This window comes from Glycine soja, chromosome 6 (genome assembly GCF_004193775.1).
Source record: "Glycine soja cultivar W05 chromosome 6, ASM419377v2, whole genome shotgun sequence".
In the NCBI taxonomy this organism is placed as follows: Eukaryota; Viridiplantae; Streptophyta; class Magnoliopsida; order Fabales; family Fabaceae; genus Glycine; species Glycine soja.
In genome coordinates, this window is record NC_041007.1 from 8,323,321 (window position 1) to 8,395,197 (window position 71,877).

Genomic DNA, 71,877 nt, shown 5'->3' on the forward strand with positions numbered 1-71,877 from the left:
TATGATGGAGTAATAAAAGCATTTGCTCATTTGAATCATTTATCTTTTTTACAAAATAGATAATTGGTACACATTTGAATCATTTATCTAAATCTATTAAAGAAAGCATTAACAACGGATCAAAACTGTGGGTCAACGCACTTGCCTTATCAACTGACCATAGTAGTATTTGCGTTTACTTGATCACGTATTCTCCTTTTTTTTTCGTTCTTTTTTTAAAAATAAGAAGCTTTGCCGGTACATACTAGCAATTCGATCACAACTACTCACCCGACACTTATTCATACTTTATTCAAAGCATGAGAGCTAGTTACGAGATCAGACTTACGATATTTACGTGAAGTGTGAACAGTCAGTCCTTATACAATTCCAATATTCCAGTTACCTCTTGTTTACTTATGCAGCACCATTCATATTAATTCCTAATGCATGATTGATACTGACAGGTGACAGATAAATACTACAGATAGAGATGTGAAAGAAAAAAATTAATTGAAAATTCGAAAGGAGCAAACACCAGACACATTTACACTAATAAGTCATGAGTAATCACATGAAACTTGACACCACACTTTAACTTAAAACCTTAAAATTTGTTTTCTCCTCACTTATATAGTGTTCAACTTTTTCTCTTCTACTCAAAGTGAGGTTTCACCTTACATTTTTACTCTAACAATGTCATGAGTTCAATTCTAATTAAGATATTTTTTATTTTTCACTTTATTTTTTTTATGTAGGTGTCACGTTTGATTTTAGATTGGTCAAATGAAAGAATGAAAATTGTTTATTTTTTAAAACAAAGAAATTAAATGTCTTGATTTAAAAATAGAGAAAAAAAATTGTAATTTGGTATGTGTGTGTTGTGAAATTTGAGGTTAATTTAATTGTTCATTATAATTGTTGCTTTCATTTATTATATTGAGTGATACCTTAAAGGTCGAAATGTTTTTGTAAATAGTCTCTATCAATTACGGAAGGAGACAAACATGAACCCAGACGCATACGGCTCGGCCCCCTCAAACTTCTTTTATTATATATATAATAACATTTTTTAAAATGATTAATATATAATAAATAATAATAAATATATTTTTCCAATAAAAATAAAATAAAAAAATATGCACTAGCAAGTAATTTTTCATTTTTGTTTTCTAAAAAAAATATAGCGCATTTAAGATAAAGAATAATATATTTTTCTTTATTTAGAAAATATCCGACCCCTAAAACCCCATAAATAATTCAAATTGTATAACAACAATAATCAATTTTGGCTCCAATGGTTTGTAGTACTTATTTTCATAACCTGATTTGGGGTTAGTTCAAGTTAACTAACTGTCTCACTTAGAAGGAGTAAGAACTTTGCACTTTATAGTAATCTTTTTCCTATATAATGCATGTGCACAATGAAAAAAATAAGTTTATATTTGAAACTATAATTGTTACTAACACATTTTAACGTGCTTTTTGTTATTTGATAAATTTTATTTAAAAATATAACAATGTGCAATACTTTGGTCTAGGAAATTGCTGTTTTGTAGGGGGGAAATTTCGTGAAAAAAGTTTTCTTGCGTCTTGCACGAACGTGTATTTCCTCAAAAACACATTTAACGTATTTTTTTAAGTTTTTTACTAATATTTACTTTAAATAAACAATAGCCATTCACGTAATTGTTCGTGTGTTTCGTGCGGTCTTCCTTTCGTGCTAAATATATATAGCACTGCAGCACTGCTGTTTTGTCTAATAATTTTTAATTACGAAATTCAGAAGAAAGAAACTCTATTTAATTTTTGTCCTTCCTCGTTGTGTTTCACGTGAATAAGATACTACATCTCCATCGCTCTAGCTGACATCGTCAATGCCTCAACAGTCATAGAATCAATAGATAGTAACAATGTACAAAGTGAGGTTAGTGAAATGGAAGAAGCAAGAGAACATAAATTAGGATTTGGAATCAGGTTAAGTGTGTGAGAAACTACCTTAAGAGGAATTGAGAATGTGCCTTCCTAGGAACATGAAGCTTAGTTGGATTATGACCAAAATGCCCTTGCTTATTTGGGTCATTGAATTTTTGAAAACCCATTATTTTAAAGTACCAAATAATAATTCATTTTTCAGTGGATTTTACATATTGTAGCCTATTTTAGAAAAGCAAATACTTACTCAATTTGTACCTTTCTTGATTGGGCAAAGTTTATTTGGAAACAAATAAATGCAAATCTTTGATAGTTTGCCATGAATCAAAGTTTTTTTAAAAAAAATTGCTTGGTTGAATATATATATATATATATATAATTATCATGTTATTGATATAAAATATCTATCAATTTTATTGATAACTAATTTTTTTAAAAAAATCTGACTAATAATCTTTAATGAAATTCTTTTTTTCCAACTAATTTTTTGCATCGATTAGTTTCAAATTAAAATTGAGATCTTATTTAAAAGAATTTGGTATCAAGAAAATAAATTTATTTGTTATCTTTATATATTATAATGATCTTCTAGAGAGTGAAAAAGTTATTATATTGATATTTAGGAACAGCTATATAATATTAGTATATATTTTTACTATTGACTTATTGATATAAACTTTACTATAGATTCTATTATTATTGTTTTTATTTTTTATTATTTGTGTGTAAAAAGAATATGACCTCACACAGGAGTTATTTATTTTGATATTGTCATTGTAGACATTGAGGGCGAGCCCTGGTGCAACGGTAAAGTTGTGCCTTGGTGACTTATTGGTCATGGGTTCGAATCCGGAAACACTCTCTTTGCATATGCAAGGGTAAGGCTGCATATCTTCGCATAGCGAATAACCTCTAGGCAATGCGAAGTTGGGGGGGCCTGAATTACTTGCCAACAACCCAACTTCCAAATGATTAGGCATGACTGGACAAAAAGAGAAGACGATTTTCTTAATAAAAAATCAATTTGGTAACATATTAAAATAAAATGCATAAAATAATATTTTAGCATAACTTTTGAGTTAATATGTGAATAAACCTTAAATTTAATATCAAAATATTCAACAATATTGAAGAGGAGCAACTTCACACTGAAGTTACTTATAGAACAATCCATCCTCTTCGTTAATTAAATATCTTCCTTTTCTTTTCTTTCCAATATCTTCCTCGTGAATGCCCTTAAAAATTATATGGCTTTCTTATAAATCCTTTTTAGTCACCTTTAATTTTTTTTTCCAACCACTCCCGAATTGTAACTGTATTTGAGGTAAAATTGTCAATGATTATAGTTCAATCACCAAAATATCATTGTCTATCACCCAACGAGATCATCCTTCAAATTAATTGATATCGCACTAGGCAGTACTCAATTTACTTTTGTATCACTAATGTTAATAAAACCTTCTAAACATATTAAGCTGGACATAGACACTCAAGTAGCTTCACATTCTCAAGTTACAAATTGGCTAGCTACTAAATATGACATGTCTAGAAGTATTTAGTAAGATTATTTTTCGTAACTTATAGAAAGGCTTGAAAATTTAAATCATTTTGATTCAGAATTATAGCAACAAAATCTACATTATTAGCATTTAGAATATAAAAATGCAATATCAATAGTTTAACCTAAAACCATTATTAAAAACCAGAATCTAAAACATATAGATGATCTAGAAACGTGAAAACATCACAAGAAACGTGTCATACATAACACACAGCAATAGCACAAGAAGATAATACAAGGCAAGCTGCAACTAAGTCTTAAACTTCTAAAAACAAGGCTTGCCTTTTAGTTCGTACACAGACACATAAGAGATACATACTTAGACTAGCAGCTGACTTAGATATAAAAATACTAATGAGAACAACAACATATATGACCATTAGAGGCATCACTTCTTAAGCAGGTTTCCTGAAAAAATCCTCTTGCAATATGGACTGGTGCACAACGTTTTGTGAAGACGAACAGCTTCAGCCAAAGATGCATGCAGAGGCCCCTGCGTCACATACACAATCTTAAATAATTAGTAACAACTTTAAAGTATCATGACATGCTAGTTGTGCAAGAGCTATGGATTATTTTCCAAACCTTTGTAAAAAGTAGAGCAGATTGAATGACATAATTGGCATATTGATCTTGCAACAACTGTTCAAAGCGAGGAACAGACAACAATTCTCGAACTATCCTTGATCTGCTGTCTCCAATATGCTGAAGGCATTTTTCGACCACATGACTGCTGAATTTCTGTGTAGACAACATTACAAAGTTCTCTTTGAACTGACTAAGTAGTTTGGCTGAGACAGCTGCGGTATCCGACTCTATAACATATTGAACAACATAATTTCTGCAAGAAGAATTTGTGAGAGCTAATTTAATTAGAAGTATAAATAAATAATAAATAATCATACATAAGTATGGCCAATTCAACGTCACATCACAGTATGGAGACCAATTATAGATACTGAATCTCTTCCTAACGTAGCCAACAAAATATTTAGAACTAGCAAAAAATAATATCCAATTTAAAAATAAGCATTGGAAAGATAGATTAAATATGAAACTCAATGTATCATTTACCACAAACTATATCTATTGCATAATTTTCTATGAATAATAACTTAAGAATCAGTGTCCTTATGAAACATAAAAGTATGAAAAGTAAATAGACAAACTATTATATCAAATGCATATTATTACCCAAATGCATCCTGAGCCAGGAGAAGTCCATGTTTGCATATTTCTGTGACCAGCTTATCTCGATTCTTTCCTACAGAGTGGTGAATGCAACGTTGCAATACAAAACATCCATGCTGATGAGTAGCTATTTCAACACAAAACTTCACAGCAGCATCAAAAATAAACTGCCATGACGATAAAGAGAAATGATAAGCAACTTCACAATTTTGTTTAAACAAATAACAAAAAGAATATGTCGACAACAGTAGTAAGCATAGAGAAATGTATCATGCAGAAATTCACCAAGTTGACATTGGATTATTTGTTTCATTATTAGTATGCAAATGTTCATACTATAAGAAATTAAACATGAATTAAATCAGCGTTGAAACATGTTTCTACAACATGAATGATCACCACTTCATGCAATGTTGATTAAATACAAGTTTGTGCCAGACTATTAGTCAAAATAAGTTGAGATGGATATGACATCTTAATTAAGATGACATATTGTAAGTTTGCTTCATATATAAAGAATAGTTAAAAAGCTACCCTACCTATTCCTTCTTTGAAATACTCAAGCAAAGAGAACGGGGTATAATACTAATTCCCATGCTAGGCACTGTCAAGGTTACTACTATGATATGTGAGTGGTCTAAAAATACTTTTATTTTCTCTAAGATGAGGATCATAGTTGGTCAGAAATGCCTAAACATAGAATGGTACTCAGAAACCAGTTTCTCTTATTCCCACTTTTTGATTCCAATGAATACTGCATTGCCACAAACTTGCATCATAATGTTAATAAATTCAAATATTCAACAAGTACAAAAGAACAAAACACAGGTAAAAACAAGAAAAAAAAATGGGCAATAAAAACTTCAAGGAGAGAAAAAAAGTAAAAATGATAGGAGTGCTATGCCTGATTATCTTGACAGCTAAGGCATTGCAAGCAACGTTGAATGAGATGGTTTCCATTCAGATCCTTAATAAGATCAAGAAAACCCGGTTGAATGGCAGACTTCACCAATGAAACTTGTTCAGTGGAGGTGAGGGTCTCGATCAACTTCTGCACCACGCGTGTTCTGTAGCAGTGAAACCATTAATTAACTCAGTAAACAAACAAAAAAAAAAAAAATGCTTGTTTAGATATATAAAGGCACGAACTTTTAATTAAATGGGAGGAAATATATATACATACCCGTGAGTATTTAAAGAGACTCTAACGAGCTGGGCTGGGTGATTGGTCAGCATGAGCACAATCTGCAGCCGTTGATCATCGGTGCAAACATCGAGCAGCTTCTGCACCAGATAATTCCCGAAAGAGTCTATCATGAGTTCAACAACATTCCCAATGATTCCCTCAAACACCATACAAATATCTTGGTAGGTCCCCTCAGCCACCATCCGCTGCAGAAAACGACAACCATTTTGATCCTTTGCCATGTTGTAAATGTAGCACTGCGCGTCAGGCACAGAATAAAAATCCTGCAGCATGGGCACTGATGAGAAATCACCACCACTTCTTTGACCAGAAGGAGCAGCAGCAGAAGAATAAAAGTTCTTACGAACAACACTCCGACCCACACCATGAATTGCATCATCATCATAACGAGGACTCCTTCTGTAAGAACCATACTCATTCTCAAAGTAGTGTTTTGCATCTCTCCCTTGTAGGAAAACACCATTGTTGTCACACCTAAACGCTGCAGCAGGGTCTTCCCCGATGATTCTCCTAGGAGATAAAAAAGGGGAAAGTTCAGCTTTTTCTTTTGCAGCAACGTAATAATGTGATGGGGTAATATTGGCATTGGGAGGATATTGATACGGAGGCGTTATCTGAGAAAACCTAATGGGGCTTTTGACTCTTCCTCCTCCTCCTCCGAGAGACTGTGAAGCCACCGCGTAACGATCACCGAGAATCTGGTAGTTATTATCACTTGTACCCTGTGGCTGCCTCCTCCTCTGATCGACGAGGTGATGATACACGTGATCATCTGGGATGGGAAAAGTGTAACCTTTATCGAATAAACCCGCATTGTTAACATGGGGATGATAGGGGAGGGTTCGGAAGGTTCCTGTTTCATTGAAACAAGAAGCGTAAGGGTCCAAACCCATGTTGGTTTGGGTGTTGTTAACATGATGACGATGATATGGGAGGGGTCCTGTTTCATTGAAATAAGAAGCGTAGGGTGTGAAAGGCATGTTATGATCGGTTTGGGTTGCATGATCGAAGAGGTTGATTCTGGAGAAATCGTTGGCGAGAGAGAAATCATGGGCCCACATGGGGTCTGCTGGGTCCAACCGGAATCTGGGAGAGGGAGGTGGTGGTGGTGGTGGTGGTGGAGAAGGAGAGAGAGGGACCCTGGAGATGGGGGACCCAACGGCCACGTGGTCAGGGTGAAGGAATGGTGATGGTGTTGTGGGCGCATTGGCAATCCCAACGAACCTCGTTTCTGCGTTTCGTTTGTTGTTGTCGTCTGACATTTTCAGCATTCTGGCCGTCATGGGGGAGTCCATGATTCAGGGTTTGTCACGTGAAAAAGTGGGACGGAATTAGAAAGGACGGCGGGTACGGCAATGAGCGTGGCGTAGCCTATGAATCTGGTTTTGATTCCATGGGGATTTGTGAAAAAAGATAGAGTGAGAGAGGGTTTTTGATTGTGAAATTATGACACTACTCACTGACACAGTGACACAGGTTTAACAAAATCCGCAGCCACGCCTTTCACTCTTCCAAACCTACCTCTTATTTGCATTTGTATTTAACCTGGTGGGATTACGGAAAAATTACCCGATTTAATCTTTTATTTTATCTTTTCCGTGATTTGATTCTACCTAATCTAAGCGAAGTCGATTTGAATTTAATTTAATCTTTTTCTCTTCTGTTAAAACTGGTCAATATTTTATATACTACTAGTAAATAATAAAGTTTATATTTTGCTCTCATAAAGTTTAAAAAATAAAAGGAAAATAGCAAATTCCTCTCACAAATTTATGGTTTGCAATTATCTGCCAATTCATTAAAACATGGGTTTGAATGTGGCAAAAGTAATAGTATGTATTATATTACTATAAAGGAAAGTATGATATACAAGCATATAAACTTATAACAATAAAAAAATTAATGGAATTATTAGTTTATTTAAATAGTAATATATAATTAAAGTAAAAAAAAAATAATGAGTGACATGCTAATTTTATTAATAAGTTTCCGCATAAAAAAATTATAAATAAGTTTGCTTTTAAATTAACTTGTAAAAGAGAAATACTAATGATATTTTTTTTCTAACACTTTTTTATTGATTGGGTTGAATTTATTGAAAATTATCAATGGGTCTTACTTCTTATTTAATTATCATCTCTATATTAAAAAGTGAAACTCACCAATGATATTGTTTTTTTTTTTAATCATCATCTATATATTTTGATGCATGAATCACCTAGTTACTTATATCTTTTAATTTATCTTTTCAATCTCTAACGTTAAATTGAATTTCAATAATATTTTAAAAGAAACTATCAATAATTGATCGGATGTTGCTTATGTGGGAATGTGCCACCTGAACTTGAAATCGGGGTTGAAGATCTATGGTTGTTGGTCACAACAACCAATAAAAAAACTCAAATGAAGATGAATATTTCACATTTTGGAGTGTGCAAAATTAATTTTATATAATTTATAAATGAGTTTTTCTAGAATGTACATGCATGCACAAGTAAAGAATGCTATTGCACTAATTAATTAATTTATTTTACTATTTTGACTTAATGCTAAATACTAACTTATCCTTTTAATTCCTTAAATTTATTTTAAAAAAATATCCCTTCATTAGCTCTTCTGCCGTAATTTTCTCCTATTGAAAAATTCGATCATGTCCTTTAGTTGCCAAAAGTTCTAGAGAAGGGATTACATTCTCGATGGGCTTTCCGGTTGGGGTATTCACCATAGGTCAACTTATTACTAATATCATCTAATTCAACTCAATTATATTAAATTAAATTTTTTAAGTATTTAACTTGAATTCGATCCAAATTAAATTATTAAATTAAATCATTCATAATTTATTTTTCTTTTTAAGTTGTTATTTTTATCTTTGTCTTAATTTTATTTATGTTTTCTCATTTTAATATAATACTTTATTTTTATATAAAATAAATATATCATATTAACATTGAAATCTTTAATTATTTAGTCAAATATTGTAATAATTTAGTCCCTTTTGAGTGCGTTTAATCATTATATATTTGTCAAGCTTTCGATAAAAATAAATTATTATTTTTAAAAAAATTAATTTTTACAAAATAAAAAATAATTTTTAAAATTATGCAAACCCAACTTGAAAATATTTTCCTGAGTGGGGTTACAAATTTAGCAAACTCAGACCCAACCTAATGAAAATCCCCTACTTTCCGAAATTCAATGGAGATGCAGAAAACAACAGTCCAATCTGCTCTCGAGCCCAAAACCAATTGGAATGTATGAACTGTGCCTTGACCCATTTTCAGATCATCAATTGTATAGACATTGAAACTGAATCCCTATCGGGTTTGTTTATGCTCCCGGAGACATTAACTCTTTAGTTCTTTTACATTCATTCGGCCTTGATCCAACGGCTTACGAACCATGTTGCTTCCTAGCCGTTGATCAAGGATGAAAGTGGGAAAAGCGAATTCGAAGACTACGGCACCGAATAAGGAGAACGTGAAATGTATTTGACTGCAAACGATAGACAAGGTGAGGGAGGATATTTTCGATCTCTTGAAGGCAAAAATTGATGAGAACGTGAAATGTATCTGGGGTTATAATCTTTGTTGCACTTTTGACTTCTACATCAAAATTGTGATTTTTATTAAATTTAAATATATTTTTAATCTCTGGGAAAGGAATGAGTTTTGATTTTAGTCTATAGAAGATTTTTTTTTTTTTTAATTCCTCTAAAGTTTGAAATCACTATTGTAATCCTTATAAAATTAGTAAATGAATTCATGTTTTAGTTCTGGTAAAAAAAATATTTTCATCCATAAAAAATTTAAAATTATTAATTTTGATCCCTAATATCCATTTTAAGATAGATAAATAATATTTATTTTAGTGATTTAAAAAAAATTGAGGTGTCCCATGTTGATTATCACAAATACTATATGTCACTTGGAATAGTTGCTTGAAAAAACTTTACAGGACCAAAATCAAAACTCATTTTAAGTAAACATATATTTAAGCCTTTTGATTATTACGAGAATAGTAGTTAGATGAGAGCAGACACAGCTAAGGTAAGGTAGGCATTATTTCTTTATTTGGGGATTTTTGTTTATGAAGAGATTTTACTATTTGGATTCATGATTGTAAGGTAGTGAGTGATTGGTGAGTTTTAGACTTAAATATAAGTGTACTATGTATTTCTATGATGCTTCCGTGAGTAGGTGAAGCGATTGCAAATCAGGGTAATGGGAATGTTCATGAAAAGGAAGATAAATTTATTGAAGGTGGTCTCAAAAGGGTGACAACGAGAAGAGCAGTTTTTATGGGACTCACTTGACAAAGGATATCAATCAATAATAGGTAAGCATATTCAGAAATTACAATGCGCTGAAGAGGCCGAAAGAGAAAAAAATTATTAAGAAAAGGAAGTGTATTAATAATAAGGGACAGTAAATACTACTAGTAACTGTCTTATAAAAACATGAAACTCGTAACCACTAACCAATACTTAGTTTGTTCAGTTATTTTTAACTAGCGTTTTCCTTTTTATTTAATTTCTATTTTAATTTGCTTTAAAGATTTAGTGATCAAACAATGTTTAATGCCTGCCATAGGTGTATTCACGAGAACGTGGCATTCTGAAGCCTTTCCCTTCAAAGCAAAGTTATATGGCCGGTATACGAGTGTATTTTCCCATTCCCTCTTTCCCATTTGAGTAAGTGGAGAATCCTGTATACCAGCCAAATGCCCAAATGTATCCATCCAAAAAAAAAAGCAAATATGAATGCAAGTCAATGTAGACTTTAAAGCGACTATTGAAAATTGAAACACATGATCAAGTAAACAGTTCAAATCACTTCATTAAAAGCAAACACAGGAAATCACAGGATTATGGACATACAACCAATTAGCAGATGGTCCTTTTTGGTCAAGACATCAAGAAACCTAAAAACACCAATTCCCAAAACCCAGAATACAAGGTCAAATAATATAATAACACAACCCCACTAAAAATTAATTAAAACAAAACAAGACGGTATGAAGATGAGTTAGACCCTAATAAATTATACCAAGGCAATGCTGCTCTCGCCACCAGGTGGCTTCCGTACACCACCTAGGTAGTCTCTAGCTTCTACCTTCCCATCAGCAAAGATGTTACTGCCACTCATCTCTCGTAGTTTGGCCCCGCTCAACGATTTGTCAGCAGATGAAGGTGGTGCATCCCCTTTGAATATGTCATTCCCTGAAAGTTCTGCAAATTTCTTGTCATAGATCTTCTTTGCTGTCTTCCCAGCAGAGTTGGTATCGCCTTGATCTCCATCAGCCTGTAAACCAAGATCACATCACAAGCCACTTATTTAAGATGCACAAAGATTGATAAATGTTACAGGACATCAACATGTGCATTATGCATGAAGAACATCAGCTTTATAATTCCCCTGCAGAATATGAACTATACTCATGTTGAGATTTCCAAATTATGTCCACAATATGATATATTCATCCTATAATGCAATAATTTCAGTTTTTCTCCTTTGTAAAATCATTGCACTGGTGAGATGTTTGTCTGAACAAAGTCCTATATGTTTTTTTGCCTTTCACATGGAGTGTCCCCCTGCTGAGCATAGTACCTAATTTGCTCTATGATACTTAAGGCAAAACGGTTGACTCCTCCCAACTAGATTTGCTTCATCCACAAGGGGTACTATGCTTAAGGGGTAAATTTGAGTTGGTAAACAAAATCTTATATGCACTCTATTAGCCCGTAAATGTTATTGAAGCATCCAAATTCTAAATTTACAGGTGGGAGATCAAAATATGAAAAGTATTCACCAAATAATTCAGGTTAGCAACTAATAGTGGTGCATACATGACGTTCTCCAATGTCTATGCTTCCTTTCAACTCCAGTATGCGAGGAGTTATTGGCCTGGGTTTGATTTCTGGTGGCGGAGCAAATATGTCATGACCGCTAAGCTCCTTGCACTTTGCATCAGAGAGTTGCTTTTTCAATATAGAGTCTTCACTTTCCAAAGTTCCACTTAGCTCACGCTGCTTGGCCACCTCTGGCAAAGAAGTGGGCTTTTTTGGAGAAACATTCTCCTCCTCACCAAATGAGATATGGCTGATTCCAGAAATCGCTTGCTTCATTTCAACAGTGAACAATAAAAATCAAAGTTAGCTGAAATCCACTGTAAATCTATTATCAATAAAATATGTAAAAACATCTTAGTTCTTGTATAAATACCTGATACATACGTACTCCAGTCTTATTTGGGTTGGCACTGCCATCTTCTAAGGCATCATCTTCTCCATTGGCTACAAATATTCCACTACCAGTTATCTCCTTCATCTTATAATCCGAACAAGGCTTTCTGGAAATTCCACACTAGATAAATTCAGATGCCACAGAATATATAGACAGAGCAAAATTGATCTAGTATTCATAATATGATTCAATAGTTGAGCTTGAATTCATTTCACTCTTGTCTAGAATCACATGATAATGTAGGAACAAGAAACTGAAAAATACATATAAGAAAAGGAAACCAATATTTTCTCTTTTATATCCTTCTTTACACGCTCCAGGACTGGGAGAAAGGGAAAGGGAGACAAAAGATAGATGAATAAATGGTGTTTCTTCATTCTGAGACAATAGATAGTTGGGTCTCTTGAAGTGATATGACTCATTTCCACAAAAAGGTGATGCTGATAGCTCACAATGAGGAATTATAGCATACATGCACAGAATAAGAATGAGTGCTAAAGTTGTGGGTTTTGCAGGTACAAGGAGGAGAATGAAGATATCTTGAATTAAATTTCACATAACTATTTTAAACCAGCGCAATGTTGTAAATGTGAGTTCCCTACTCTTATGGCAAGAATGGCGTGTAGCCAAGCTCGACCAAAATATCTCAATTCACCACTTTATTTTCTAAAACGGAGAAAGGTTTAATTAATAGATCCGATCATCCAAATCCAACAAACTCAGCCAATTTCATTTGACCCTTTTCGAACATTCGCTTCTAATAAGGTTGATAATGTGCTCAAATTGTCAGAATGTGACCAGAAAAAATAATCAGATTATTGATTTCAGATCAATGGCACAAACAAGCAGAGGAAGAAAAAAAACAAATTGTGCCAAATATTTTGGGGGAAAAAAGGGAAACAGCTTCTTTGCAAATTTCAAAGGCTAAATGTTTCAAAGTTTTATTAATGAAACATCATAAAAGTTGAATTTACAGGAAATAATGAGAGAGAACAGAGCAGATCTCACCGTTTATTTAAGCTCTCGACCTCTTCATCGGTGACCTGACCCCCAAATACCACCTTCCTGATCCCATCCGACGGCTGAAATTCCACAATATCAGCAAAAAAAGAAGAAAAAACAGATAAATAAAATTTAAAATCACCTAAAGAAGAAACCAAAAAAAGAAAAGAAACAGTAGACTACACTAGACCTGGTGAGAACGAACGGCGGAGGAAGGATGAGTTGGGGAATGAGAAATTGGTGTTTCAGGCCACGTAAGCAGATCTGCAGTTGAAGTGTGTGGCTTCCTCACCGGAGTGCTTCTCTCCATATCGTTCAGCTACAATACCCTGCTCACTGCTCAACCAATTAACCCTTATTACTCATTCTTCACTTTGGGCTCGTCCCTTCTTTCAATAAATATACAAAAAATGACAAGAAAAATAAAATGGAGGGGGGGGGGGGGGGGGGGACCGTGCCTGTTGTTCCTTATGTTAATCTCGAGCGCAGAAATGACGACGATGACCTCTCCGATCTCCCAAAGATTCTTTTTGTTTGCTCAATGGTAGAGAGAACAAAAACACGGGAGAGAAAGTTAATTTTATTTATATATAAGGATATAAGGACAAGAAAAATGTTATGCTGGTAGTAGTAAGTAGAAAGAAGAGAGAGTAGTACAAAGTAGAAGCTACTCTTCTTCTGTTTCAAAACAAAGCATACGCCAACCACGCACCCACACACCACCTCTTTCTTATATAACCCCCCCTTCCTTGTTATCTTTCTTTCTTTTCTTTTAATTATTACTATTTACTCTCTATTCCTAAATTTTGAATCTCAGACCGCCTTTGAGTACTTGTATTTTGTTATTAGGGACGGTAAAGCATGTGCGCCGCATGTACCGCCACATGTCGGTTGTTACAAGGGAGCAAACCAAAATTACTTCTTTACCCCCCTCAACCCAAATGCCAACGTTGTCCCGTTTTTTCTTTCCTTTTTTTCCCTTACTCAAATCACCCACCCCCACTTTGTGATGATGATGATCAACTCGATTGATTTTTTACCTTTTTTTCTTCTACTACTAAATTTAGTCAAAGATTAGCCACATAAGCCAACTGCTACCGAAAAGCTTTAGTTGATGTAAAAGGAAAATCATGTTAACATTTGTGGACTTTTTTATTTATAAAAAAGAAAATACTTATTTCATAAACATTTTTTTCATATAAAAGTTGGAAGTGGAATTTACTTATTGGTTTAATACTGGATATCAATTTTATTTGTAAAAAATTGTAGCTACCTTTTTTGGAACAATAATAACTGTGAATTGAAATTAAAAAGGCATATGTGTGGTTGGCTAATGCCTGATGGTATTCCTCTTTGGCACGAAACAATAATGGGGGATGCTCTTAGGGATGTGGGCAAATGGCAACTGTGCTGCTAAACTAGTGGGTTCTACATACAAGCAGTACACATTCCATGGGATCAGATATCTCGTGATGTTCATGTGCAAAAAGTCAAGGTCTGCCAACTAATATGTGACTTTAAAAAAATATATATTCTTAGGAATGGATAGGGGAGCCATTCAATCAAGTGAACCTTTTTTCCAGAATAGTAAGATTGAGCTTCAATTCTCTTTATTATATTTCACTGAATCAAAAACCATTCGTGGGACACAAGCAAAAAACATGAAAAGGCTTCACGTGTGGCAAATGGGCATCTCTCATCAACATTGTGATTCATAATTATCGACTTGGTGCTCTCAAAGATGAAAATCACCTCCTCACATGCTCCCTACAAGCTTTGCTTTTTCAGCTTTTCTTTTCCTTGTTTGCCAAAATATTCCAGTCGATAATAAAATAAACAACATTGGGACCAAACCAAACCGAAGAAGGGAAGCGTAACCACTAGTGGTGAGGGCATTTTCGTCTCAATATAATTTAGGTGATTGTGGGAATGCAACGGTATCCAACCTAACGATAAAGTTATCCGTTAGAAAGCAAACTCCAACCGGCTGTTTGTAGCACTTATTTCCGGAATATTTCAAATTTCAAAATTATTTTGCAACTCAGTTACAAAAATGCTTTTTTCTTCTTTCAAAACATTGTTTAGGACGCGGATAGTATAATCGCACCAGTTTAAAATTTTAAATTAGGTAAATTATAACATTTGGAACTACTTTTTGACTTCTTGGATCAATTTTTATGAGTATTAATGTTACATAAAATGTAAAAGGTTTTGTATTTTTTTTTTATTCTAGTGGAAAAATTCAATTTGGGTTATTGAATTTTACTTGTAAAAAAATGTAAAATCTCTTCTTCTTCTTTTTTTTCTCAAATGACATTAAAACAATATTTTAAAAAAAGTTCTTGAAAGTTTCTCTCCTAAAACTCAATCTCCAACATGAATAACTCTTGAGTAAGAATAATAGTAAATTTAGTAGACTTTATTAAAGATGCTCTTATAAAATATTTGCAAATAAGTTAATTTGAGATTTTTCTCATAACCTCTCCAATTCAAGTCGTGACCTTCAACTAAATTTAAATACTATTTGAATAGGATTACCTCTAACTAAGAAAATTTATGATCTAAACTAAAAAAAATATTTTACTAACCAATGTCTTAGTTAAGGAATTGAAAGAAATAAGTATTTATTGTAAAAATTGTATGAGAATATGAAAAAAAAGTTATGAAAAACATAATTTTACATGTTTAAGTAAAAAAAAATCTCTTTTAATTCATTAACTGGCTAACATTTGAAAAAAACAGGTCAAGTATATTTTCAGCTATCAGTATATCTTGAAAAACAATTTTAACCTATATAACAATTTAATCCGTTTTAAGTCTAGTATTTATTAAAAGCGGGGTGGTTTAAATCCCTATTCAACTGAAAATATGTATTTTTGATAAAGTAGAGGGATTAAAATCGTATCAAACAAAAATTGAATTGAGACATTTTGAAGGACAAAACAAAATTTTTTCCATTCAAATTTCACAAGTATTTTAACTTGTATATTGTATAATTAAATTTTATAGTAAATAAATATTCTTTAATATATCAAATATATTGTAGTTAATTTTATAATGAATAAATATTTTTAATCTGTAAATTATATTTTTATATTTATAGTGAACAATTTAAATTATAATATAAGGATACTTTTAAACACTGACATTAATTTTTAAAAAGGTTATTGGAATTTAATCTAAAAGTATAGTAGACAGTTTAAAACAGAGAAAAATTAGATAAAAAATAATTGTCTTGATAAAGATAAAAAATGACAGTTTGAAATGTTTGAAAGAATTTTTTTCAATTAACCATTGGATAAAGTGTTCTTTTACTTCCAATATTAGTATGAAATATTCATCAATTTTATCGATAACTAATTCTTATAAGAAAATTTGACTAGTTATTTTTAGTGAGATGTTCCCTCTTAATTAAAGTTTCATCAACAAAATTCAAACTTAAAATCTTTTTGGAGAAGATTGATTTTAATATCATTCAAATCAATAATTTATTGATAATCTTAAGATAGTGTGTGAAATCTAAAAAACAAACTAAGAAATTAATAATAATATTTGGTTGAGAGAGCGAGAAAACTGAAAAGATCACTTTTCAATGATAAAATATTCATATATTTTAATCTATAGTATAAAAGTACATAGTGTTATATTTTTTCAAAATATATTTTTATGGATAAAATGTTTTTGATTCTTATATTTTTGTTGAATTTTATTTTAGTTCTCAAAGTTTTACACCGTCCAATTTAATTCTTGAATTTTATAATAAAAAAGTGATTTTAAACCTTTAGGCATTCTCTCCAAATTTTACATGCTTTTTAACTTCAAGTTGTGAGAAAAAATTAACAATACGTTTCTTAAATAAAGAAGTTTGCCATTCTTTCTCTTTTTATATCTTTTTTTCTTTCTTCCACTTCATACATCCCCAAAGTAAGTGTGCATTTATCAGGGTTGATCACTTGATCATGAAGAAACGATTGTTGGTTTCGATCGACGTACCATATATAGCCATATGTTTAAGACTTTGAACAAGGGTCTTGGTTTTTAAAGGAGGTATATATATATATATATTCGAAGCATAGGTTTACATGATTATATCAAGTTTGAGGTTTGGATTTAAGTTAGTAAAATTTTAGGCCCAAGGAAAGAGTGGACAAGAAACCATGTGTAAAAAAAATATGAGTATATATATATATATATATATGCATGACATCATGTCCCACACTTTAGTGATAACCTAACTTGAAGCACACCCAACTAACAAAATTGAAGGACGATTCCTTAAAGAAGCCATAAGGTCAGTCTTCTACTAGGTTTTTATGACTCTTGATTTCCCTCCACCATCTACCTCTGTTATAATAATATATAAAATTGCCATTCATCTGTCACCATCATTACGATCTTTAGATAACAGGAAACATAATAATTATGGATGGTTTTGTACGAAGGAGTCCAAGCTGTATGTTCAATTAGAATAATATACCTTGAGTCTTTGGTAATTAATTAGCATCAATTTCATCTTATCTTTGCTTCCATTTATCTGCAATAAAGGCTTGCCAGCTGGTGAGCTTTCATCCTAATTAACTGAAGAACTCACTGGAAAGTCTGCATCAGGGTCTGGTAGTGACACCAGAAAAGCTTGCTCAGGATGGCAGCAAAATTTTAAAACTCCGTTGTGAAAATGGCACGTCATATTTGAAAAGCTTGCATTTCTGAATCACTTAGCTGGTAAGCATATAACTATCATAATTCTCCTCAAGCTAACTTCTTTATTCTAATACATTTGCTACTTAATTTGCTTAATCCATTACTGACTTCAATGGCGAAATTTTTAGAAGTGTCACACCCCTCCGTTGTTCAACCACAAAGCAGAAGAAGAGAGTATCAAAGAGAGTAAAAGCCACGTATTTAGATCCACCTCAGATCCAACGTAATATTAGAATTTGAATTAAATTTGTGAAGAAATATGCATTCACCATTAGTTTAGGCGAGCCAATATCGAAATGAAGTAGAATTATCAAACATAAATATTAAATCAGTTTGATAGCAGGATGGTGACCAACAAAAATATTGCTAGTTGCTAGTGGTCCTCCATGTTTTAATTCATACACCGTATCATATTAATCGATATTTCGAATTTTGTTTTTAAAAATATTGCTTAATTAGTTAATTATCAGTTTGGTAATGTTTTAGTTGTTTTCATTTCGATTGCGATATAGCAAAGAGATTCGGTAGAGATAGGTTTAATTTAATACGACAATAAGTGGATAAAAACAAAAATAGTTGTTAGTTTTCAACAATTCTCTGTATTGATTGGTCCTAAATAGAGGTTAGTATAGATAAATATATACATTAATTTACATCACTAGCACATTATTATTATAACGCACTAAGTAGACATCAATTAATTCAAAACAACAATGATTTAAATTAGATGAAATCCAAATTAAAAAGGGGCATTAAGAACTTATATGTCGGCAGGAGGATGAAGACGAGACAGACAAACAAAAATCTCGAATAGCCAAACTCACCAATCACAAAAAGACTGAGTTCAAAGCAAAGACCTGTTATGTTCACCGCACCAGTTTAAAAAGGAAAAGGATTAAAATAGTGAATAAACGCTAATCGTGGGGCTCGAACCCACGCCCACCACACTTATTTGGAAACAAAATAAAAAAAATATTTTTTTATACTGAAAAATATGTCTTTTCAAATGATTACCTTAAATTTAGTTTTAGTCAATTAAATATATTTTAATATAATATTAATCTAACATAATCTCATCCTATCAAGGAATGACATAATAGATAAAATATTATGTTATCAAACATAATCATTTATGCATATCCAAAATTTTCACGTCATTAACGTCTAATCACTCAATTTCCCCCCTCTCCTTCCTCGTCTCCCTCCTCTCCTCCCTCTTCTTCCTCATCTTTCCTTCTTTCACCACAAACCCAAACTACCCCCTTCTTCGGCCACCGCCTCTCCTCCATCCCACGCCATCAACTCCTTCTCCACCCGCCTCAGCCACGATAGCTTTACCAGCACGTGTTCATCAGGGATGGATCAAGCAGCATCGAGCTGGCACTAGCGCGTCGCGGCGGAGGACACACGCTTTCAAGTATAAACATATTTAAGAAAAGAAACACACCCACCTTAGGACTTGAACTCACAACCACAAGATTAAGAGCCTTACGCTCTACCAACTAAACTTGACGGATAAGTTAAAATTAATTAGAGGTTGAATTTATTCATCCACTATTTTGGCATGCATATCGGAAATTTAACATATTACATGCAAGCAAACTAAATTGATCTTTCTACCATGAAAGGACTAGTCAAAAATAATTTTTTCATCAGTAAAAGTGTTTTCTATATTTGAACTATGATACCAAACATTTAGTTTATTTTATAAACAACTTTTTTTCCTAAAAAAATAACTGAAATCTCAAAATTTTAGCTTTCTCATACATAATAAATTGTATAATTTTCAATTAATAGTAAAGAGTTTGTTATAGAATATATTCCTAGCCCCTCTTTTTATAAATCAAAATACATGATTTAAAGTGTAAAACTCTCACTCTTTTCACTATGTCAATTATATATATTTGTTCAAATGAAAAAGGCTTATTTATACGAAATGCTTTTAGTAAAGATGCACAAATTCTTTGTATTGCACCAAAGCAAGTTTTACAGCTTTTCAGGCATTCTAGTTACCTTTCTTTTACTTGATTTAAAATGCTTTAGTCTTCCTTTTAATCGTGTTCCTACATTTGATATATCATTTTTCAGTTTTAGCGAATTTATTTACCAAGTGCTAATAATGACACACTACTGCTTAACAGTCTAATTTGTTGTCTAAAATCCTATGGAGTTGAATTTGAAACTAATTTGCCACTTTTACTATGCATACTGATTGTTTGTTGAATCAGGGTGCCATTGATATCATTTCTCCATGAGAGGGGCTGGCGTCAAACATTTTCTGTGTGGGGTGGTTTTCCAGGTCCTGAGAAAGAGGTTAACCAAATGTCTCTCTTCCTAATAAAAATTCCCTCTTGATGAACCCACATTATATATTTTTTATGTAATTAATGGTTTCTCATTGACAAGTTCTGTTGTTTATCCTTTAGCTTATTTTTTCTTCATTAAGCTACTATCCAATTGGAATAATAGTCATTCTTAATTTAGAGTTTACTGGAGCATCATCAATTATATATAAGTACTTAAGTAGTAAATGCAAAGTTAAAACTTAATTATTTGCAAATAAAAGCTACATATCCTAATAATTGAAATAAGAACTTTAGCTTGTGAAACTCAGATAGTTTACTCGCCTCACTGAGGAAGCAAGAAGTATTGTCAGGAAGGACATTGAAGTTTCTTTGAAATACTAATGAATATGTCTTCTATTGTGTTATGTACTTTTATTAGAATTATCTTTAACAGTTAATCATGCCTTCTACTGAATTTGACTGCAGTTTGAATTGATGAAGGGTTTCTTAAAGCCAGTATTGGGTGGAAATATCATTGATGCTAGTTGTGCAAGTGGATTATTTTCAAGATTATTTGCAAAAAGTGGACTGTTTTCTTTTGTTGTTGCTCTAGACTACTCAGAAAATATGTTGCAGCAATGTTATGAATTCATTCAAAAGGAAGAGAACTTTCCAAAAGAGTACACAGTTTATATTTCTAAATTAAGTAGAACATTATTTATCTACTTTTGAATTCAAAGTTCTAATGGAACTATTTAAGCGATACTTTTATTCATATTACAATTACAACTATATTTAATTTTAATATTTCTGTTTTTAGGAACTTCATCTTGGTTAGAGCAGACATATCTAGGCTCCCCTTTGTTTCCAGTTCTGTTGATGCTGTACATGCAGGTGCAGCTCTCCACTGTTGGCCTTCACCAATAGCAGTGGCTTAGGGAAAAATGTTTGGATTTTGAAGAAAAATGTTTCATTTGTTGAAAAATCTGTGGCAGTGGCTTAGGGAAAAATGTTTGGATTTTGAAGAAAAATGTTTCATTTGTTGAAAAATCTGTGGCAGTGGCTTAGGGAAAATCGTTTAGCCATGGTTTTTGAGATGTTTACAATGTTTTTATATTAATCTGAAGTAGAAAATGCAATCCCTAAAGGTTTATGCAGTATTGTGTCAGCAACAACGAAGAGCATGTTTCATACTTCTAAAGATGCTAGCTGATTAAAAATAAGCTTCTTCTGCGAGGTGGATAAATTACTTCAGCTGATTTTTCACTTTGCAGTATGCATAGTTTTGCCAGATGGTCATGCCTTGCATCACTCTGCTCAGTCTGTAACTTCACTCTTTTTCTCCATAATTTGTATGATCTGTTTTAACAGGTTGCTGAAATAAGTCGTGTTTTACGACCTGGAGGTGTATTTGTCGTAACCACTTACATGCTCGATGGGCCTTTTTCTGTTATCCCATTTTTAAGTACACTACGGCAGGTATAAAATTTTGAATTATATTATTTATACATTTTCTATAACACTTCCTACAGTATTATTTTTATCTCTATCTCCATTACATCAAGTCATCAACCATTTTATTCCACACTTTTCTGTCTTCTCTTTGTTGTAAAACAAATTGTATAAATCTGTTGTATAATTTTGCTTTCTCTAAAAAAAAATTAGCTTGAAATTCTTGTACAAGTGTTGGCATGCTGTCTGAATTGATAAACTCAGTGAGTAACAAGACTTATTTTGTTCAGTTGTTTTTTGTTGCTTTTTTCTTAATTTGGATCTGTTTGGTTATCCATCTTAGGAAGTTAGCATTAATTTAGTTCCTCGATAATACGAAAAGAAATCAATTTAATCTCAGTATTTCGTTTGTGCATGGAAGAATGATTTTGATTTCAATTTCCTGGAAGCATGATTTTGATTTCAGTTTCCAAGACTGAGGGATTAAAGTATTCTCAACTCAATCTTCCTATAAGTTTTGAATAGTGGAATATTTGTTCGCGTGTTAGAATGCAAGGCAAGTGTCTGGGAGCTACATCTTTCTCTCTGAGCGTGAACTTGAAGATCACTGCAGGGCATGTGGGCTGGTTGGATTTAAATGCATTAGAAATGGGCTTTTTGAGATGATCTCTGCTACAAAGCCCAGTTAAGGTTTGAGTTTCCTGGTGCTTTCTATGCTGCCTTCTAAACACATTTTGCTGAAGCCTACATTTCTTTACATAATTTTTTTAATCGTTAGCAGATAAAAATGCTGCATGTTGATCTGTTTAAATTTGTAATTTGACTTGGTAATATAAAGTAGGCTTCATTTAGAGAAATGATATTTATACATAAATTTCTGCATTAGATTGCTCTCATATGGGGAGTTGGGAGGATGAACTCCACGAATGAAAAATGAGGAGTTATGACAGATGATGAAAAGGGTGTCCAAGTCATAATGATATATGTAAATATCCTTACCCTTTCTTCAACTTTTTTTTTTCTTAACTTCTTTTAGGATTTGATTCATATAACACAAAATCATTACAGTTCTGTCATTGGAGATCGTAGTAATAAGGATATTCTTTACCATCAATGTTTTAAACTTCAGATGATCTATACTTGATTAAATTGCATTTAAACAAGGGAAGTTTTCCCCTCAGTAAGCTAAACTCTAGGCCAAGAGAGACTCTTTTGCCATCCTGCCCGTGTGATTCATAGGTTGATGATTGACCATTATGGGTCATTCTTACAAACAAAATATCAAGAATATGTTCTCCTTAAACTTGTTATTCCTAATATCAAGTTAAGGATAACATGACACTGGTATGCTTCATAGTAATTTTTTATTATTTAATATCACTTTTAATTCATTAAATTTTATTTTTATTTTATTTTTAGTACATTAAATTTTAAACGTTTAATTTTGATTCTTTAAATTTTTTAAAGTTTTACTTTAATATTTTTTTTTATTTTCCGTCCAAAAATTTAACACTCTGTTAACTTTCAAATTTTGAAATAATTAAAGTAAAATAGTGGTTGTTTTTAGTAGTCACTATATTTGTTTTTAAAAAATAAAAGCTACATAAATCTTGATCTCCTCGTTCCTGAGTTTTCCAGATTTAAGTTTTGTTTTAATGGAGATCTTCATTTCCGCAAAACATGTTAACCCAACTCAACCCTGAACCCAACAACACAAACACCAACATCATTAATCCATCTTCTCTACAGAAACAAAATCATCAACAACACAAGCGGACTCAACCGCGTCGAGGATGGTGGTGCGAATCCGCGAGGACGGTGGTGCGACAGAGATGCAGCGACTCGCGTCCAAGCCCAGTCACCGCGCGTGCGCACCATCACCACCCAGATCCACCTCTTTGCGCGCGAGGCGTGCACCCACCGCCGCATCAGGAGCAGAGGAGAGGGTCGTAAGGGAGAGAAGAGGGACCTCACTGTTCAACGCCCGTCAGAGCCCTTCCACCAAGTCCATCCTCTCCAGTTCCCACTATTATTTTTAATTCTGAGAGGTGCTTTAGTTTTTGGTTCATGGACAAATTGGTTCTGTATTGGATTTTGGATTTTTAAGAATGACTAAAAATCATGACAACATTAAAATTAATTTTTCTTATAAATAGTATTACACTACTAAAATAAAATACTATAAAAACTTAATATAATAAAATAAAATGATTTTGAAATATAATAAACTAAAAGTGACATTTATTTTTTTTATCATAATACTCACTAAAATAATTAATTATGCACTTATTATTTTCTAGTTTGTTACCAAGTGTTTGTGAAAGATTAGTATTGAATAATTATAATTTTTCTATATTTTATAAAAAAAACAATAAAATAATTATAATTCAAACACATTTAATGTAGTATCTTATTTAACTTATTTTAAAGAAATAATTAGTTATTTCTATTGATTTTTTAAAATTTTATTTTAAATAATTAAGTTTTTTTCTTCTAAATTTAAACATGCATTTATACTGTTGTCATATATATATATATATATATAAAAGATTATTTTATCTAAATATTTTAGTAATACATTTACTACTTTGTGTGTGTATTTGTATAATAATAATAAAATAAAAAAACTTGAGAGCAATAATAACCTGGGGAGAAATAAGTGACACAATTCCCGAACTTGTTTTATTTGTTTTACTGACCAAAAAGGACAACATCAAGGTGGCAACCATGGAAGAGAATGGAAAATATAAAAGAAAAATGGATTTTGAAATTAATAGAATGAGTATCTTTGAAAACCAGAAGAATAGGACAAAAACAAAAGTGAAAGAGAACTGATGCCTACTTATACCCCGCAGCTCAACAAATAGCAGTTCAACAAATTTTAATGGCTGTGCCACTCTTACTCTAACATATATAACATGACACCGAAAACTGAGAAAACAGAGTAGCGCAGAGGAGAAATTGAACGATAAAGTTGGAGGGGGAGGGTGATCATCATTGCTAGAGAACAAATTCTTCTCTTTTTCACTGGCATGGGCCATAATGATTCCAAATGGGTGAGACTCACATGTCACCATGTCCTCTCACTGTGTGTCCTCTTCTTCTATTTTCGCCTGGCCTAATAATCAGTTTTTCTTGTTATCTTTGTCAATATTTTTCTTCTGCTAAAGTTGTGATTGATTTAGAAAATAAAAATACAGAAAATAGAAATAACGGATTTTTTTAAAATTAAAACAGAATATAGATTGTGTGAAACTACGATAAAACTCACAGTATCTTCTTAACTTGCTTGAATCATAATATATAGGTAAATACTCATTCTTTCTACTTCGGCTTGTTTTTAAGTATTTTTTATAATGTTATATTTATAATGATTAATAAAAAGAAAAATAAAGATTAAATTATATTTTAGATACATAATCATTTTAATTCTTAAATATGTAAAGCGTTAACAAATTCGTCCTTAAATGTGTTATGTATGTTCTTTCATTATCGATAATGGACCAAAGTTAATGAATAGATGAATTTGTCGTACTTTTTTCATTTTTGAAGATTAAAATTTGAATTTTTATATTTCAGGAACGAATTTATCATTCAAGAACAAAAAATGACTATTTATCCTAATATATAAACTACATTGCACATTTATCTTTGTCAATAAAAAAAATATAAACTATTATATCAAAAATTAAATGTAAGGGTTATTAATTCATAGCATTTTTTGGTAATAATTTATGTAAATAAGAATTTATTTTTATTAATTCATGCTAAATAAATAATTTAATTTAAAGAATTTTAACAGGACTTTGGAGGATTTCGCGATGGGAAAATGTCAACGTTAATTTGATATTCTTTTTAAAAAAATTTCACGAAAATCTTGTGCTATAATAATTAATTTGTGAATGAACGGTCCCCTCGCTAGTTTTGGGAAGGATTTGCGACGTTAAAGTTCCATTAGACAGATTAGTGACGGAATGGTTACCTCGCTAAAATTATGGATCACTTTAGCAAAAAAAATTACGAAGGGATCCCTCCTAAATTAGCAAAGGTTTGGAGAGGGAAGTTTGTTTTTGCTAATCCCTTGTTAATTGCAAGAGATTTGCATGGAAATCATTAACAGATATTATTAGTAACAGTATGTTCGAATTCTTCAAAAAAATGGTAATAGTGTTATAAAACGTGTTAGTTACATCTCCAAATACCAAAATCATTCTCTCATTCCCTCTCCTTTGGATGATTGATGCTCCACAGCTAATTAAGGGGTGATTCGGTTGAAGATAAGAAATTACTATTCAAATAAAAAATTTCGAAAAATAATATAAATCTCACATTTTTATCATATATATTATTATTTTCATTCAAATATTTATTTTTAATTCTTTATTATTTCACACAGCCGAACCACCCTAAAGAGTCATGTGGCAGAAGTGCAGAACTCATCCACTCAATCATTTCTTTGTTTACACACAAATAAGCTTCCTAAATCTTGATGTTTTCCCAAAGCAATCAGAAGAAAAGGGTTCTGCCGCTCATCAATGGTTTAAGATGTATAAATGATAAGATTTTATTTTAGAGAAAAATGGTGATTAGGAAGTAATAATATAAAATAATTTTACATACTTATCCAATTATAATTTATATCATTAATTTGTTGATTTTATAATAATTACTTTAGAATATATATAAATGATAATTTATAATTAATTAATATTATAAAATCATTTTATATCATCTGCCATTATAAAATCATTTTAAATTAAATATTTTCGATAACTATTCCTATTCTCGTACAATTTGTTTTATCTAAAATATTTAATTCTATTCTTTTCATTCATACTTATTTCTTTCTTTCAAATAATATTTTCTATTTTTATTTCATAAAAGGCTCAAATATTTTTTTTTGTACTTATAAAATTTGTACTTCTTCCTAAAAGATTTTTTTTATCTATTTTTCGTATCATAAAATTATAATGTATTATTTTTTAAATTAAAAATTAGTTCAGATATTAAAATATAAGTATATAATTTTTTTACATGTAAAACTCAACATAGTTCCATTTATCAACGCATGCCCACATCCTTTTCGGCTTTTTTAACATTTACAACCCCCTCCCTTTCTTTCTCTCACCGAGTCACGGTCCTTCTCACATTGACATCGAGTTTGACCTGTGACCAGCCACCGGCAACTCTTTTATATCAACTCCAATGGCGACCCCACCCCTACACTCTCATGAGGATCTTCTAAAGCCCTCTTTTTTTTCTGAGCACAAAGCTTAAATAACCTTTCCTCTCCATTCATCAGTTCCTTCTTTTCCTTCCCTCAAACCCTAATTCACGCAAAAAGCCAACGAGATCTACTCCTTAGTGAGTACCTCCTCGTAATTCACGCCCCACACTGCCCTCAATCCTTTCCCAATTATGCATCATAGTTAAGATCTACATGCATAGTTTCCTTTTTCCATTTTCCAGAAGACTGCTTTCACTATTGGATTTCGTGGAAACTTGATCACCAAACACGTAATTAGGTTCTCAATTCCACACTTTTTCTTACTACTTTCAAACCTCTTCTAGTATCCGTAGCACCTCGGCTTAATTAAATTCTCCTCTTTTTTTATTAAGCAATGGACTCTGGTAACAGTGGAAGCATCTCTTCTAGCGATGATGAATATGATTCATCCCACGCCGATCCATCGTTCCTCAATCATTTCGGTTCCATCTCTCACCCGCAACAACCATCTCTTGTTCCTTCTCATCCCTCAATGTTTGATCTTTCCTCAAGCTACTTCCACGCTGTCGTCTCACAATCCCACCAAAACCCACATAATCACTTGTTTAACTTAGACTGTCAAGACCAAAGATCTGAACCCAATCGCACCCTCCCAGAAAGCCTACCATCTTCGACATCAGCAACACCAACAACAACAAATCAATGCCTGTTGGGTCACGACAACATTAATGATAATTCAATACAACAACTCCCATCATCTCCACAAACCAACAACCTCGTACGCAACTCAAAGAAACGAAGCAGATCTTCAAGGCGTGCACCCACCACCGACACCAACAACTTCAGATCCATGGTTCAAGAGTTCACCGGAATCCCTGCACCTCCCTTTTCATCTTCCTTCTCTCGACGCATCCCTCTTTGCCCAAACCCTTTGCTTTCAACAACTTCATCGAGGACCAGCTTGTTACACAACAAAAACAATATCAATGTTTCTCCTAATAATAACTACCAACTACTTCCTGATCTATCTTTACCCTATCAACCCCCACCACAGAATCTCATACAAGATATTCACTCCATTCCCTTATTCCACCCTTCTCCTTCTCTTCACTCTCTTGTCCCTTCAGGGCTTGCTGCAAAGTCTTTATCCACCATGCCCACACTTGATGCGCATGATCTGCTGGGTGCTCATGAGCATGTTGTTTCTGAGGGCATGTTTCTGAGGAGTGACGGTGATGCAGGAGGGATAAGAGACCCGTTTTGGTGCTTAGATCATGGGAATAATAGTAATTATGGTGGCTGCAAGCTCAACATGTCGGTTTCTGCGTCGAGCAGCTTGAACCGTGAGAAGAACTTGGAGAATGTTGGTAATGCAAATGGAAATTCCCCTAGGGAAGGTACCGTGGAAGCGTGGATTTGATCTTCTGATCAATATGATCTCGCGTGGGGTGTGAGGTAAACAGTATACTAAACTTGTGAATCATAGCAGCGTGGAATTTCAGATGCTGCAATGAATTAAGAGCGTAATCATGATGATGCTGATCATAGTGGTCTAGCGTTGGTGGTTAGCATTTGCAGCTATCATTTCTTTTTTGTTTTAAATATTTTATACGAGTATTGTTCAGAATAGTAGATAGCTAGAGTGAGATTAATTTAATTATATAGTATATACTCCTTTTATTTGTAGTTGATGATCTTATTGTCTTTTTCTTTAGGATTAGGATCTAAAATGAATATTGTTACAGGAAATTTAATTAGTTTCGCCACATGATCGAATACGCATGATTAGATCTGATTATTTAATAATAATTTAATACTAAAAAAAATATTATTAGCCTCTATTAGATTTTTTGTCCAATTAAAATTCGTAAAATTTTATTTTGTTCCTGGAAAAAAATGTGTTTTTTTCATAATAAAATTTAATTATAGTGTGTTATTTGTTTCATCCATCCGGAGTAAGATTCAAATATCTAAACCTACATTTATAATTTTTTTATATCTATTATATATGCATAATTTATATAAAAAATTATTATTGTAAGTTCAAATAAAATCAAACTTTGATTAAGACAAAAAAAATGATATATTATAATTTTATTAGACGAAAAATGAACAAAAAATTTTGTAATTACAAAATTAGAACTTTATCATTTTTGTAAGATTGAAAAACATATTTTTAACGTTTTATAAATCTTAATACATTGTATTAAATTAAAAATGCATTTCATAAATAAACTAAAATTCAAGAATATTATAATCATTGTTAATCCTAATTTTAATTTAATTTTTAAATTTTGAATTTTGTTAAACAATATTTATAAAAATGACGTGTCTCGACTTTGATAATAATATTTTTATTATTCCTTTCTAAAATTTTGAACAATTTATTACTTTAATTATTTCTATTTAAGTTAATAGAATAGTTATTCTCAATGATAAAAAAATCCTACCAAAATAATATATATATTATTCTCTTTCTATTTATAATTTTTCAAAATTTAAAAATATTCATGTAATGTACAGTACCTTAACGTGTTTTCTCACATGAAATTAAACTATTGATAGAATAATGTCAAAATGCACAACTATAAACATATATCTAAACTAATCATTATAAATATCCTTTTCTTTAAATTAGCTAGCGTTTTGAAGTTAATTTAAATGTAATCCATTTTTAATCTGATATCAGAAATAAATACTTTTGATGTTGAGTTGAGTACAAGTATTGTAAGGATTACTTGTTTTGTATAACTATTTATATATATAAATCACACTTTAAATACTTGTTTAAGTTTCATACTTTTTTAGCCAATGTGGTTCGCATTTAAATTGTACTTTTGGAGTAATTTTGATGTTGGGTTTTATATATATATATATATGAGACACTAAGTGGTTTAGAGATGCGTAAAATATATATTCCTAAAGGATAAGTGTATTTTATGCACTATTGAAAATTCAAAAGTCTAAATATCATATTCTACAAAAATTGTGTTTCTAAATAATTTAAATCACATAAACTAAATAATTTTGAGTTTTTATCTTTGAGTTTGGAGATTGTTTATGTTTGTGTTTAAGAAAATAAAACTAAGAACAAACAAGCAACAGTTTCAAGGAAGAGATATGTATGGAAAAAAATGATTCAGATTATGATTTCGTATGTATCATTTTTTTCTAACCCTATTTTAAATAAGAACTCAATTACTAATTAATCGCCTACTAATTTAAGGGTAGGGATTATTTTTAATTATTAGTCTATGGTCAAGGCTTGAGAATAGTCTTCCCTTTAAATCATTATTACATTGGTCATTTGGGATTTGATTTAGGGATAAGGATGAATTACAAAGAGGTTTGTAAAAAAAGAATTTATGTCACTAGTTTGGTCATACAAGCTTTATTAGTCCTATCATACTACATGTAAGTTAGTGAAAATGATCACTAACACACAATTAACTAATAATTAGAGTGATTAATTCCAATCAATTGAATAACATAAAAAAACTTTATTAAAAAGAGAAATTAAAATACGTGAATACAACTAAGTTCTAAGGAATTTAATCAACCATGATTAAAAAATAGTCAAACAACATATAAAATTACATTAGAAATAAAAGAGATTGAAAACTCTTACAAATTTAAACCCCAATTATTTTCTGGTTGTCCTTCTCAAAAGCTGTTGTTGTTCATAAATAAATAAAGCATAACCTAAAAATTGTCTCTCCACTCTATTCATACTACTGTAATTAAACTGTAGCGTGAAGGTCAACATGTGCCATGCTACATGAGCATGAACCCTGCTCAGTAAAAATGCTCAAATTTTCCTCTTTCTTGTCTCTTTTTGCATGCTTTTGTCTCTTTATTAGCTTTTCTGCTCAGCTATTCACACTTTAAAACATACCTATAAGCTTTACAAACAAAATAAAGTAAAAAAAAAAGATAAAATGAGACGAAAATTGAAGTCCAAATAAAGTCGGTTTTATCATCTAATGCCTACCACATTGGCTAAACAAGTAATCCTTACAATAGTTAGACAATGCATGATTTATAAATTTTCAAACATTGTGCGTGTGGTGATTTCACGTTGTAAAATATGTTTGATTTCAAATATTTTTCACATATTTGATTTGATATCAGAGAAGAAGCCAAAATTAATTATGGATTTAAAATTGATTCCAAGTTAAAATAATTTTAAGTATTTTTTACGTGAGATAACAAAAATTATACCAAATTTTACTTCAAAATTCAATTCAATAAAAATCATCCAAATATAAAACACATTACTTCAAAATAAATTCTAACCCAAATCAATTTTACGCAAATCAACTTTATTTAAAATTAATTTTATCAAAATTTATCCAAACACAGCCTAGGTGATTATAATACAACTCACTTTGAAAAGAAAAACGTGATCGATTATAATTTTTTTTATACTGCATCTTAGTATTATCTATCATAAAACTCAAGTTACCAAGTGAAAACACAATTTTTTTATATTAGTCTCTAACATTTGCGAAGCGCATTTTTTTCCCTCATTATTAGGATTTAGTTACCAGTTCTCTTTGCAATACTAATGAAAAAAAAATGGTTCCCAATAATAATAATAATAATAGAGATATTAGATTGATTCATTATTAAATAATCAGATCTAATCATGCCTACGTACGATCATCATGTGGGGGAAACTAACACTACTAGAAATACGTCTTTCTAAGTCGGTTAAGTAGTATTTTTAACGACGGTTTTTAACCGTCGTAATTGCCGCCGTCGTAAAAGGTAGAATTACTTGAAAGACGGTTTTACTAACCGTCGTTGTATGTCTATGCATTTTACGACGGTTTATCAAGAACCGTCGTTGTATGTCTATGTTTTTTACGACGTTCTTCAAGAACCGTCGTTGTATGTATGTGTTATTTACGATGGTTGTGGATGAACCGTCTTCGTATATGTGCGCTTTTTACGACGGTTTTTAAAGAACCGTCTTCGTATATGTGCACTTTTTACGACGGTTGTTCATTAACCGTCTTCGTATGTGCCATGCAAAATGGCTTTTTACAGCAGTTTTGATATAACAGGCGTAGTAAGTGTAATATACTAAGACGGTTGGATTATAACCGTCGTAGTATTGTTATTTTTTTTTTTTGTATATTTTCTTTTTTTTGTTTTTTTTTTAATTTGATAGGAACCAAAACTATCAAATGAAAATGATGCAAGAAATTAATAAGTCTGTCAAAGCAAATTTATACTAGATTTTCATTCTAGAAGATTATATTAAATATTTTTAAAAATAAATTAAATTAAACATTTTATTAGTAATTTAGTCAAATAATAATAGTAATAACAATAAATGGGGATGATCTATTTAACATAAATCCTGTTATGGATGAATTTCTGCAGTCCATAAAAAGTTAAAAAAATGTTCATATCAACAACACTCATAATATGCTACATCTCCATATCAATAGAACCAACATTCCAATCATGCGTGCTAGAATCATCACAAATGCATCATTTGGAAATTAAATAGCACCTGCAGAAGACATAAGAATTCAGCATAAGTTTCATTTGTTTTTTTTTCCAAGTAATTCTTGGCAGCTTTCAAGTAAATCTTCCCGTGCCCCACAGGAGTCTTCTCATATGCAATTGAGAAGTTAAGCATTTTAGCTTTTCTTCTTTCAGAAGCAAAGGCATCCTGACATGGAAGGGAAACAAAAATCAAAACATGATCAATCATGAAATAGATGGTTATAAGTTATAACAGTAAACTGCTAAAACAGTTTTTTGATATCTTGAGGGAAGGGCATCAAACAACATTAAACTGCTAAAAAAGCTTATTAATGCCTGGTGTATTCTGATTTACTTTTATTAATATACATAAACATTATTAAACACATTATATATAAAAAAACTCAGTGAATTCTTCTACTACCACAGCAACTATGTTTTCCCCCTAAACAGTGTTCTAATGAGCAGTAGCTGTCCTTTATTTCTATTGGAAAGTTCACAAGTTATTAGTATTTGTTCTGATTTTTAATAAAGTATATTTATCGCATTTGCAGTTGATGGATCTGGGTCCAATCAGAACAAGGATTAGTCCTCCCTCATGCACCTGCCAGCACTCTGGTGGTCACTATATTTGACGTCATCAGCTACAAGAAATACCAAACTAAAGACAAAGCCACTACTTCCACATCTCAATGCAATGGTACTTGCAACTATCAGCATACAGTTACCTTCAAAAGAGGAACTGGGGGTTTATCTTCACCAGGCTGAGGATGCCACTCAAGAAGCACTTCCTTTTTTTCAAGTGCTTCACGAATATGTGGGTACATATTCATTGCAGTCCTTGAATGGAAATCTCCACCAGCTTCAAAAGCTTCCAACATGCTCTTACAGTCTGCAAGGTGTGCCAGAATCCTAAGTTCCAGCTGTAACAATAAACAAGGCAGTTAACAGAATGAAATTTCTTGAAAATAGTTCAGTTAGATAGACAATATAGACTGTTAACCTGTCCATAATCAGCAACTATAAGAGAATTCTTGGGTGCAGCAATGAATGCTTGACGGATTTTGTATCGATCCTTTTCTAGAGCAGGTTGATTCTAATTCATGAAGCGTAAGTGTCAGGTTCTATATTGTTTTGAAAGTCTGATTAATCTAGTGGATGTAATACCCGCATGTCAATGTCAAAATACAAATTGAAAATGAATGAGATGCATTGCGCAGTCCAAAATTAGGACCCAAATCATTGTAATAAAGTAACAGAAAAGGCATCAAGACCAAGTAGACATCAAATGATTACATGAATGTGTATCGCAATTAGCAAGGCTAGGATTAGTACAAAAACACTAATTTTAATCAGATATTTTTAACTAAAGGAATAAATGAATACAAAAGAATGTACATTTGAGCAGAGATGTCAAGAACTGACTCTTGACCTTGAGATATTTGATAGATGACGGCCTAAAAAGGGTTTTATATTTTTGTAGATGCTACCTCACACAAGAATAATTCAGGTTTGCAACACAAATAATCCACAGACCTATTTCACCTTCAGCTGAATTTTTTTTTGTTCAACCTTACTGCCAAAATTTAGTTAAGAAAAACAGCAGCGAAAAGATAGAGTGGAGGTTCAAAATGGACTTATATGTCTAATAGGAAGAAACCCTACTAAAAGGAGAAACTACATTTTAGATTAAAAGACAAAATGATAAAGCCTTCTACTAAGAGTCTAGCATCAAGGAAACTGTATGCCACCAATTAATGAACATACCAGCACACAGATGAAGGTTAATGGTCAAATCTCAAATGTATAGCACTTAAAAAAATTTGAAGTTCACAACGACTACTATCAAAATGAAAATTCCTAATCAAAATCATTAGAGAATTCTGATTAATCTAATTAGAATAACCTGCAGATTTGGCCTTCTTGCTGACAAGCGTCCTGTCTCTGTGTTGATATTTAAGGAACAATGAACACGGAGATCTTTTCCTGATATATTATGTCCCTGACAAAGAGAAACTGCAGCTATTATAGAGCACATATAAAGAGCTTCAGTGTAAGAATACAAATGTTTACTAAAAGTTCTAAAATGTAAGTGGTGGCACAATAAGCATTCAAAAAATTAGCTTAAACTCAAATAAGGAAATAATTTCCCTAGCCATAGCTAAGCAGTGGGAGAACTTAGTATTGACCATCTCCAATGAGTATTTTAAAAGCTCAAGGTACTGTGGTACTTGTGAGTTTGGTGCACAGGTGAGTTGTCAAGCATCTCATTGACTGATGTTTATAAAATAATTATAATTGTCTAAAAATATCCTTTCTAGGGAAAAAATAGAAAATATCATCAATTTATTATGGACAATATGAATTGTATGGAAGTTTGTATACTAGCTTCAAAATATAAGAAATTCCAAGCAAGCTCAAGAAAGTTCATATTGCAAACAAAACAACAACAAAATACCTGCAGGGGAAGGATGAAGTTGGAGATCAAAGAGTTGATTGAACAGACTTGACATAAAGCAGCAATTGCATGGCAAGCTTCTCTCCCTTCTTCCTCTGTTGGAAAAGCTGCATAGGCTGTCCCATATGCAGATTTATCAATTTTTACCGGTGCAACTTCACTTTGAGAAGGATTTTCATCTTCATCATCGAGATCCAAGTTACAATCCTCATCAAAAAAGTCATAATCAGCGGAAATACTTCCAGCCAGGGCCTTTAAAGCATGACCACTAACTGACGGCCAACCAGTTGCTGTGTACATCTCAGTCTCCAGATTATAACCTAAGCTCGTCAACTTTATATCACAAAATCTTTTTGGAGCCTTCTTGCCTTCTTCAATCACATTATTAACATTGGGAATTTTGAATATTCGTTCAGTTGGAAGCGTTTGATTGGAGTCCTTTCTGTAATGAAGCATGTGACAAGTGAAAATGAAAATTTTACTTCCATCTATATCCTTCAGCTACTTTGTTGTAAACAGAAAAGTTCATAAATATCAAGGTAGGTACCAGTAGTAGTACCATCATTCATGAATAGTGAATACATTAAACTTATGAATATCATAAATATTTCACGCTTTGACTAGGAAATCAATAATTTAAGATTGAAATAAATGCTACAGGTAAGATTTAAAAAATGTGCACCTGTTCACAATGCCACCAAAAAGCAGCTGGCGCAACTGCGAATCACTTCCCACATTCATATACTGGGCATCAGGACAATACCTAGTGGCCCATTTACGGAATCTATTAACAGCTACCTCTTGCTCTGCTTTGGCCACCTTTTCTATGCTTTCAAGATAAGCCCGGTCAACTAGCATTCCCTCAGATTCCATCATGACTAGAAGCTCACCAAATGGACGCCAATATTCATTGTAGAAATCATACATGGTTTTCCCATAAACTGGCACACCATCAAATTTCCAGGGCATGTCTGAAAGATGGCTCTTTAGGCTCTCATACAGCTTCAAAGTGCTGCTAGCATCTAAGGCAGAATAACATATCCAAGGTATACGCTCATCTCTCTGTAGTTCTTCAACAGGAGCAATGATACTTGTTTTACCCTCAGATCCATCCTTTTTCAATTTTTTCTTACTAAATATAGTTTTCATTGACACCTTACCAATCAAGTCCTTTTCATGGTTCAGCTGAGCCCTAGACATGACCCTTCTGTCACCTGTAAGTCCTTCAAGAGAATAACCCCCATCCAAATGTCTTGAAGAATCCCATAATCGTGCCATGTGCATTGTATCAGCATGAAATCCCGAAACTTTGAATCCATAATTCTCTATAACATGACAGTCAAAGCTATAATTATGCCAGACCTACAGAATGCACCAGTGACTCGGTTATTTCAAATATGGTTTGTAATCTCTGGTCACAGCATAGACAAACCCAGGAATTTAATGCCAATATGATTTTATAAAAGATAGATTTAATTTTCCATTACTACAAAATAAGAATATCTAACAACTACACAAATAAAATAAAATAGAATAACAAATCATGCTAGTTCACTTCTATCATATGATGAAAACTTCTCTGTTCTATACAATAAAGCCATGCACCAACTATCCTAAATCAGGTACACATTAACTTAACATTAGGAATGCAAGTTGCAACCTATTCTTAGCATATTATTGAAAAATTTAATATACCACTGAACACGCAGTAAATATCAATATGGCTCTCTGTATAATACGACACTAAACTTTTACATTACCTGAGGTTTGCTTCAGAACAAATTGTAGCTGATTGTCATATATCTTAACTAGTAAGGCATCTTTCATACAGTAGCAAGCATAGAATTAAGATTTGAGGAGTGTTGCATGTTGAGGAGAGTAATAGGATTAAGAACATAGAAGGGATAGAAGAAGAAAAGTTTACCTTCTTGATGGAAGAATCGCTAAAAAATTCAGCAAATTTTTCTAAAATCTCTTTGCCTCCACCATCAAGTTTACCTACTTAATTATTCTTTGTCCAAATATTAATGAGAAACAATTAAGTGGATAGAGAGATTAGAAAAGGATAAAATTTAGGAATGCTAGCACAATTAATTGACAGATTTAATGTCGTTAATTAAACAAGGTACTTTTCTTAAAGGTAGTTTTCCAAAAGTGCATTGCTGAGTGCTCTCCTCTTCATCTGAAGATTCCATTTCATGGCAGTGTTTCTAAGAGCTTCCCACATCACAACCATGACTCTCGTTGGCCCTCAGTTGTTGCATGTAAAGCCTCCTTCCAATTTCAAGTTCTATGGAACCAACAAAACGAAAGCATAAGCTACACACCAAACAATCAATCTGCGAAACAAGGTAGAATATAAGAGAAAGGAGCAGAAAGCTTTTAATATGGCTACACAAGAACAAAAACTGTGAAAATGAAAACAAACCTTTTTGAGGGGATGTTGAGCTCCTACAACATGGGGTCCTTCAGAACCAGTTCCCCCTCTTTGAAGTCCATGTCTGCATATAAACCTGCAGTTCTCCAATTGCAGAAAAAACACATACTATGAACTAATAATTGCGTTGATCCTATTAAAATGAATATTTTATAATAAAATAAAACCACAAACTAAAACAATTTAAGCATAAACAATGGAGACCTTAATTGTGCCTTTCATATAATCAGATGAAACAATTGTTTGAAATTTTAAACGAAATGATGTAATGACACTAAAAATGTTCTACTACATAATGAAAATCCTCTTTAGCATCCGCTTTTCCTAATACTTAAAAAGAATGTTGCCCATTTTTGGCGAAGTGTGGTGATGGCCTCCACGTCTAACGGTGATCCATCAGAAAACCACTACAAAATTAAGAATTGATGACATTATTAGTAAGTTAACAAATATTAACCAAACCTACAATCGTAAGTCCATGCATTACGTATACCTTGTTCCAGTCATCCTTCAATCCACCAGTCACTATGCACCACATCCAATGCATGACATAATATCCGCACTCGTACGCTCCAGTTTGGACATGACTCTAAATTTAACATTGAAAATTGTTAGTTAAGATACAAGACTTCAACATGTACAAACACTTCATTAGAAACAGGTAGAACTTCAATAATTTCTAACCTTTGGTTCAACCCACCGAGGTGCAGCTTGATTAGACATGCCTTGGAAAGAACTGGTTATTGTCTTCATTGCACTAGTAAAAAAAATACAAACAACCATATATATGACAACCATTATTTATGTATATGTAACAACAGTTACCTCCACAGACCATCATTTGTATATTTGAATAGAACCTGTTAATTGTGGCTTTGATGTTAATATCTGGCTTCTTCCTCAGAGAACAAAACCAAACAACGGTGTTTTCCCTTGGACACAAAACAAATAGTTGCCAATGTGCCCTGAAGTTGACAATTACAATTAGGTTTTTATTCAAGCAAAAAAAAATGACTTTAATTACAACAACAGTTCAACTTACTGATGCAAGTAAGCCCCTAAGTACAACTGCCTTTGTGATTCCTTGACCCATGTTTGAATGTATTCTTGGCATTGTTCACGTCTGTCCTTAGCATTGTGTATAGATTGAGGCTCCAACAGACCATACAGTGACTGATCAACTTTGCTTCTACCACAATTATTCATAAAACTATTTGCAACACAAGTCATGAATATTGTAAATGTTTTAGATTCAAGAATGTTGGTTATGACGTAATCAAACATAAAGGTTGACAAAAAATGACTTACATGGTCCACAGCTGCAGGATAGATATGTTCAAACACTTGTCACCTGATATTATTTCCGCTAGATCAGCATGTGTGATGAAAAATTTTGCCCCAACATCAGGAAGTCCAAATTGCGTCGCCTCCCATGGCACTTCCACTGGACTCTTGTACACGTAAAACAATGTCTTCATTAATTCGCCCAATGGATCAGGTTCAGCTGCAACCTCTGCCTCACCAAGACGTCCAACTGGCAAACGCGCATTATGATTTGAATCCTATATAGTACAAGAAAATAAGTAGTAAAGTTAATCACAAATGGTGTATTAAATTAAATGACATTAGGCAGGGCGATAATTATATTACTTACATCAGTTATAGGCTTCACTAGATGTCTGGGCCATGCAATGAATGTGCTACTCGCGTCCCTGACATACTGAATCTCTGCAGTTGGAAACGGGACAGTGGCGTCACCATCGTAAATTGTGTCAACACAAACCCTTACTACATCATCTGCGTAAGCAACATTGTGTATAATGCCACCAACTCCATACATTTTTCCCGCAGCCACCACCTGTGTACTATCACCACACACAATGTATAACCCCACAATAGAAGCATCAAGTGTAGACCGCTCCTTAGCAACAACATTTGCAGCAGCCTCGGCACAGCTTTCTTTGGTGCTGACACGTGCAACCAATACATCAGGGATAGACGGTCTACAAGGAGCTGACTGTTGCGTTTGAATTCACTTTGTAGCGTGACACGCCACATGTAGGGCAGTTGCGCAGTTCAGCATACTCATGCCTATACAAGATACAATCGTTAGGGCAAGCATGTATTTTTTGATATTCCATTCCAACAGGACATAATATCTTCTTTGCCTCGTAATGATTCTTCGGTAGCGTGTTATCTTCAGGAAGCATATTCTTCAATAACAACAGTAATTCGTTGAAGCTTTTGTCACTCCACCCAAATCTTGCTTTCAAATTCACCAAAGCTAACACCCCTGACAACCGTGTATACTTAGTGCATCCGACATACAACGGTTTCTTTGAATCATTATCTAACTTTTCAAAATATGGTGCGTGTGTTTGCCTAAAACCCTCTTGTCCAAGATCGCGTAGCATGTCTTCTATACGATCACCAACTTCTTCATGAACTCCAACATTTGCAGGGGTTGATGACATTTCTGATAACTCACCATGCCATATCCATCTTGTATAAGTAGGACAGATACCATCACATATCAGATGTGTTCTAATGTCATCCAAAGATTGTCGTCGACCATTCAAACATTTCACACATGGACAGAAGTATACCCCACGAAAGTCTGCAGCATTTTCAGCAGCAAATTGCAAGAAATCTTCAACCCCATTCTCGTACTCTTCAGTTATGCGTGGTCTTGTCATCCAACTCCGATCCATATTTAGTGTACTGTCAAACGAGGTTCATTATCTGATATGCATGCGAACCTCTCTTTTTTATTGTAAAAAGGTGTGACCCTACCCCATTCAGGAAGACACTTTTTTACTTCATTCAAACAAACAAGTTAAGGCACTTATGTTAAATTTGACTAAATTTCGGCAGCATTTCGCTTTGGTCTCCAAGTACACGACATGAAACCGGTGACATCAATTGACACCGATCATGTATGCACCCGGAGAACAAAGCAAGATGCAGTGACCGAAATATAATCAAAAATAACACAACATACTTGTAAGTCAAAATGAAGTAAAAAAAATTGTCTTCCCAAACTGTCCAAACGGACAATTCAAGATTCAATACAACAATTAATCCAAACTATCCGTATTAATCGTTGTATTGAAGCTCAAACGGGGAACTATGGCTCACTCAATGAGGTAGAATGTAATAATAAACAATACTTACATCAGGGGCAAAAATATAATACTTAACCACAACAGTTTAAGAATGACATACATACCTCCGAAGATGAGCAGTATGACAGTATTTGTTGCAGTAACACTGAAGTTGGCAAGTACTTTTTGCCAATCCGTAGCAGTCGGTACCTACAAATTAAGAATAATTTCATATTTAATAGCACAGCAAGATTACAGTTGTGCAACAAAAAAAATTGAAACACACATTTTTCATATGGCTGTAAGGTAATTCAATGACACAAAATTGTTTCCATCCATTCCTTCCATTTTCACCCTTTCCAAAAGCACAATAAATATACAAATATAGTTGTGCCTTTTTTTTTCCTTTTTTTTAGTTTTACAAGCATAATTAATATTTCTAAGTTGCAAACTAGGTGTTCTAAGTTGCAAACTGGGTGTTCAAGCTTGTGCTCAAAGAGTTTCTTCAACCAACCACTAGGATCAGTCTAGTGGTAGGAGAATTTGGAAAATTCAAACAAAGTCCTACACTCTTGTACACCAAAACAGTTTCTTTGGCCTCTATGTATAGTACCCAAAAAAAAGGTAAATATGAAAGCGATCAAGTCTTACAATGATTCATCTACTAAGGTACAATGAATTCAGATCCTTAATGACATTAATGTTGTCCACATCCAAAGCTTGCTTCAAATTACCAGAATTTCTAAGGCAAAATTCATGAGAAATATATTTGATGTGCTCTAACTCATATATATATATATATATATATATATATATATATATATATATATATACACACACACACACAAATATTAATTACAAAGACATCTAGAAAATTTTGTTTTCTCTTTCACAATATTAACAAAGTAGTGAATAGAATAATATAACTCAAGAAAAAGAGTAGAAAACACCCTCAAATTTGACAAGAGAGTTACAAAGCATTTCTTTTACTGGTACTTAATAGAATTTTCGTAGTTACATGTAACTAGTGATGACATTTATCATCTTCCATGGATTAGAAATGACTCTGCCTTAATTCAAGCTTTGCAACGTCTTGCTGTAACTTCTTTATAGTCTTAAATCAGACAGCTTTCCTTTGGAAAGTAGAAAATAACACCAGTGACTTTATTTTGTTCTCACGCTTTGGTTGAAAATGTTTTGGACAACAAAAGTGTTAACTTGAGTTCTAAATTGGACGGGCTCTGCTAACACAACTGAGCAATTACGGATCAAGTGGCCCAAAAGAGACTGTTGCTTCTTGCAACCTTTCCCAAATATTTTTTCTATTGGTTATTTCAGAAACCAGAAAAAGGATGCATTTTGAATTGGTCATTCCAAAAATAAAAAAGGAAGTATAGGAAGCAACTGGGAGTTGCATGAAATAGAAGTCCAAAAACATGGTAGGAAAGGGTTGGTGAAAGTATACATAAGGAGACAAAGCCGTTACTTCTTCTATCCCAATTTTTGCTATCTGCACCCCATAAGAAAAGTGAATGGACAATTATTGTGTTTATAAGTCCATGCTTGACACCTATATGAGTTTGATATATAGAAGGATAGTTCTCAAGCCGCAGGAGACATTGGACTGTAGTGAAATAATTGTATCTAGTAACATTAAGTCGTATTTGATTTATTTAATTTTTAGCCTAAGTGGGCATATAGCAGCAGCCTTCACAGAAATTAATGATCAAGTTTTTAAATATAAACCCAGAAAACATTAATGGGTTTCCCCCAAAGAGTTAGCCAATAGTCAATAATGATTCTGATTGGTTTCAGTCCCGTAAGCATTGCAAGCACCAAATTAAGAAGTAGGCAAATGCCTATTAATAACTACAAAATTCAACTAACTAAAATGGTGAAAATTTTTAATTCGGGTATATTGCATTTTTCTTATGCTCTAGATAACCTTTAATAAAAGGTTTGAACTAAGGGGCTAGTTCTTAATATTCAGTCACTTAATATATATTCAATGTGTTTTTTTTGTTAGAGTTTTTTTTTATCTTTTTTATTTAATAGAGATATATTCAATGTGTTTGCTATCGAGCATTTCCTTGCTCATTTTTATTTATTTATTTTTGGACATATTTATTTTAAAACACAACTGAGTTTGCTACAAGAAGTCTGGATAATGAATTGTTAGGAGTGGATCATGAAAGTTAAAGCCTTAATTCAATTTTGAAATAGAACAAATCAAAACCTTCTCCAAAATTTCCTAATTATGTACTTGTTGTCACTCATTTACTTAATCCTAATTATGTACTACTTAATCCAAATTACTTAATCCGGAATAATACTATCAACTTCTTGAGTAACTGTTTCAAAAATATCATTGCTTTATTTTGAACTTAGTAATCCAGAAAACAACATGGATTCCAAATTACTTAATCCGAAATAATGCTAGGATATTTTCAGAACAAATCCAGAAGCCTAAAAAAATATTTTCACAGTCCGATTAACTTATGGATTACTCAATTCATAATTATAATTGCTGGAAAAAAAAAGTAAACAAAACGTGTTTGAAGTATAATGGGCCCATCCACCTTTACTGGGACGGTATGACAGAATGACAGAATACACTAATTGTTTGACAAATGGAATTCTAGAGGCATACTCAGGGATCTTAGAAGGATTTAAAGGTTCCCCAAAGACCCAATTTCTAATGTCTTATATATGCTCGTCACTTTGCTTTGGGAAATCCTTCCGAGGATGAAACGAAGCACAGAACCAAAAGTGAAGAAGAAAAAGAAATGAAATTTGTTTTATTTTTTAAACTAATGATAAATATAGTAATTGCCACTGTTCATAAATAAAAGCCGCTGAAATATGAAATCAAATTAAACCTTTTAATATAATTTGAAGACCAGATTGATAACTAAGATACAAAAAGCTTATTATTGGACATTTGAATGAAATTAATTTTGTCAAAATTTTGTTAAAGAGAGCTACCAGTTAAATTAGGAAAAAAAATATAATATATTAATTTTTTGTAAAATTAGCCATGAGAGTTAAAAGATCTAAGCGACAACTTTAAATATATATATATATTGTTTTTTTTACATTAACGGTGCATATTTATTGAACTCATTAAATTAGTGAAAGAAAAAAAGTCTTATGATACAAAATAAGTCCTTCGTAAATCTCTTCCTTTAGAATGGAATCCTTTAGGCCCAAGTCCTCGTAAGAAATGTCCCCTGACACCAGAGTCACTTTTTTCGAAATAAAGGACTTAAAATTTGCACCCAATTTCTCCTTTAGCACAATACTATCAATTTATTTATTTTAAAATATTTTTTAACGCACTCTTGCTTATTATTTTATTTTCTAAATTATCAACACATTTTTAAAATGGGACATGTTAACAAAACATTTAATTTATTTTTAAATAACAAGCTGATAATAAATAGTATGTTAAATTACTAGTATTAATTTCTCTATTCATGCTTTTGGATCGATGGTGTGAAAGCGAAAAATAAACCAAAGACTATGAAACATAAACCAAAGAGATCACCAATATAGCAAAAAAAGTGCCCGTTGAAGGAGAAAGGGAGAGAGAGTGCATACTTTTGGTGAGAAAGCCAGTGGCTCCAACAATTAAAATGGTATTGTCCTGAAGAAAGTTAAGAAACCAAAGTGGCTTCTCAGACAAAACAGGCAAAATGGTGTGAGAATCTAATGCGAGCCATTTCATATAAAAAGAGAAAAAACAATCAAATAGAGCACTCCAATACTGCTTGCAGTGACTCCAATACTTGGTAATAGTCTAAAAGCTTCATACCAAACATGCTTCATAGCTTTAACAATATAAAATCATTAAATCTTGATCAGTATTTTAAATGAACATCAAGACCCCCCCCCCCCCAATAAAAAACTTTGAAGTAGTAAGACAACATTATCAGGCCTGGAAACTAATCAAAAGGGACAAAAGTAGTAAGAAAATGAATTACTTTTTTCTTATCAATGTCTGGAATGTCACTTCTTCTAGCTTTCTCCACAATCACATGCACACAATTGCAATATATGAACAAGAGTTTTAAAAGAATAAATAAATATATAAACAGGGTACCTAAACAGAGTACAATCTTAAAGGTATTCTATCAGGATATTTCTCTCTAATGCGAGAAGCTTTAGCCTGCCTTCTCTCTGACACGTAAAAAATTACCAAGTAGTTAGTGTGGTCCAATGAACCAAGGGTTTTAGAATCTCAAAACAAAACACTCACGCGAACATAGTAAACACGTTCATCCTTCTATCCCTATAGATAAAAAGCTAAAAAGATCCTTGTCATTCCCCAATAATTTCGAAATTATTATTTTTAGAATACAAAAGGCAGGGCCAATAAAAAATCTTTCGATTCCCAACAGATTATATAACAAATTAGAGAAAACGAAATATTAAAGGGGAAAAAAAGAGTACCGAAAGGATGCTGAAGCTTGAAGGAGGTTTTGGCCATGACGAAATTGGAAGAGAAACTGGTATCTACAAATTTGAAACACGGAAACATTAAAATTTTCGTATAACTACGAAATTGAAAAGGGGGGAGGTGCAAAGTTTTACAAAAACAAAAGCAAATTCACAAACCTAACAGAAAAGGATCAATGATTGAAACGAGGGTTTGGTTTCTCAAAACGAAAGAAAGAGGCTATGTCTTTGTCTGGGAGTGAATCAAATGAAACAAATGAAGTTGAAACTAGGGTTTGATTTGATGATGGGAAAGAGTGGAGGGAAAAAGTGGACGGAGAAATGAAGAGTCAAGCGAGGGAGAAACGAAGAGTCGAGACTAGGGATTTCAAATTAAAGCACACGCACACAAAAACAATGACGTTTTTGTATAAAAGCCCGACGTTGTTTGTGTTCCCCCTAGGACATTTTAAGGCGGTTTCGTGAACCCGTCTTAAAATGTGTGTTATAAAAAAAATTCATTCTTCCTAATTACAAAATTGCCACCGTGTAACATTCTAAGACGGTTATATATAACCGTCTTAGAATACGCGTCGTAAAAAAATGATTTTTTAGTAGTGTAAGATTCCTTTGATAATATTCATTTTAGATCCAAACACTAAAGAAAAAGATAATAAGATCATCAAACACAAATAAAAGTAGTATATATATAACTACATAATATTAAATTAATCTCACTCTAGCTATTTACTAATTAATAGTCTCAACAATACTAGTATAAAAATTTAGAACAAAAAAAACAAAAACAAATGATAGCTGCAAATGCTAACCACCAAACACTAGACCGCTATGATCAACATCATCATGATAACGATCTTAATTCATTGCAGTATATGAAATTCCACGCTGCAATGATTCACAAGTTGAGTATACTGTTTACTCTCTCACACCCCACGCGAGATCCTATTGCTCAGAGGAACAAATCCACGCCTCCACGGCACCTTCCCTAGGGGAATTTCCATTACCAACATTCTCCAAGTTCTTCTCATGGTTCAAGCTGCTCGACGCAGAAACCGACATATTGAGCTTGCAGCCACCATAACTATTATTATTCCCAAGATCTAAGCACCTAAACGGATCTTTTCTCCCTCCTGCATCACCGTCACTCCTCAGAAACATGCCCTCAGAAACATGTTCATGAGCACCCAGCAGATCATGCGCATCAAGTGTGGGCATGGTGGATAAAGACTTTGCAGCAAGCCCTGCAGGGACAAGAGAGTGAAGAGAAGGAGAAGGGTGGAATGAGGGAATGGAGTGAATATCTTGTATGAGATTCTGTGGTGGGGGTTGATAGGGTAAAGATAGATCAGGAAGTAGTTGGTAGTTATTATTAGGAGAAACATTGATATTGTTGTTGTTGTGTAACAAGCTGGTCCTCGATGAAGTTGTTGAAAGCAAAGGGTTTGGGCGAAGAGGGATGCGTCGAGAGAAGGAAGATGAAAAGGGAGGTGCAGAGATTCCGGTGAACTCTTGAACCATGGATCTGAAGTTGTTGGTGTCGGTGGTGAGAACGGTGGTGGGTGCACGCCTTGAAGCTCTGCTTCGTTTCTTTGAGTTGCGTACGAGGTTGTTGGTTTGTGGAGATGATGGGAGTTGTTGTCTTGAATTATCATTGATGTTGTCGTGACCCAACAGGCATTGATTTGTTGTTGTTGGTGTTGCTGATGTCGAAGATGGTAGGCTTTCTGGGAGGGTGCAATTGGGTTCAGATCTTTGGCCTCGAGAGTCTAAGTTAAACAAGCGATTATGTGGGTTTTGGTGGGATTGTGAGACAGCGTGGAGGTAGCTTGAGGAAAGATCAAACATTGAAGGATGAGATGGAACCAGGGGTGGTTGTTGCGGGTGAGAGATGGAACCGAAATGATTGTGGAACGGTGGATCAGCGTGTGATGATGAATCGTATTCATCATCGCTAGAAGAGATGCTTCCACTGTTGATAGAATCCATTGCTTAAGCAAAAAAGAAGAGAAAGCTTAGGGGGGGTACGGATACTAGAAGGGGTTTGAAAGTAGTAAGAAAAAGGGTGGAATTGAGAACCTAATTACGTGTTTGGAGATGAAGTTTCCACGAAATCCAATTGAGAAACCTGGCTTCTGGAAAAAGAAAAAAAAAGGAAACTATGCATGTAGATCTTAATTATGATGCATAATTGGGAAAGGATTGAGGGCAGAGTGGGGCGTGAATTACGAGGAGGTACTCACTAAGGAGTAGATCTCGTTGGCTTTTTGCGTGAATTAGGGTTTGAGGGAAGGGAAAAAAAGGAACTGAATGGAGAGGAAAGGTTATTTAAGCTTTGTGCTCAGAAAAAAAAAGAAAAAAGAAAGGGTTTTAGAAGATCCCAAGAGAGTGTAGGGGTGGGGTCGCCATTGGAGATGATATAAAAGAGTTGCCGGTGGCTGGCCACAGGTCAAACTCGATGTAAATGTGAGAGAGGCAGTGAGAGAAAGAGAGGGAGGGGGGTTGTAAATGTAAAAAAGCGTAAAGGATGTGGATATGCGGTGTGAAATGGAACTATGTAGAGTTTTACTCCACTACCCCATATATTTAATCTCTTAAAAATATACTCCAAGTAAGTCATATATATTTGCTAGACTCATCACATTTTTTTAAATATTACTTGCTTCTTTTTTTCTATATATGGAATAACTTCACCCAACTGATTCACCTATTAAATGATAAATATTACTTACTTTGACTCTTGTATAAGTCTTTAAAGATCTCTTAGAGAAAACACTTTGATTGATTAAAGGAGGATATTGTTTACAATTATTCAAGACCGCGATTCCTAAGCAATGTCATACTTTTTATGTACCAAAACAATAACCTTAGTTAAGGCCGGAGGGAATTTGGTAGCCTTCATTTGACACCTTCTAACATTAATATTTTCACCTCAAGTTATGAATTATTAGGCTTATTGTATTTGAAGTATTTGGTATTGATTTTACAGTTTTATTCTTAAAAGACGTCTCAATAGCTTGATAAAAGAATATTTATAAATTATCATTGATCTCAATTATTAAACAATGCTAGAATTTTTTCAGTGTTGCAAAACACTTAGCATACAAATGAAGTAGGAAGATGTTGTAAGAGGAATTAGAATTATTCAAAGTCATCATAGAAATATGATAGAAGACACTAATACACATTTTTTGGTTAAAATTTATCAAAAAATATAAAATTACATATAAATGAGATTTATTAAAAAAAGAAATGAAAAATGATTGTGATTTCTAATAAATTTCAATAAATAGTTGAGTGTAATTGAAAAAAAAAACATGTTAAAGAATTAATATGTTGCTACCCTTTCTTAACAAAATATACCTTAGTTTTCATGCACTCTTAATCAACTAATTAGAAATTATTATATTATTTTAAAGTAGTTATTATAAAAGTAAAAATTAAAATTACCATATATAACAATATATGATAAATGAATGATAGTGTATATTCTAATTAAATCCAGTAAAATTCCAATTTAATTAATTTACATTCTAATTTTATTTTATATATCTATTTATTTTTCTCTTTTATTATTATTATTATTATTATTATTATTATTATTATTATTATTACAAAGTCTTCTTTTATTATTATATCTGATTATATTTACGCCCAAGAGGAATGCAAAATTATCTTTATTAATGAAAAAATATCATTTAACAGCCCATTAATTAATTGAGGTGAATGTGTCACCTAAGAAAGAGATAAAAAAATGAAAAAAATATTAAATGTGATATATAATAGGTGGAAAATTACAAAAAAGAAGAAAAAAAGATAGAAGAAAAATAAGAAAGAGATAGAGGAAAATATAACATGCATGTGTAAAAATAAATAATTAATTGGGATATATATATATATATATAGAAAATAGTGAAAGAGAAAGCTGAACCGAAAGAACCATAAGGCAAAGCAGGGTTATATAGCAAGCACTGTAGGGGTAAGCTCAAAAAACCAAGAGCATTACCTACTTTGCCTTTTCAAATTATACTATCATTTTCATGCACAGTGGCTGAATATTATTTGAAGAACCCAAAAAACGGTTTCATCTGCTAAATACTTCCTCTCGTATGTTATTTGGTGTGGGTGGAGAAGAAAGTATTCATTGTCAAAATTAAAAATCCCCACTTGGCGTGGTGAATGAATGCTTAATAATTAACTTTTAGCATTGTATATGAGGGGATGATTGAGTTAATATACTAATTAAATTTATTATTATATGTTAAATTGGAGAATTAACTTCATAGTGATTAAATAATGTTTAGATACTTACTAGCTAATCAATCAATATTTTATATGTACATTAGAAATGAAGGTTTCTTTGATTTTCTCACTTTCTTGTTCACTCTCATTCATCTGAATTTACATTCATGTAATATTTTAACATCTAAAAAAAACTCAATTAATATAGTTGAACTTAAGGAAGATTTGTCGATTAAAATACTATATTCAGTTATTATTATGTTGTAACTGTTTTAGGTTAACAATAACTACACTTCCAAAAGTTTAATGAAACTATAACTAATATTTATCTCTCTTTATTTTGACTTTTCTTGATCCCTCTCTATACAATTAGGAGATGTTTGTATCAATGAGAAGAGTATATGGTGTTACATTATCATATAAATCAAGGGTGGTTTATGTGAGTTAGAAAAAGGGAGAGAGATCGAGTAAAAAATTATTAAATATTGAGAAAAACAAATGTTGTCCTATTTTTTATACCATTATTCGAGTTCAAATTATATTTATTGAATTTATAAAAAAATTATGTTATTTTGTAGGTTTACTTGCTCTACGGTCTTGCCGATATCTGAACTTTTATTAAATTTTTAATTAGGTTTCTACTTTTTTTAGTTTTAATTTAGTTCTTGAATTTGTATTTATTTTTTAATTAAGTCCATATGTTAGTGATAGGTCCAACAAAGACCTAATTAAAAAATAAATACAAGTTCAAAGATGTAATTGAATCCAAAATTAGTTAGAGACCTATTTAAAAATGACAAATAGTTCAAATATCTAATTAAAAAAATATCAACCTTTGTAGATCAATATTTTCATATCTACAAGTCAGTATTCTCACTTTTGCGCGTTCTAAATTCTACATGGATTCTTCAACCAATTTAAAACTTGATGGGATTATAATTATACCAACTTTTAATTAAGTCTTTGAACTGTTTTTCATTTTTAAATAGTTCTTTAAACTTTGTGTTTTTAATTGAGTCCGACAGGGATCTACTTAAAGAATAAATATAAATTTAGTGATCCAATTCAAAAAAAATAAAAAATCTAACTAAAATTTAATAAAAGTTCATGACCATAGAATCGTTAGAATTTTTTTTCTAACGTGGGTGTTACATGCGATGATTAAAGTTTTTCAACTGATAATTTTATTTTGCATGATAATTTCTGACGGTGTAATAGTTTCAATATATTTTGTTTTATTGGTTCAAGTATTATGTGAAAATTAGTTGAAATAATATCATAATTTTAAAATTAGTTAAACATTACATAAGCACTACAAATAAAACACGCATTCCTCTGTAAATTACTTTTGTTAAATATTTAATAACTACTAATAACTTATCAAATGTTAGGTAACAAGAAAAATAACCTAGTAAGAATAAACACCTCCTCCCAAAAGTCAAGATTATCAATAATGAGGACAACTCATGCTTTTTAATAATTGGTACACAAGATTACCAATAAAACCCCGGGCATACTCGGTACTAAGTTTGCCACAGTAGTCAGTACTAGGTAGTAGTACGCAGTACTATCTATTTTCCCTTCTTTAATATTTACTGACTAACTTATTTCTTATTAATATGACAAATTATGAATTTATATTGTGCATGAGTGCTTGATGTTTTCCCAAGCTTGAGTTTTCAATATTTGCAATTTAATTTTATAAACACTACAAAAAAAAATTAGTGAAAGAAAATTTGTCATTAAATATTTAAAATTAGACGACGGATCTCATATAGTGTTTTAACTTTTAAGAGGAAAACATTGTTCACTAAGTACAGAGCTTTCAAATTGGATTCAATTGGATCATTAAATTTATATTTATTTTTTAATCTCATTAGCTAATTAATTGTGTTGAATCTCAAAATACGTGCTAAACTTTTATTGACTTGTTTCATTATATCCTAATTACCTTATTGATATGAATGAGTCTAAACATCTTCAAATCAGATCAATAAAATCCAACCTAATTATATTTCATTAAGTTATAATGGATTGGATTCGAGAGTCAAATGTCACTAAAACTAATGATACATTACAATTATTAAATTAGTATAATAATCATTGAATTACCATACTTATTTTATATTTTTAATTTAACCGTGTATGATAAGTTTTTTTGGTTTATGCCCCTTGGTTTTGAATATTATATTGAACCTAGACTATTTAAATTCAATTTGGATGGGTCTTTTAAAGCGAAAAAATAAATATATTAAAACCCTTGTTTTTTTTTTCATAAAATTTTGAGGCAATATCTTATAGAAACTAAATTTCTTGTCACATAAACCAACAAAAACTGACAAGTAATTAAAGAAATGAATCGTATTTATATTTTATATCATAGACTAAATTGAGAGTTACTTTTTGTGGGTCAAATTACTATTTTGTTTAAATATAAAATAAGTTACTTATTACTTATTAGGGTCGGTTTTGTGATGAGTGATTTAAATAATTTCATAATAAGATTTTATATTCAAAAATACTTATCAGCATTTTACAACATAAAATATAAAATAAAGAATTGATCATTCTCCATTGTAATTTCCTAATAGCAAAAATCTCCTAGAAAACATAAGGCCATAGACGGGAGCTATGCTACAAGAAGTGGGTGGGTTTAGATTCGTTGGTCAGCCAATAATTCTATATGTGTTGACCAGGCTAAGAGGGTTAATGTATCCCACGCCCCTAATGTTGCATCATGGACCTCTCATTATATTCCAAAATGTAAATTTATCCCTAAATGAACTTTCTGAAACGGAATGAGAGCTATGATGTAACAGCGAGAATGCATGATATATAAATGTTAGCTAAGAGACTTTCTTGATTACACTTGGGGCTTGAACTTGAAGCCCACAATTACGATGAAATAGAGGACATCATTATTCTATTTTGGGCTTCAAACATATTTGTGTGCACACATTAGTATTACGGTGCACTCACCATTTTCACATTTTTCCAATTTTGTCTTTATTTGTAAGAGCCATACGGATGTAGTTAAAATTAATGACTCAAGAATTAAATATCTGACTTTCACGTTATTAGTATAACGCTCTAAGCAAACTGAGCTAATGAATCAATTATATTATAAAATAAATAATGTTGTTATACATAACACTAAAATATTTTATGTATATTTAATGCGCATGTAAATTTAAATAATATTATGACAATTAATTTTGATATAAATCATACGGATTAAGAAATTAAAAAAAAACCAAAAAATCAATATAGATGAACTTAGAATTTTATTTTTTTAATTATTAATATGTTAAATTACTCATTTGTTCATTAAATTTTTTTTACTATTACAAAATTTGATATATATTAAATTTTGTAATAGTAAATATTTTTTATATATAAAAAAATATACAAATTAAATAATTCATATGATTTATTTTAAAATTAATTATCACAAAATTAATTATTTAAATTTACATACACATTAAATATATATTAAAAATTTTAGTGTTATGTATAACAACATTATTTATTTTATAATATAATTAACTCATTAGTTCAATTAATTAGAAGACTATACTAATAACATGCTAAACACTTTCATAATCATTCAACTTGAAACGTCCAGATATTCATTTCATCAGGGATCGTATTGCACGTGCCATTGCCAAGGCAAAGATTATTATTATTTCAGAGCAGGTCAAATTCATTGCATTCATTCGTATGCGATCAACTTATTGGTGGACGAGCAGCATCGATCAGTTTATTTCTAATTTTTAGAGCAATATTTTGCTAGCTTTGGACCAATCTAAACTTGTTTCCTAACACACATTGAGATATAGTAAAAGATAAAGCTATTTGTTCACTACAAAAAAACATCTTACACTAATGAAAATATGTTTGATTGTTAAGCTCAAGATTTGCATAAGGGAAATTATTAAACCGTTAAAATAGGAGTCTACATAAATAATATAATATAAATTTCAAATAGCAATCAAAATATTATTTGTTAATATGATACTTTGCCTCTTATCCTACTAAATTTGTTTTATATTTTTTTATCATATTATTAGGACAAAATAATTATTAACTTTATCGATAACTAATTTATGTCAAAAAAACCTGATAATAAAATATATTCTTCCAACCATTTTTATTATTTGTAAGACTTAAATTTAAAATTTTATTTAAGAAATTCAAATTTAACAACATATTAATATACTTAAATTTAAAATTTTATTTAAGAAATTCAAATTCAAATTCTACAATTTTTTATTAAATTCAAATAAAGTATATACATTAAACTTAACCATTATTTTTTTAAAATTGAATATGTTTTTAGTTCATCAAATATAGTGATATTTTTATTTTAGTCTCTCAAATCAAAAGTTGATTTTTTTAGTCCTCAAAAATGATAAAATACTTTTTTCTCCCCATACAACATTAGTGTATGTCAAACATGACATATTGAATGTACAATTTGTGGCGGCTTTTAGCATTACAACTTAATTTTTAATTTAAAATTTAAAACATGCCACAAATCACAAAAATAAAATAAAAATTGCAAGAATCAAATTCTTAATTAACCTTGTTCTTCATACGCATTTCCTCAAACAACTCTCGTGCATAATCCAACCTACCACTTCTCATACATAGCAACCTCATTCTTTGTGTTACAGCAACAACATCAAGCTCCTCGACGAGCGTCAGATTCTATGTTTCATGTTCTGCACCTTGTTTTGTTTGTATAATTGTTTGATTTTGGTGTGGGTTATTCAAGTTGGAATTGCTTTCTTGATTTTTGGTCAATTACAATTATCTATTATTGCATAATTTTATAGTTCCTCAAGAAAATTATTAATTTTATATTTAAATTAAAATGTTATTTTGATTGTAAATTTGGTATTTTCTGAAATTGATAACAAAAAAATAAGGCACTATTATTTTATTTGAACGTAAATGAAGATTGTGAAATGTCAATATTTTGATACGAGGAAAACGTACTCAAACCATTCCATTCTACAGTAGTTGCGACAATTATCTATGTAAAATGATTAGTGATATGATACACTAATACTTATCATTTTTAAATTTTTATTTTATTTTTTCTATAATTTGTAGCAATTAAAAGGCATCACAAATTGCACATTCAATATGCCCTGTTTGCAACACATTAATGTCATTTTAGGAGAAGGACTACAATAAAACATTTCTCGTTTGAAAGACTAAAAAATACAAACTTTAATTTGAGGGAAAAAAAACATATCCCTAATTTAAAGGACTAAAAACATATTTAAATCATATTTTTTTAGTATAAAATTTTGTTATAATAGTTCACTATAAAATTTGAATGCATTTTATTTAATTCAATTTTAAATCATATTTTTTTAGTATAAAATTTTGTTATAATAGTTCACTATAAAATTTGAATGCATTTTATTTAATTCAATTCTTATTCTTATCAGATGATTTTTTCTTTCTTCCTATTTTATACAAACCGTGGGTATCCTCACCAAGATATAATCTTATTCTAATTAGATAGGATTTATATGAAGAATAAAACATATTTTAGATTCAAATTTGAAATTATTCATTAAATTAAAATAATTTCATATCAATTGATGTAGGCAATCATTGCTATAGTAATATAGCAAATTCAGTCGCTATAATATACCTTTTGAATGAGAATAATTGAGCTCACGCTTAGTTTTTTCCTTAATATTGTTCCTTTATTGATGTTCTTTGGATAGTTTCTGTAGTACGGCCAAGTTGTTTTGTAACATCAAGAGACTGATATTTACCCTGCATAACGCCCCTCAGCCCGCACAACTTTGCCAAAATATCGTAAAGATCCAGCTAAGGAAAGGCTTCATATGTAATCCTCTGCATGTGATACATGAGTCACGGCATTACATCAGTTAATGACGCAGAAATAATAAAAACAAAAACCAATATTTACTTTTTCAGCTAAAAGGAAGATATATATAAAATAAAGGGCACAAATGGATACCCAAACCAATTACAAGATCAAGAATAGATCCATGAAAGAATGATGTAGCATTAGTGACGGATCCTTAGAGGAGGTAAGAACTAATTTCTAACAAATTTAATATGAAATTTTTTTGAATCCACCACTGGAGTTACTCCTTCATTAACAAAAAAATAAATAAATTCTTGCACATTTTGTGGGAACAACTTTTATATTTAAATGAATCCTATATTCTCTTTCACCAAGTCTGATTGCTTGTTAATAACAACTTCAAATATGTTATTTTCTATTCATTAATGCTTAATAATTTCTCAAAGTTTAATTGTGAACACCATCAAATTCTATAATATATATGGGTTTTTAACTTATCCTTTTTTTTCCAATTTGAAAAAACGTCAACTGAAAATGCATAAGCCTATTTTTGTTCTCCAATATCATGTCTCATAAGATAATAATACAAACAAAATACAACATCTTTTGATACACTATATTCCGACCAATTGTTAAATTTTGAAAATCAATTAAAATTAAACTTTCGAAATAAAGTTCCAAATTATCGTTTTGGAAAATCATGCTCTCTTGGTTGACAAGGTCCTTTTTATAAATAAGCTCTTCGGATGTTATCCGGATCATTTGGATGATAACATGATATTTGTTTCCTCTCTCATATGAGCAGGATGATTTTTCAAATCAACCTCTAAGAATCTTTTTTTCAAGATGATTTTAATGGTGTTTTGGAATACCTTTTTAAAAAACTTTCATTTTTAGCACACTACAAAAAAAGCTAATTAAGGTAAAAAAAAATAGAATAAAGCTAATCTCCCTATTGCTTACAAATAAAACCCCCTACACTATGTTAAACCTCCTCAATAATTTATATTAAAAATTTAAAAAGAGTAAAAGACTATTTTTTGATAGAAGTGTTGACCCAATTTCACAAAAACTGTAACTCCGTAACTCCGCAAAGCCTCAATGCTACCAATGCACACAACACACACGTCCATGAATGAGACAAGTGTGATTCTGTGAACATGAATAACTAAATAAGTTTAGAAATTAAATCTAATTAGATTTAAGGGAAAATGAATAAAAAGTGTAAGTGAGTGACAAAGTGATTTAGGATGAGAGAAAATAGTGTTTGGTTGTTTTGAGAATTGGGAGGATCAGAGAAGTAAGGGACGATTCACATCATAATCAGATGTGTGTGTTAAGTTAATAATTTAATGTGTGACACGATGTGCCCTATGTAGAATGTGGTGTGTGTTTTTGTGTTACCGTAATAATAATAAGAATTGTGCTAAATGATTTAGGTTTGAACATGTAGTTTTTATATTGAATGCCTCATGCTTGTTTGAGTTTTAGGTTAAAAAAATTTAATAGAAAAATATATAATATTTTTTGGGGGCAATATTTTTATATACATTAACAAATAAAAAAAAAATCCGGTGGAGGCAATTACAGCACTATACATGCATCCACCAATTTGTACCACCTGGTGTCTGTTATTCGGATACATTAAGGTTTGCTTGCTCCTTTTTTTTTTTATAATAGTATTAATATGAAGTAGTATATTTTGAAAATAATGAAATTCAATCATATATCAATTGATTAAGAGACAAAATTACTATTACCTATGTTAATCGTGGTTGGTGTTTTTTCTCTTTTTGTGTCTCTATTTCATTACAATTTCATATATGTATTTTCTCTGTCTCAAAATAATTATCATGTAAAAAAAATATCTCAAAATATTTGTTAATTTTATCTTTTTAATGTGATATTAATTATTTTTTTCATTCATTTCCCTTATAATATAAATGATGAAAACTAAAATTAACAATAAATTAATAACTATAAAATTAATTATGCAAAATTGTTATTCATATTTATTTATTTATTTATTAATTTTTTATATGTGTAAAATAATTTAGAACTATAATTATAATCAAATAAAGGGGTAAACATATAATTTATTTTTTGGGTTATAATTTAAATCTATTACTGCTAGTATAATAAAACATGGTTATGGCTCTCCTAAAAAAAAATGGTCATGGCTAGCTGCACATGTGTCAACATTTAATATATATTTTTACTTTTTCTGCTTAAAATACATTATTACCTTTCTTTGGGAAATTCTTTTGCAGGGATTTCTCATAAGCTTTCTTCCACACGGATCTAATGGTACGTACGATCGAAAGATAACGCAATCCATGCAAGTATTAATTTGGGGTCAATGTATTCGTCCAGAGAGAAAGTAAATACGTACTCATTCCAAGTTCAAAGTATGATACTAACTTTAACAGAGACGTAATAACACATGATCCATGTGAAAGGAAAAGCTAGTTAGCAGAAATCGAGCATAAAACATAGTAAAAAATAAAGTACTATTAGCGGCAGAATCAAGTCTGTCTGATAGAATTGTTATTCTCATTTGTGTATTAAAAGAAATTCATTTCATTTGACGTTGTTGATTAGGAATTACCTCGAGAAGGATGTCATACACCGAGTGATTGATCATTTTTACAATTTTTTTTATTAATATATGTTGTTTCTAAAACAAATTATTGGCATGAATTTACTTTGATCAAATTAGGGTAAAATTGACAATTTGAAGACCTAACAATCCAGAAATATAATAAAATATTTTGAATTACGGCTTTATCATGTTAAAATAAAGTAGTAATTTGAAATTGTTTATTTGTTACGTGAGTATTTAATAATTTGAAATGATTGATTCGTTGATATAACTATTTACAATAGCTGATATATGTGTAGCTCGAGTCCACAATAAAAAATCGTAAAATGTATGAATCAACACCAGTTCAAGTACACGTTAAAACAATATTATGTTTAGCATTGAAACAACAATTTGTATTATGTGAATTCTTTGTTTAACTAATTATATATATGTTGGTTTTTTCTCTTATAATTTTTCCTTCCATAACCCTTTTTTTGCCTATATAATTCATATGCCCGGGCCCACGTAATCTAGCTGTTATTGCTCAAAATGGAGTTAAGCATATTATTGTTTCAATATTAAACATAATGTTGTTTTTAAGTGTACTTGAATTAGTGTTGATTCATATATTCTATAAATTTTTATTACAGACTAACTATACACATACAAACTAGAGTTGCAGTAGTTATATAAACAGTTTCAAAATTTTTGAACATTGACGTGATAAATTAATAATTTTAAATTGTTATTTTGTTTTAACGTAATAAAATAATAATTTGAAATTAATGATGTGTAATATCACGTTCAGTAGTTTAAAATTACTAATTCATCTTTATTGTTGACTGTGAAATCTTCAAATTGTCAATTTGCCTCTTGATTTTGACACATATCAATAATTTATTTAAGGAAGAACTCATTTTGATATAAAAAATTGTAAAAAATAACCCAAGGATCAATCACTCGTCATATACAAGTGCAACTAGCTCGAATATCTTTCATTGAAAACTGAAATGCTTATTCAAAAATGAACTGAAATACACACTTAGCTTATTAAGCGCCAGCCAAAGCTTAAACTGGAAGTCTGGAAGATAGAGCAGCTTTCTAGTGGCCTTGGATCACGTGACCTGCTCCACCTGGGTTTTCTTTACGTAAAATATTGCATGTGCGTCTCTGCAACTGCAACCCGTACACTATGCAATAAAGTTAGAAGACTTCAATCCAAAGCCTTACCTTGCTTCTTTTCATACCCTCCAAGCTTCGAGCCTAACTTGGATCCCAAGCCTATGCTATGGCCCCAGGGTAACAAGTGTCAGCCCAATGTAACCATCTAGTTCTTTGTGGGATTCCAACGTGTATTGCCAACAAATATTCCAATTGTCATTACTCATTAGCCAAAAGTTTTAGGCTTTTAGATCTAGCTAGAAATCATATCTCCTAGTTAATTCTTCTCATTCTTTGGATGTATTTTTTTCTTAGATTACTTATTTATATAATAACACATTCATAAAACATTATTATCATTTTATTTCTATTTATTATATAAATTATTTTGGACCAGTACTACTTTTTAGAAAATTCAGACCCAAAATTAAAAATAAAATCAATATGTTAACTGAATACCATCAAGCTCAATAATTGATTCATAAGAACCAAGTCCAATAATCTTTTGGTACTACACCAATTCCAATACAGTTATCAAACACAAAATATGATGTCAAAATTCATTAGCTAGGCACAATGAAAATCACATTATTTACCACCTATAACTGTTTCTAACGCCTCATCACGTAAGAATCCCTACTATAACATGTAGGCAAATATATAATATATATAAATATAGAATATATATATATATATAGGTATATTTACTAACTTTTGCATTATTATTCCCCTCTTGCATTTACTGACTTGAATGTTAGAATATAATTTACATTAATAGAATTTGACTTGTGCCGAACATAAAAGACTTCATTCAAATATTCCACCCACTTGATCTGGCATTGAACATAAATAGCTATATCATAAACATATCATCTTCTCTTTCTATTAATTTTCGCTTTGGAATTAGTTGTATGATTTTTTACATAGACTTTTTTTGTAGAAATACAATTTAGCATTTCCTTATTAAGTAATACATGCTAGGATTATATCAATTAAAATAGATCATTTATTTAATTTCAAATAAAATTTAAAGTATACGTTATTTTATTATTTCTATATAGAAATAAATTAATTCAGCACATACATAGAAGTGAAAGAGATAAATCTTTACCTGCAAAATTTTTCATTTCGTTAAAAATGCATGCATAGATTGAGATCTTAAAATCTTTAATATTTTGTTTTCTTCGATTTTTGAACAAAATGTCATTCAAATAAAATATAAAAAATAATATATGTGGATTTTTTAATTTAAATGTAATTTTGTAATATCAAATTGAAAGCAAACAAAAATTATCTTTTATAATTAGGTTCATATAGGTTTGCTGTTTGTTATATTTTTACTTTACTTTTATACGATTTTTGTATTTTAGTTTCTCGATCTATTGTACTTGATAAATGTTTATTTTTGTATGATAAATAAAAAATATTTTAACATACAAATTATCTTATAAATATAAATTAAATTAAATACTTTTTTCGTTCCTAAGTTTAGTTCTTTTTTCATTTTCATAATTATCTTTTTTTTGTTTTAATTTTTACAAAATATGTTTGTTTTATTTTCTTCCAGTATTTTAGATAGCATTATGAGCAATAAAAAATACTCTCTAAAGCACTTTAATAAAAAAAACACATATTTTATAATGACTAAAATGAAAAAAAAAATTATAAGGATGGAAATTAAAAAACATTAAATTACAAGAATGAAAAAGTATTTAAACCTATAAATTATAATAAAAAAAATATTTGATTATATAAATTATATTTTAGATTTATAATATATAATTTAAATTGTAAAAATTATTTATATTATCAGATCATTCTAATTAAATTTAAAATTTATATTGTATTGAGAATTTCCACACAAATGAGCCGATCACGTTAAATACATATTTTACCTTTTTTTTCGTGGAGCATAGCATTCCACCTTCACCAAAAGAAAAATAGCATAATGAATTTCACAAAATTGTTATATATGTCTTAAATTATTAACTCTAATCATTATTCTCATACGTTCTACAAACAGACACATGACACACGCAATGCACGCATGTCAAGAATTAATTTATTTTGAAAATTAAAGGACCTGTTTGGTTTAAAATTAAATTAACACACACACAAAGAAAAAGTAGTGACAGAAAAAATTCAATCACTAAATTCAATTACTAATTTAACTTATTGATTTTTTGTAGTTATACAAAAATTTTGAAAACCAAATATCAAGTGAGATATGATATTTTGTAATCATGAATAAAATAATAAATAAAAATTTGATGTATATGATAATAAACCAAATTGTGAAGTATATGATAATCATAAAGATTAGTTCATACTGGCACGAATACGTGATTGCGAATAGCGAATTGATGTGAGCAACGTGTGGAATTTCTTGAAAACACACATATTTTAATATTAGCTAGCTGCTAGCCAGTCCACATAATAAACTCGATCAAAAGAGTCACGTAAGGTTAACATATCTAGTTACTATAAACAAAAGGAGTTTTGATTAAATAGCGATTATTAATCGAAACACCTTGATGACGTCTTGATGTGTCATGAGGTCTCGATTAATTATTTAGTTAGTGAATATTGACACGTGCATCTTTTTTTTTTTTTGTAATTATATATATGTTGATGATAGCCCAAAGGAGAGATCGACTGAACGTCTTTATAGTTTATATGGTTCAGAAATCAAAATCCAATTTTTATGATTATATTGCAATTCAGCGTTTTTAATTTGTGATTGCACTGCTAACTCTCTGTTTAATAAAACTTTGGTGTTGGACACCTCAGCGGAATTGATTTATAGAAAGAGATAGGAAGAAGAATTAAGAGGTTTAGAGGGACTCAGCAAATGCATTAAGTGAGTTGTTGATTGGTTCAATGACTTTGTGTATGAGACTAAACAAATAGCAACAAAACCTTCACCTTCATATATTCTAATCACTCGTGTCTTTTCCTCCCCCATCCTCCTCTCCTACTACCCCACCCCTTTTTGTTTACAAATAGACCCACCACAATTATTATGGTGGCCACCGACGACGGTGCAATATTCTTGTGTCGTTTTGTTGCTTACCGTGTATATGTTAGGTTTGAACAAGGAACTGCCCTAAAATTTATCCATAAATTTCTCACTTTGTGTTTTGCGCATGGCCGTCGTATATGGGACTGTGGGGTTATATTTTTTTTTTCTGGACTAGAAATCACAAATATTTTTGAATTCACCTAGTTAAAGACTAATTCGGCCTGGGTTTGTCACAGCAGGGTTAGAATCTGTCTCTCCTTGTGTCTTGTGTCTGGTTATAGATTTAAAAAATGGTATTATAACATATCTAGGTTTTGTTTTTTTATTAAGTGAAATTTTATATTATACGTACTTTTTATTGTATAATCAGCATATAATTTCGTTAGATGATAATTAAATTATGCAAAATATTGAGTATAATGTTTTTACTAATAATATTTCACTTATTTTAAACAACCATCCTATAACTAATTTGAATAAAACAGTTAATACTTAGTGCGATATTGTATGCTTTTATTTTTTATTTTTTATTTTTATGTTTTTCATATACACACAAAAAATATATCTCAAAATCAAAATAGATAACTTTGTCGTTTTTATCATTCACAAAACATTTCCCTTTAAACAAGTGATAGAATCTTGAAGATGGACATATATATGATCGTCGTAGAACTTTGACTACTTAATTACTCTGTTGAAGGGGTCGGAGTGTATGCGCACGTGATCCTTATATGGATACGTATTGTTCACTGAATCAGTTTGTCCATTGTGTTTCTCTATGTTTTTTTTCCCTGTCATCAGAAGAACTAATTGATAATTAACATTCTGAGAAACATAAGGTCTTCAAGCATTCAATTCTGACTCTCATCTCGTACAATCAAATACTTTCAACAAATAATTAAATTCAAGCCGGGTTATAAATGAGAAGCATCACTAGCAGATTCTCGAGTTTGGTTTAGGTCTTATAATTAATTTTAACCATAACTCATCTAGTTAAATCATAAAAATGGATAAAAATGTAGCCACTTCAATTAATCAACGTGAACACAATTTTGACACATTTTTTTGTATAATAATAATGTTCGTTCTTGTTAAACCAATCCCTAAATTCAACATGAATGATGAGCCACCAAAACGTACGTACACACGTCATAATTCAATTAGAGAAACAAAATCTCACTCAAATCTTACTTTTTCCCCCCTTTAGTTTTTATATATAGTACTACTAATAACTAAAAATTTAGTTGTAGTAACTAGTCTAACATTCGTTCAGCATTTCATAGTTTGAAGTTTGTAATCTTTTTATGATTACACTCTGAAATTTGGCGAAGCAAAGAAATAATGCACAGTTGGATTTTAGTCATAGTGCAGAGTAGGAAAAATCTTGATAATATATGGTGTGCCGTCTGTTGCGGGGTGGTGCCAAGCATTTAGAAGCCGGCACCGACGAACAGTACACGAGACAGGATGTGGGTAAACCCTATGACAATTCCTTCAGATAAGATCTCAATTGTCTCTAATTGGTTGGTCCCAAATACTACTTTCTAACTAATGAAAACGAATGAACTAACTCGTCCGCGCCTCAATCTCGCACAAAAACAATAGGGAAAGAAAGAATCTTTACCAACCTCCCAAATATTGGAATAGATAGGAAGGTGGCAAAAAGTTACTAAAATGGTTTTTGCATTTGAATTAATATGTGGATGCATCTTCAGACTCTCTTCCTATTTTGGTGGGGTCTTCTGGCCAAACAAAAATTATTTGCTTCCCAAATTCAATGAAAAGAAAAAGAAAAAAGAGTTATTGTGCAAATAGATTAAGAAAGAATGTATGTAAAAGTTGAATTTGAAAAAGGGTTCTGTAGTTTGCCTTGGCAACAAATCAAAAGAGTCATCATATTCAGCGATATTACCCAACCTTGAGCTTTTTTCAATAGGGGGAAGTTGTTACCAGCTATTATAACGAAGTTTGTCATCAATTCTTACCCTCCAGGTAAAGATACAAATATACAATCATATTTTATGGTTCGGCCAACGTGTCCATTATATCAATTCAATATTCTTCCCACAACTAACCCAGATTTTCAAATGGATGGCTAAGCTATTTTTCACAACAAAATGAAAAGGGTCACTTTAGTATGCTAACTAATTAATTGTTTTCCGTGATTAGGAGAATCATATATTTGCTTTTCGATGCTTTAATTCTGGTCAAAAAGTGTTGTCTCCCAACTTACACGTAAACCTATTTTTTATTCCATATATTAATACGTAATTATATATTTGTATTGAGTAAGACTATACTAGAGGAAATAACAAAGCTTTGTCAAATGAAGAGATTTGTGTAACAGTTCACACCCAAGTTCTTCATGCTTCAAACTGAAGTTTCATACCTAGCATCTACTATGGCTGTTTCAAAGTCAGTGGATATAAATATACCTACCAAACGTATACCACACATAAGAAAGATGATCGATTAAACACAAGAATTTCTAAATTAGCGTAACTAATATTGAGAATTGTGGGGCCACAACTGATTACTCTCCCTCTAAATTGAAAGTGTGTTTGGATTGACGTTTTCAGTATTACAGTATACATATTTTTATTTTATTTTTGATGTCAAATTAATTGAAAAACACAAAAATTACATGTAGTAGCTTTTTTTTTTTTTTTTTGAGTCGGATCAATTGTTTCACAACATCAAACCATACACACCAAAACGCCTTTAGTAAATAAAGAAACCGTGATAGCTATAATTGTTTTTTAAGGGAGCAACGTGTGATTCTCCTTTTTTTTTTTTATGTCAATAGTTTATGGTTATTAAAGTAAGGACTTTTCTATTTCAACGTAAGGACAAGTCATTAATCATTAACGGATGTTTTAAATAATCAGCATGGTTCTAGCATAACTAAAAGAAAACCACACTGAAATTTATCTCATCAAAATATTATTTTATAAAACATAATTAAAAATAGTGGATGTCTTAAGATTCGAAACTTGTGATCCAGGGGGACGAGATTATCCTTTCAATAAAGCAAACACGTCTAAATTTCCAATTGTAGTGAGGCGCCCAAGATTGCCTTTCTTAATCGTTAGAAACTTAATTAATTTCTCGCACTTTTTATTAAAAATATTTTTTAATATATTGAAATTAATGCACATATATATATGAACCATCAATCATATTTAATAATTTAAAATTAATTATATCAAAATTAATTTATCCAATTTCAAAACAAACAAGTTCTATATATCTCCTGTTTTTTTAATATGGTTTTTCTTCCATCAGAGAGGAACCAACAAACTACTTAAACCACAGCATTCTTAAGGAATATTCCTGCCTGTTGTGAGATGACAACAAATTAATTAAATAAAATACTTCTAAAAATTCTTGATTTATCAAGTTTATATTATAAATTAAAACATTTTTTTAGGATAAAATGATATATATCTTCATTAAAACTTTTTTTAACTCCACACACACACAAATATATATATATATATATATATATATATATATATATATATAAAGAAAGAAAGAAAACTTATATTTAGGTCATCCAAAAAGGCGAGTGGGGAGTTAAATTAATGTGGAACTTCTTAAATATCGTTCAATCTCTTTTATAAATTTTTCTTTATGTTTATGGTAAGTGGTTTCGCTATTATTTATTATTTATATTTTTAATCATTAAAACGATATTCTTAAAATTTTCATTTATATAAATGTTTCTTTCTTCCACTCAAATATCAATTTTAACTATTTTAAATTTTTAATATTTATATTAAATCTTCTTGTCATTTCAAACCAATGCTATATAAACTTTTTAATCCTTTTTTAATTAATAAGATATTCTCTTTTTGTCTAAAAAAAGATATTAGCTTTGAAGTTTTATCTAATAAATATTAATTACTTGTATTAATTATTTAATTAATTTAGTTTTATACATTTGTCTCATAACTTTAAATATTTTTTTATTTATATATTTTTACGTTTTGTCCAAATTTATTACAAATAGACGTACGAAAAGCTTGCTATTTCTTTTATAAAAAAGAAGGTCCCGAGAAAACTAGGTGCCACTGGCACTTGATAAGACGATTAATTATACTCTGTTCATATATTTTTATAAACCCATATATTAAAACGCCAAATACTCTTCTATTTGGTCCTAATGATAGCGGTATTAGACTCAATTATTATCATCCAACAGACCTTTCCTTTTAATTTTGAATTAAATTAAGTTAGCATGGGCCCTTGAGATGGATTGAGGGTACATTTTAACTGATTGATTCTAACAGATAATACAAGTCCAAATTAACTCTAGAAATAATAATTTTCTATATTAGTGACATCACAGACATATACTTACGTGGTGATTAAAAGTTATCTGCTTTGTGTTAAAAATAGACAAGTAATTATGGATCGCCATGGACCATACACAGCATTTAAATCCGGCGGATGCAATACTGTGAGCTGTAAATTTTTAAGCTCTGTCTTCCTTTCAGCACGTCTGATTCGACTTCCCTTTTATATTTTAATTTTAATTCTGTTTCAAAACATGTGGTAAAAATGTGTATTTTTTATTTTACTTATTTTTCGTATAAATATGAGTTCAATTTCTAATGTTACTAAAATCTTGTTTGAGAGACACCTCTCTTATCTATGAATTAATTATTTAAATAAGTTTATATTAGCAGTTTCAATATGTCATGGACACTTTATCAAGTAATATTAAAGATAACTCTCTGTACTACTATATTTTTTCAACAAAAAAGTTTTAAAAAAAGAGCATTTTTCTTATAAGAAAATTTTAGGATTTTTTATGAGCTCTCGTTTTAAAGGTAAATATTAAGGAATACCAAACCTTAGTTGTTAAAAGTTTTAAAAGAAAAATTATTGTATTTAATTAAAAGTAATTTTTTTTTGTTTTCAATGTTTTTCAAAAAATATTTTTAATTTCTAAATAATATTTTATGAATCTTTTTAATAGACTAAATCTAATGCACAATTTATCATAAAAAGAACCACAATAATTCATCATGAGGTATACTAGTTATAGTTTAAAAAAAATGTCTCTTTTCCCAGCAGGATCATATCCTGTTAACAACAGGAGATCTAAGCACGAATTTGTGCCTTTATATATATATATATATATATATATATATATATATATATATATATATATATATATATATATATTAGCACTTCAACATACCATCAATAAAATTGTAATGATACAAATTCATGCGTGTGTTACTATTCATTTGAATCGTCGACACTTCGCACTGTCTTTCTAAAGGCTTCAAAAAGAGCTCAAGTAGGTTTCTTGGAAGCCACTCTTGAAGCCTACTACTACGACCCTTTATATATATCCACCACAAACGACACGTCTTACATAAACTCCATCACATTGAAGCCACCACTTGATGGTTTCATTTTCATAAATTCTCAAATTTCTCTCAGCAGCTTCTTTGTACTCTTCCTTGGCTGAGTTTCTTTTATTTTAATTTTCTCTCTAAGTACACCCACCCAGTTTGTGCTATATACTTGTATTTTCTCTATATTATTACACTGATCTTGAAGAAGCATGGCAGAGAAAACCAAGAACAAGGTGGAGGTTCAATTGGGTTGCGGTTTGATGGGAAGAATTTTCCATCTCAAAACCAATAACAGGACTAGAAAATCCTCTGTTCATTCACTACCCGTGAAGGTTTGCAACAACACTGCACAGCAACAGAGGGATCAGGCCAAAAACGAAGCCAAACCCTCTCCAAACCATGAATCAAATGTTCCAAGAGATAGCTCCATTGGAACCATTCCTACACTGAAAGTGGAGCAGAATCCAGCGGGAAAGAGTAGCTCTAGTCACCGTGCACCTTCAGCATACCAAAACACTCAAAACGGGAGAGCCTCGGACGCTGCAAGAACCTCAATTCAACGAAGCCACGACTCAAATGAAGAGAGTAAACAACAACAGAAAGAGCACGCTGTTGTTAACTCTCTGGAACTTGCTAGGATAAGTACAAGTGCTAATCATCATCATCATCAAAACAACGAGACGAAATCCCTGGCGAAAGAATTTGTGTTACCAATCACTGGGAATTTGCTTGTGAATAGCAGCCCAAGAACTAGTATTACCAAGAGCAAAGAGTTGAACACCTTGTCCGGCTCCTGTTCTTACAACAGTAATAATAGTACTAACAAAGGCATGATGGGGAACATAATGAGGAAGAACAGCGACGAGCTTGCGCAATTTCGGAGTCCGAGGAACGGCAGAGTGGACCCTGAGGTGTTGAAGTCCATGGGGAATGAAGCGTACAAACAGGGGAGATTTGAAGAGGCTTTGGCTTTGTATGACCGAGCCATTGCTGTTGACTCAAAGAAAGCAACGTATCATTGCAATAAGAGCGCGGCTTTGATAGGTTTGGGAAGGTTTCTTCAGGCAATTGTTGAGTGTGAGGAAGCTATCAAGTTGGAGCCTTCGTATGGCAGAGCCCACACGCGTTTGGCAACAATTTATTTCAGGTACTCAGCAATAATTATGGTGTATGCTTCATTCAATTTGCCATGTGTTTTGGTGTTTCCTTAGAGAATTGATAATTTGATTGTATGCAGATTGGGAGAGGCAGAGAAGGCACTGAATTGCAATGAAACAAGCTCATGTGTTGATTCGGTACTCGCTTTCCAAGCTCAGGCTCTTCAAAATCACCTTAGCAAATGCACTGAAGCTCGGAAAGTCAAAGATTGGAAAGTTATATTAAATGAAACACAGGCTGCAATATCCTTGGGTGCTGATTCAGCTCCACTGGTTAGTTTCCTTGGTTTAACGTTTTTGTTTTTGAGGTTTCTTTGCTACGCCTAAACTTTTTGTACTCCAACAATTTTATTTTTTTTTTATCATTTTTGGATCGAATGTCACCTAATGTTCCATAATAGATAACACTCCGAGATGGGAATCCTATTATTCCACTTTGTTTTTATATAATAAGTGCCATAGTGATTGATTGATCAATAAGCGGCTATGGTATGCCTTTCGCTGATTAAAAAATGATTATGAATATACCAGGTCTATTCTTTACATACTGAAGCCCTGCTGAAGCTCCTAAGACATCAAGAGGCACACGCTACCTACGAGAAAATGCCAAAATTTGACCTTGATTCTTCTAACAAATTATTTGGCCCCGTTCGTAGTGCTTACCTATTGATGATAGGCGCGCAAATTTACTTGGCAGCCGGCAGGTCGGTGAAAATGCTTTATTTTTATGATGTTTAACAGATTATTCAAACATGATTTCTGTATTTTGAATGATATGTAAAGAAAGTCCACCAATTAGAGAAAAAAAGGACATGCAGATATTTTAGAGCAGGCTAAATAGAGTAAAGTGCCAACAATCGGGTTTCCCATTTCATAATTCATTTTATAAACTTTAGTGTGATACGATGACGATGAGGTATATATAGTCGGTACTTGGCATTTATGTTGCAGTTTCACTTGACCAAATTTTGTATAATATGCACCAAACCAATACAATATATTAAAGAAATACTAATAACATATTCTCTAATACATTTTTTTAGGACACCCTTGTTATTTATTGAAAATTATAATTTTGTGTGAGTTTCACTTCAATAAAATTTGCATCGATAAAGTATGATTAGAAAGAGTGTGTTGTTAGTACTTTTACATAAATTATTATCTTCCCCTGCTATTGGTTGCTTTGATTTTAATGATGGTAGGTGATATATTATCTGAATCTAATTAGTAATAATGAACGAATGACCCTAAGTTGCTTTGCGTTTTTGTGTGCTGACAGGTTTGAGGATGCTGTAACAGCATCTGAGCAAGCAGCTAAACTAGATCCAAGTAATTTTGAGATGAATGCAGTGGTGAGGAGGGCCAGAGCAGTGACATCAGCCAGAATGAGTGGTAACTTACTCTTCAAGGCATCAAAATTCACGGAAGCATATGCTGTATACAATGAAGGACTAGAGCATGATCCACACAACTCAGTTCTGCTATGCAATAGAGCAGCGTGTCGTTCTAAGCTAGGTCAATTCGAGAAAGCAATTGAAGATTGTAACGTAGCACTTATAATTCAACCTAGTTATAGCAAGGCTAGGTTGCGGAGGGCAGATTGCAATGCCAAGGTGCTTTAATTTCTACTTCGATACTAACTTGTAGAATATACTATTATACTTGTTTTTTAGTTAATAATTATTTTTTTGAACATATAATAGTTGGAACGATGGGAAGCTGCCATTCAAGACTATGAAATGCTATTAAGAGAAAAGCCAGGGGATGAGGAGGTGGCAAGGGCTCTGTTTGAGACCCAGCTCCAACTCAAGATGCTACGCGGTGAAGATATTAAGGACTTGAAATTTGGCTCAAATTTGTTTTTCATCTCAAGCAATGATCGGTTTAGACATTATGTAACATCACCTGGTGAGTAATTTTTGACTGTGCCTTCTAGCAAAATTATATTCGGCATTGCAAATAACAAACACTGACCAGTTGTGAACAAATTGAACAGGGATGTCTGTGGTACTCTTTTGTAACAAGGCAACCCATAAGCAAGTGTTGTTGGTGTTGGAGCAAACCTGCAAGAGATTTCCATCAGTTAATTTCCTTAAGGTTGGTAATTTTCAATGTTATAGGCATTGTGCCCCTATATTCTTAATAAAAACTAGTTACATTGTCTCTTACTTATAATTGATTTACGATTTTAGGTGGAGATTGAAGACCATCCATACTTGGCAAAATCAGAAGGTGTGAACTGCATCCCAGCCTTTAAAATATACAAGAATGGATCAAGGATTAAAGAAATTCCAGGAAACAACCACGATTTGTTGGAAAAATTAGTTAAATTATATAGCAGCTGAAGGTAATCACACTTCTTCGAATCACAACATATAGGAAGAAACGAGGAAGGTTAGATTTTTAAGAATGGAAAGGAAGATTGCCAAAAATAAATCAAGCTGATTATATCTGCTTCATAAATTTGGTCACCTTGCTTACAAGACAGAGGAAACCAGAGACGAAACATAGCATTGTTAAAAGCTGTAGAAAAATGTATAGGAAAAGTGATTCTTTGTGTTAGTAATTGACTTTCTTAATACTTTTGGATGTTTGAGAGGTCTTTAATTCCTCACATTCAGTGCATAATGGTTTGGAAAAACGTAAACTTTTTTTTTGTTGTTGTTAGATAAGTTATGTATTCTTTACAGGAGTGATTATTTAGGTTGTCATTCTAAGTTATGAGCAATATAGTAAAAGAAACACGATTGTTTTACATTACAGAAACTCTATTCAATTATAGATCTTTCAAGCTTCATGGTTCAAAGTTGAAATATATATATTGCTTTAAGTCAATCCAACTTTAAAATCAAGTGGAGGTTGGTTCAAACTTCAAAATGGTTTAGTGGCATAAAAGACTGTCCACTCCGCCAGGGTAATTGACCGTAAATTACTGATTATTTGCTTTCTTTTTTGTCGGCACGGATTATTAGCTTGAAAGAGCACTAAAGTCTAAGGTTTAAACAAAGAAACAAGTTGAAACATTCTTCTAATGTGTTTTTGATTAATTTTGAGAAATAATCATTTTTTTTTTGTCAAAAGTAAAATAACAAATAATTATTTCGTACTGTTTCATCACTTTCATGGTATCAGGTAACTTAATGGAGTAAAATTGATTAGCGTGTAGTATTATGTAAATACACTATTCAAGTGTTTATGAGTTTTTCCACTTAAAGAGGGCACCACCCAAAGCATGCTTAGGTATAGATTTCTTCCATCCGTTATGGACTAATGGTTTCAAAGCCATTCTTCGCCGATTATGTAAATTAGAGAAGTGTGTGTCTCAGCCAAAATAGCCAATCGGTGCAGTATATAATATTTATTGTTGAAGTGGTCCAACGCTTGTTTTTATGAGAAAAAAATTCTATTTGTTTCACTGTTATGAACTCATGCGAATCGATAAATCTATTATGGACCAAAGATGAAATCTATTTTGGAAGAAGGGAAAGGAGGATCTGTTTTACAGTTTAACCTATAGTTTAAAAGCGTGGGAACTGGGAAAGGGTTTGTCAAGTTTGTGGACAACTTATTATTCTCTTGGGTCCGAGGACAAAATAGATGTCTGTATTTTCGTTATCACATTCAAATTCCCGTTTAAATAAACGAACCGTCATTATGAAAAAATATCTTAATGCTTGGTTGTTTTTAGGAAAAGTTCCGATTTCCGTGTAGAATTTTTTTTCTTTCTTTTTGAAAGAGTATTGG

General features: G+C 31.4%; 8 protein-coding genes across 10 annotated transcripts; 3 read left to right on the top strand and 5 right to left on the bottom strand.

Moving 5' to 3' along the window:
- Positions 1–3,863: 3,863 nt before the first annotated feature.
- LOC114414287 (putative pumilio homolog 10) lies at positions 3,864–7,168 on the bottom strand. Its single transcript, XM_028378577.1, has 5 exons — positions 5,850–7,168; positions 5,571–5,733; positions 4,670–4,833; positions 4,061–4,316; positions 3,864–3,968 (listed from the first exon to the last, which is right to left on the bottom strand). Exons 1-5 carry the CDS (start codon positions 7,166–7,168, stop codon positions 3,864–3,866), a joined length of 2,007 nt encoding a protein of 668 aa, XP_028234378.1.
- Positions 7,169–10,686: 3,518 nt separating this feature from the next.
- LOC114415327 lies at positions 10,687–13,827 on the bottom strand. 3 transcript variants are annotated; one of them, XM_028379957.1, is made up of 7 exons: positions 13,778–13,796; positions 13,579–13,646; positions 13,311–13,456; positions 13,127–13,200; positions 12,098–12,224; positions 11,722–11,994; positions 10,687–11,176 (listed from the first exon to the last, which is right to left on the bottom strand). In XM_028379957.1, the coding sequence occupies exons 3-7, from the start codon at positions 13,428–13,430 to the stop codon at positions 10,916–10,918; spliced, it is 855 nt and encodes a 284-aa protein (XP_028235758.1). In that variant the 5' UTR covers positions 13,431–13,456; positions 13,579–13,646; positions 13,778–13,796; the 3' UTR covers positions 10,687–10,915. The 3 variants fall into 3 exon arrangements, with proteins under 3 accessions (XP_028235758.1, XP_028235759.1, XP_028235757.1); XM_028379958.1 differs by having other exon boundaries at positions 13,311–13,449; positions 13,579–13,827; XM_028379956.1 differs by having other exon boundaries at positions 13,579–13,826.
- Positions 13,828–18,585: 4,758 nt separating this feature from the next.
- Positions 18,586–23,698, top strand: LOC114414288 (uncharacterized methyltransferase At1g78140, chloroplastic-like). The gene is made up of 9 exons (XM_028378578.1): positions 18,586–18,591; positions 18,922–19,238; positions 20,050–20,134; positions 20,593–20,786; positions 20,927–21,038; positions 21,478–21,585; positions 22,107–22,248; positions 22,445–22,543; positions 23,308–23,698. The coding sequence occupies exons 1-7, from the start codon at positions 18,586–18,588 to the stop codon at positions 22,245–22,247; spliced, it is 963 nt and encodes a 320-aa protein (XP_028234379.1). The 3' UTR covers position 22,248; positions 22,445–22,543; positions 23,308–23,698.
- Positions 23,699–26,674: 2,976 nt separating this feature from the next.
- Positions 26,675–28,551, top strand: LOC114415328. The gene is made up of 2 exons (XM_028379959.1): positions 26,675–27,083; positions 27,178–28,551. Exon 2 carries the CDS (start codon positions 27,180–27,182, stop codon positions 28,203–28,205), a length of 1,026 nt encoding a protein of 341 aa, XP_028235760.1. The 5' UTR covers positions 26,675–27,083; positions 27,178–27,179; the 3' UTR covers positions 28,206–28,551.
- A 3,610-nt stretch (positions 28,552–32,161) lies between these two features.
- LOC114414290 (DNA polymerase I A, chloroplastic/mitochondrial-like) lies at positions 32,162–37,241 on the bottom strand. The gene is made up of 9 exons (XM_028378579.1): positions 37,218–37,241; positions 36,976–37,081; positions 36,667–36,743; positions 35,425–36,104; positions 34,743–35,184; positions 34,191–34,286; positions 33,288–33,380; positions 33,013–33,207; positions 32,162–32,471 (listed from the first exon to the last, which is right to left on the bottom strand). The coding sequence occupies exons 1-9, from the start codon at positions 37,239–37,241 to the stop codon at positions 32,277–32,279; spliced, it is 1,908 nt and encodes a 635-aa protein (XP_028234380.1). The 3' UTR covers positions 32,162–32,276.
- A 70-nt stretch (positions 37,242–37,311) lies between these two features.
- LOC114414150 lies at positions 37,312–39,836 on the bottom strand. The gene is made up of 7 exons (XM_028378485.1): positions 38,834–39,836; positions 38,488–38,741; positions 38,222–38,389; positions 38,040–38,144; positions 37,864–37,936; positions 37,673–37,768; positions 37,312–37,586 (listed from the first exon to the last, which is right to left on the bottom strand). The coding sequence occupies exons 1-7, from the start codon at positions 39,017–39,019 to the stop codon at positions 37,488–37,490; spliced, it is 981 nt and encodes a 326-aa protein (XP_028234286.1). The 5' UTR covers positions 39,020–39,836; the 3' UTR covers positions 37,312–37,487.
- A 5,553-nt stretch (positions 39,837–45,389) lies between these two features.
- LOC114415329 (protein CLEC16A homolog) lies at positions 45,390–47,259 on the bottom strand. Its single transcript, XM_028379960.1, has 2 exons — positions 46,818–47,259; positions 45,390–46,729 (listed from the first exon to the last, which is right to left on the bottom strand). Exon 2 carries the CDS (start codon positions 46,725–46,727, stop codon positions 45,684–45,686), a length of 1,044 nt encoding a protein of 347 aa, XP_028235761.1. The 5' UTR covers positions 46,728–46,729; positions 46,818–47,259; the 3' UTR covers positions 45,390–45,683.
- A 19,563-nt stretch (positions 47,260–66,822) lies between these two features.
- LOC114415330 (TPR repeat-containing thioredoxin TTL1-like) lies at positions 66,823–70,890 on the top strand. Its single transcript, XM_028379961.1, has 7 exons — positions 66,823–68,123; positions 68,214–68,406; positions 68,665–68,837; positions 69,413–69,746; positions 69,837–70,041; positions 70,130–70,230; positions 70,326–70,890. The coding sequence occupies exons 1-7, from the start codon at positions 67,186–67,188 to the stop codon at positions 70,476–70,478; spliced, it is 2,097 nt and encodes a 698-aa protein (XP_028235762.1). The 5' UTR covers positions 66,823–67,185; the 3' UTR covers positions 70,479–70,890.
- The last annotated feature ends 987 nt before the right edge of the window (positions 70,891–71,877 follow it).

Coding starts and splice junctions, on each gene's coding strand:
- LOC114414287 (XM_028378577.1), bottom strand. CDS start 7,168: ATGGACTCCCCCATGACGGCCAGAATGCTGAAAATGTCAGACGACAAC. Junction 5,734..5,849: donor GTCTCTTTAAATACTCACGG/GTATGTATATAT, acceptor TCACTGCTACAG/AACACGCGTGGTGCAGAAGT. Junction 4,834..5,570: donor TTAGCTGTCAAGATAATCAG/GCATAGCACTCC, acceptor TCGTCATGGCAG/TTTATTTTTGATGCTGCTGT.
- LOC114415327 (XM_028379958.1), bottom strand. CDS start 13,430: ATGGAGAGAAGCACTCCGGTGAGGAAGCCACACACTTCAACTGCAGAT. Junction 13,201..13,310: donor CCGCCGTTCGTTCTCACCAG/GTCTAGTGTAGT, acceptor GTGGAATTTCAG/CCGTCGGATGGGATCAGGAA. Junction 12,225..13,126: donor GTCGAGAGCTTAAATAAACG/GTGAGATCTGCT, acceptor TGGAATTTCCAG/AAAGCCTTGTTCGGATTATA.
- LOC114414288 (XM_028378578.1), top strand. Junction 20,787..20,926: donor GAAGAGAACTTTCCAAAAGA/GTACACAGTTTA, acceptor TTCTGTTTTTAG/GAACTTCATCTTGGTTAGAG. Junction 21,586..22,106: donor TTTTAAGTACACTACGGCAG/GTATAAAATTTT, acceptor TTCGCGTGTTAG/AATGCAAGGCAAGTGTCTGG.
- LOC114415328 (XM_028379959.1), top strand. CDS start 27,180: ATGGACTCTGGTAACAGTGGAAGCATCTCTTCTAGCGATGATGAATAT.
- LOC114414290 (XM_028378579.1), bottom strand. CDS start 37,241: ATGGACTTCAAAGAGGGGGAACTG. Junction 33,381..34,190: donor CAAGAAGGCCAAATCTGCAG/GTTATTCTAATT, acceptor TTCATGAATTAG/AATCAACCTGCTCTAGAAAA. Junction 32,472..33,012: donor CCCCAGTTCCTCTTTTGAAG/GTAACTGTATGC, acceptor CTTCCATGTCAG/GATGCCTTTGCTTCTGAAAG.
- LOC114414150 (XM_028378485.1), bottom strand. CDS start 39,019: ATGTATGGAGTTGGTGGCATTATACACAATGTTGCTTACGCAGATGAT. Junction 37,769..37,863: donor CTCGGTGGGTTGAACCAAAG/GTTAGAAATTAT, acceptor TGTTAAATTTAG/AGTCATGTCCAAACTGGAGC. Junction 37,587..37,672: donor TGAAGGATGACTGGAACAAG/GTATACGTAATG, acceptor TTAATTTTGTAG/TGGTTTTCTGATGGATCACC.
- LOC114415329 (XM_028379960.1), bottom strand. CDS start 46,727: ATGGATTCTATCAACAGTGGAAGCATCTCTTCTAGCGATGATGAATAC.
- LOC114415330 (XM_028379961.1), top strand. CDS start 67,186: ATGGCAGAGAAAACCAAGAACAAGGTGGAGGTTCAATTGGGTTGCGGT. Junction 68,407..68,664: donor GTGCTGATTCAGCTCCACTG/GTTAGTTTCCTT, acceptor TGAATATACCAG/GTCTATTCTTTACATACTGA. Junction 68,838..69,412: donor ATTTACTTGGCAGCCGGCAG/GTCGGTGAAAAT, acceptor GTGTGCTGACAG/GTTTGAGGATGCTGTAACAG.